The sequence below is a fragment of the Bubalus kerabau genome, chromosome 11 (assembly GCF_029407905.1).
Source record: "Bubalus kerabau isolate K-KA32 ecotype Philippines breed swamp buffalo chromosome 11, PCC_UOA_SB_1v2, whole genome shotgun sequence".
In the NCBI taxonomy this organism is placed as follows: Eukaryota; Metazoa; Chordata; class Mammalia; order Artiodactyla; family Bovidae; genus Bubalus; species Bubalus kerabau.
In genome coordinates, this window is record NC_073634.1 from 68,197,623 (window position 1) to 68,269,711 (window position 72,089).

Here is a 72,089-nt window from a genome sequence, read left to right on the forward strand (position 1 = left end):
GTGGCATGTGGGATCTAGTTCCCCAACCAAGGAAAGAACCTGTGCCACCTGCGATGGAAGCAAGGAGTCTTAGCCATTGGACCATCAGGGAAGTCCCACTTGACAACAGTCTTTTTTTTGTTTGTTTGTTTGTTTTAAATTTTATTTTATTTTTAAACTTTACATAATTGTATTGGTTTTGCCAAATATCAAAATGAATCTGCCACAGGTATACATGTGTTCCCCATCCTGAACCCTCCTCCCTCCTCCCTCCCCATTCCATCCCTCTGGGTCGTCCCAGTGCACCAGCCCCAAGCATCCAGTATCGTGCATCGAACCTGGACTGGCAACTCGTTTCATACATGATATTTTACATGTTTTAATGCCATTCTCCCAAATCTTCCCACCCTCTCCCTCTCCCACAGAGTCCATAAGACTGTTCTATACATCAGTGTCTCTTTTGCTGTCTCATACACAGGGTTATTGTTACCATCTTTCTAAATTCCATATATATGTGTTAGTATACTGTATTGGTGTTTTTCTTTCTGGCTTACTTCACTCTGTATAATAGGCTCCAGTTTCATCCACCCCATTAGAACTGATTCAAATGTGTTCTTTATAATGGCTGAGTAGTACTCCACTGTGTATATGTACCACAGCTTTCTTATCCATTCATCTGCTGATGGACATCTAGGTTGCTTCCATGTCCTGGCTATTATAAACAGTGCTGTGATGGACATTGGGGTACACGTGTCTCTTTCCCTTCTGGTTTCCTCAGTGTGTATGCCCAGCAGTGGGATTGCTGGATCATAAGGCGGTTCTATTTCCAGTTTTTTAAGGAATCTCCACACTGTTCTCCATAGTGGCTGTACTAGTTTGCATTCCCACCAACAGTGCAAGAGGGTTCCCTTTTCTCCACACCCTCTCCAGCATTTATTGCTTGTAGACTTTTGGATCGCAGCCATTCTGACTGGCGTGAAATGGTACCTCATAGTGGTTTTGATTTGCATTTCTCTGATAATGAGTGATGTTGAGCATCTTTTCATGTGTTTGTTAGCCATCTGTATGTCTTCTTTGGAGAAATGTCTATTTAGTTCTTTGGCCCATTTTTTGATTGGGTCATTTATTTTTCTGGAGTTGAGCTGTAGGAGTTGCTTGTATATTCTCGAGATTAGTTGTTTGTCAGTTGCTTCATTTGCTATTATCTTCTCCCATTCTGAAGGCTGTCTTTTCACCTTGCTAATAGTTTCCTTTGATGTGCAGAAGCTTTTAAGGTTAATTAGGTCCCATTTGTTTATTTTTGCTTTTATTTCCAATATTCTGGGAGGTGGGTCATAGAAGATCCTGCTGTGATGTATGTCAGAGAGTGTTTTGCCTATGTTCTCCTCTAGGAGTTTTATAGTTTCTGGTCTTACGTTGAGATCTTTAATCCATTTTGAGTTTATTTTTGTGTATGGTGTTAGAAAGTGTTCTAGTTTCATTCTTTTACAAGTGGTTGACCAGATTTCCCAGCACCACTTGTTAAAGAGATTGTCTTTAATCCATTGTATATTCTTGCCTCCTTTGTCAAAGATAAGGTGTCCATATGTGTGTGGATTTATCTCTGGGCTGTCTATTTTGTTCCAATGATCTATATTTCTGTCTTTGTGCCAGTACCATACTGTCTTGATAACTGTGGCTTTGTAGCAGAGCCTGAAGTCAGGTAGGTTGATTCCTCCAGTTCCATTCTTCTTTCTCAAGATAGCTTTGGCTATTTGAGGTTTTTTGTATTTCCATACAAATTGTGAAATTATTTGTTCTAGCTCTGTGAAGAATACTGTTGGTAGCTTGATAGGGATTGCATTGAATCTATAGATTGCTTTGGGTAGTATACTCATTTTCACTATATTGAGTCTTCCAATCCATGAACATGGTATATTTCTCCATCTATTAGTGTCCTCTTTGATTTCTTTCACCAGTGTTTTATAGTTTTCTATATATAGGTCTTTAGTTTCTTTAGGTAGATATATTCCTAAGTATTTTATTCTTTCCATTGCAATGGTGAATGGAATTGTTTCCTTAATTTCTCTTTCTGTTTTTTCATTATTAGTGTATAGGAATGCAAGGGATTTCTGTGTGTTGATTTTATATCCTGCAACTTTACTATAGTCATTGATTAGTTCTAGTAATTTTCTGGTGGAGTCTTTAGGGTTTTCTATGTAGAGGATCATGTCATCTGCAAACAGTGAGAGCTTTACTTCTTCTTTTCCAATTTGGATTCCTTTTATTTCTTTTTCTGCTCTGATTGCTGTGGCCAAAACTTCCAAAACTATGTTGAATAGTAATGGTGAAAGTGGGCACCCTTGTCTTGTTCCTGACTTTAGAGGAAATGCTTTCAATTTTTCACCATTGAGGATAATGTTTGCTGTGGGTTTGTCATATATAGCTTTGATTATGTTGAGGTATGTTCCTTCTATTCCTGCTTTCTGGAGAGTTTTGATCATAAATGGATGTTGAATTTTGTCAAAGGCTTTCTCTGCATCTATTGAGATAATCATATGGTTTTTATTTTTCAATTTGTTAATGTGGTGTATTACATTGCTTGATTTGTGGATATTAAAGAATCCTTGCATCCCTGGGATAAAGCCCACTTGGTCATGGTGTATGATCTTTTTAATGTGTTGTTGGATTCTGATTGCTAGAATTTTGTTAAGGATTTTTGCATCTATGTTCATCAGTGATATTGGCCTGTAGTTTTCCTTTTTTGTGGGATCTTTGTCAGGTTTTGGTATTAGGGTGATGGTGGCCTCATAGAATGAGTTTGGAAGTTTACCATCCTCTGCAATTTTCTGGAAGAGTTTGAGCAGGATAGGTGTTAGCTCTTCTCTAAATTTTTGGTAGAATTCAGCTGTGAAACCGTCTGGACCTGGGCTTTTGTTTGCTGGAAGATTTTTGATTACAGTTTCAATTTCTGTGCTGTGATGGGTCTGTTAAGATTTTCTATTTCTTCCTGATCGAGTTTTGGAAAGTTGTACTTTTCTAAGAATTTGTCCATTTCTTCCATGTTGTCCATTTTATTGGCATATAATTGTTGATCGTACTCTCTTATGATCCTTTGTATTTCTGTGTTGTCTGTTGTGATCTCTCCATTTTCATTTCTAATTTTATTGATTTGATTTTTCTCCCTTTGTTTCTTGATGAGTCTGGCTAATGGTTTGTCAATTTTATTTATCCTTTCAAAAAACCAGCTTTTGGTTTTGTTGATTTTTGCTATGATCTCTTTTGTTTCTTTTGCATTTATTTCTGCTCTAAGTTTTAAGATTTCTTTCCTTCTACTAACCCTGGGGTTCTTCATTTCTTCCTTTTCTAGTTGCTTTAGGTGTAGAGTTAGGTCATTTATTTGACTTTTTTCTTGTTTCTTGAGGTGTGCCTGTATTGCTATGAACTTTCCCCTTAGGACTGCTTTTACCGTGTCCCACAGGTTTTGGGTTGTTGTGTTTTCATTTTCATTCGTTTCTATACAAATTTTGATTTCTTCTGTGATTTGTTGGTTATTCAGTAGCGTGTTGTTCAGCCTCCATATGTTGGAATTTTTAATAGTTTTTCTCTTGTAATTGAGATCTAATCTTACTGCATTGTGGTCAGAAAAGATTCTTGGAATGATTTCTATTGTTTTGAATGTACCAAGGCTAGATTTATGGCCCAGGATGTGATCTATCCTGGAGAAGGTTCCATGTGCGCTTGAGAAAAAGGTGAAATTCATTGTTTTGGGATGAAATGTCCTATAGATATCAATTAGATCTAACTGGTCTATTGTATCATTTAAAGTTTGTGTTTCCTTGTTAATTTTCTGTTTAGTTGATCTATCCATAGGTGTGAGTGGGGTATTAAAGTCTCCCACTATTATTGTGTTATTGTTAATTTCTCCTTTCATACTTGTTAGCATTTGTCTTACATACTGCGGTGCTCCCGTGTTGGGTGCATATATATTTATAATTGTTATATCTTCTTCTTGGATTGATCCTTTGATCATTATGTAGTGACCATCTTTGTCTCTTTTCACAGTCTTTGTTTTAAAGTCTATTTTATCTGATATGAGTATTGCTACTCCTGCTTTCTTTTGGTCCCTATTTGCATGGAAAATCTTTTTCCAGCCCTTCACTTTCAGTCTGTATGTGTCCCCTGTTTTGAGGTGGGTCTCTTGTAGACAACATATGTAGGGGTCTTGTTTTTGTATCCATTCAGCCAGTCTTTGTCTTTTGGTTGGGGCATTCAACCCATTTACGTTTAAGGTAATTACTGATAAGTATGATCCCGTTGCCATTTACTTTATTGTTTTGGGTTCGAATTTATACACCGTTTTTGTGTTTCCTGTCTAGAGAATATCCTTTAGTATTTGTTGGAGAGCTGGTTTGGTGGTGCAGAATTCTCTCAGCTTTTGCTTGTCTGAAAAGCTTTTGATTTCTCCTTCATACTTGAATGAGATCCTTGCTGGGTACAATAATCTGGGCTGTAGGTTATTTTCTTTCATCATTTTAAGTATGTCTTGCCATTCCCTCCTGGCTTGAAGAGTTTCTATTGAAAGATCAGCTGTTATCCTTATGGGTATTCCCTTGTGTGTTATTTGTTGTTTTTCCCTTGCTGCTTTTAATATTTGTTCTTTGTGTTTGATCTTTGTTAATTTGATTAATATGTGTCTTGGGGTGTTTCGCCTTGGGTTTATCCTGTTTGGGACTCTCTGGGTTTCTTGGACTTGAGTGATTATTTCCTTCCCCATTTTAGGGAAGTTTTCAACTATTATCTCCTTAAGTATTTTCTCATGGTCTTTCTTTTTGTCTTCTTCTTCTGGGACCCCTATGATTCGAATGTTGTAGCGTTTAATATTGTCCTGGAGGTCTCTGAGATTGTCCTCATTTCTTTTAATTCGTTTTTCTTTTATCCTCTCTGATTCATTTATTTCTACCATTCTATCTTCTAATTCACTAATCCTATCTTCTGCCTCTGTTATTCTACTATTTGTTGCCTCCAGAGTGTTTTTAATTTCACTTATTGCATTATTCATTATATATTGACTCTCTTTTATTTCTTCTAAGTCCTTGTTAAACCTTTCTTGCATCTTCTCAATCCTTGCCTCCAGGCTATTTATCTGTGATTCCATTTTAATTTCAAGATTTTGGATCAATTTCACTATCATTATTCGGAATTCTTTATCAGGTAGATTCCCTATCTCTTCCTCTTTTGTTTGGTTTGGTGGGCATTTATCCTGTTCCTTTATCTGCTGGCTATTCCTCTGTCTCTTCATCTTGTTTAAATTGCTGAGTTTGGGGTGTCCTTTCTGTATTCTGGCAGTTTGTGGAGTTCTCTTTATTGTGGCATTTCCTCGCTCTGTGTGGGTTTGTACAGGTGGCTTGTCAAGGTTTCCTGGTTAGGGAAGCTTGTGTCGATGTTCTGGTGGATGGAGCTGTATTTCTTCTCTCTGGAGTGTAATGAAATGTCCAGTAATGAGTTATGAGATGTCTATGGTTTTGGGGTGACTTTGGGCAGCCTGTATCTTGAAGCTCAGGGCTGTGTTCCTTTGTTGCTGCAGAATTTGCTTGGTATGTCTTGCCCTGAAACTTGTTGGCCCTTGTGTGGTGCTTGGTTTCAGTGTCGGTATGGAGGCGTTTGATGAGCTCCTGTCAATTAATGTTCCTTGGAGTCAGGAGTTCCCTGGAGTCAGGGTTTGGACTTAAGCCTCCTACTTCCAGTTATCGGTCTTATTTTTACAGTAGTTTCAAAACTTCTCCTTCTATACAGCACCACTGATAAAACATCTACATTAAAGATGAAAAGTTTCTCTACTGTGAGGGTCACTCGGAGAGGTTCACAGCGTTACATGGAGAAGAGAAGTGGGAGGAGGGAGTTAGAGCTGACCCAAATGAGATGAGGTGGAATCAATAGTGGAGACAGTGGGCTAGCCAGTAGTCACTTCCTTATGTGCACTCCAGAACTGGACCGCTCAGAGATGTTCACGGAGTTATACAGAGAAGAGAAGAAGGAGGCAGGAGACAGAGGTGGCCAGAAGGATAAAAGGGGGAAATGAAAAGGAGGGAGACAGATCCAGCCAGTAATCAGTTCCCTAAGTGTTCTCCACCGTCTGGAACACACAGAAATTCACAGAGTTGGGTAGAGTAGAGAGGGGTTAGGGAGGAGATACAGGCGACCTGGTGGAGAAAACGGAGAGTCCAAAGGGAGAGACAGCAGTCAAGCCAGTAATCTCGTTCCCTAGTGAAAAATGGGTCCTGAAGATTGGGTTCTTAAAGGTACAAAATTGGTAACAAATACATAAAAGCAAAAATTGAAAATCTAGAGTAGAGTTTGGAATTTCAAAAATGCGATGTTAATGAAAAGAAGAAGGAAAAGAAAGAGAGAAAAAACGAACAAAGAAAAACAAACAAGGTTGTGAAAATTATAAAGAAACTACAGGTACAAAATTGATAACTAATACCAAAAAGCAAAAATTAAAAATCTAGAGTAGAGTTTGGAATTTCAAAAACACAATGTTAAAAAAAAAAAAGAAGAAGAAGAAGAAAAATAAAGAGAGAAAACAAACAAACCAACAAAAACAATGTCGCAAAAATTATAAAGAGAATACAGGTACAAAATTGATATCAAATACCAAAAAGCATAAATTAAAAATCTTGAGTAGAGTTTGGAATTGCAGATATATGATGTTATATAAAAGAAGAAGAGAAAGAAACAGAGGGGGAAAAAAAAAGTCACAGAAATTATAAAAAAAAACTGTATGTACAAAATTGATAACATATACCAAAAGGCTAAAATTAAAAATCTAGAGTAGAGTTTGGAATTTCAAAAATACGATGTTAAAGAAAAGAAGAAGGAAAAGAAAGAGAGAAAAAATGAACAAAGAAAAACAAACAGGTCGTGAAAATTATAAAGAAACTACAGGTACAAAATTGATAACTAACACCAAAAAGCAAAAGTTAAAAATCTAGAGTAGAGTTTGGAATTTCAAAAATACAATGTTAAAAAAAAAAGAAGAAAAATAAAGAGAGAAAACAAACAAACCAACAAAAACAATGTCGCAAAAATTATAAAGAAAATACAGGTACAAAATTGATATCAAATACCAAAAAGCATAAATTAAAAATCTTGAGTAGAGTTTGGAATTGCAGATATACGATGTTATACAAAAGAAGAAGAGAAAGAAACAGAGGGGAAAAAAAGTCACAGAAATTATGAAAAAAACTATAGGTACAAAATTGATAACATATACCAAAAGGCTAAAATTAAAAATCTAGAGTAGAGTTTGGAATTTCAAAAATACAATGTTAGAGAAAAGAAGAAAAAGAAAACAAAACAAAACAAAACAAAACACGGTCAAAAAATTCTAAAATATATATATGAAGTTTGCTGAAGAAAAAAAAAATAGGGTCTTTTTTTTTTTTTGCAAAGTAATAGTTATAAAAGTGAAAATTAAAGGACAATAGAGGACTTAAAATTTTTTTAAAAAAAAAGAAAGAAAGATTGATTGTAAAAATAGTAAAAATATATCTAGGTCTTTCTCTGGTTTTGTTGTGAGTATTGTGGGTTCAGTTCATTTTTGGCTAGTTCCTTGGTCTGACTTATATTTCTCAAGATCTATAGGCCCCTTCCTATGTAGTCCGTAGTAACCACAGTGTTTTAATCTATGGCCTGTAGCTTCCAAGGCGTTTCCCTCTGTTATAGCTTCTTCTGTTTGCTTGTCTCTTCAGTGTCTGGTTCCCGCCCTGACACAAAGGGGACGGTGGAGGACACTATTTTTTTTTTTTATTTTATTTAGGCTCACTTGTTCAGCCGCGCTGTGGGGAGGGAGGGAGGGATGCTGCAAACAGATAACACTGGCGTGCGCTCGCAGTGCCTCAGCCACACTGGGTCTGCCCCCGCTCACGGCGCGTGTAGCCTCCCTGCCCACACTGCTCGGGCTCTAGGTTGTTCCGCCGGGAACAATCAGAGGCCGGCCCTTGGCTGAGCTCCCAGGTCCAAGCTGCTCAGGTTCAGGCACTCGGGTAGTCCCCAGAGGCGCAGACTCGGTTGGGCCTGCGTTTTGTGCTCTTCCCAGATCTTAGCAGCTCAGGTGATGTGTTTGGCGGGCGCCAATGCTGCGACTTATCGCCTCCCCGCCACTCGGTTATCTGGGTGTAAAACCGGCGCACCTTCTCAGGCAGATGTTGACCGTCCAGACCCCCAAGAAGTTTTAGTTAGCAAAGAAGCCTGCTTACAGTTTTATAGATAGTGTCTCTCTGGGGCTGCGATTGCCCCCTTCCGGCTCTGGCTGCCTGTCACCGGAGGGGGAAGGTCTGCAGCCGGCTATCTCTGTTCAGTCCTTTGTTCTGTGCGCGGGCCTGGCGGTGTCTTAGGTTAGGGCTGGCTTTTCGCGTGGTAGATATCCCACAGTCTGGTTTGCTAGCCCAAATTATTTCGCTCAGATAGCGCTCAGGACATTTGGCTGATTCTTACTCTAAGGGACACAGCCCGCGCCCTGCTTCCCTGCCCAGCCCCCGCTTGCTAATGCCGTGTGCAGGCGTCTGCGCTGCTTCTCCGCTGGGGGAGTTACCGTAGGGCTCACAATCTACGATTTTTAATTGTTTATTTATTTTTTTTCTCCCTTTTATGTTGCCCTCTGTGCTTCCAAAGCTTGGCACAGATTCGGCAGTGAGAAGGTTTCCTGGTGTTTGGAAACTTCTCTCTTTTTAAGACTCCCTTCCCGGGACAGAACTCCGTCCCTCCCTCTTTTGTCTCTTTTTTTGTCTTTTATATTTTTTCCTACCTCCTTTCGAAGAGTTGGGTTGCTTTTCTGGGTGCCTGATGTCCTCTGCCGGCATTCAGAAGTTGTTCTGTGGAATTTACTCGATGTTTAAATGCTCTTTTGATGAATTTGTGGGGGAGAAAGTGTTCTCCCCGTCCTACTCCTCCGCCATCTTGGCTCCTCCTTGACAACAGTCTTTATCCTAAAAACAGAAAATTTTTTTCATCCAGCTAGAAATCAAATGTCACTCCTTGGGTTGGTTGTAGAAAATACTATCTGACTATCCACAACCCACCAAAATCCAAAATTCTAATTTCTACTCACGGGACAGAAGGAACTACTGTGGGGTTTTTGTTTTTGTTTTTGTTTTCCTGGATTCCTTTAAATGTGCCTGTGTCCAGGGCAGGAAAAGTCTATGACTGAAGAAAGATACGGACTATATCTTGGGGGAGGAGCAGGGAATTCTATTGAGTATTTTCCCCCCCTGTCTGTAGATCCTCTGCTTTTTAAAAAAATTAACATTTGAGCAATCTTGCATATATTTTTTAAGCCCTTGAGAATTTGATCTGAGCATTTCGTAACATGAAATTAGAACTAAAACAGTGACAAAACAGTCTTACGGTTTCCAACATGAGAATAAAAATAATAGAAGGAGGAGAAATGCATTTGGACTTGGTCTACAATTCCATTTCTGATAACTCTGTGACTGTCACTCATAAATCTCTCCCCCTGTCAAATACCAAGAAAGTACCTTTGGATTTGACTTTTAAGCTGAACTTAACGATTCACCACTGGGCCAAAAGATGACCATCAACAATTTTTTTAAAAGAATTGCCTAAAGCAATTATCATCTATAATTTCTTGATGTTTTGTAGCTAAAGGGTTTTACAAAATATTCTACTTTGAAATGAAGAAATGTCTTAAGCTGCAGAGGAATCAATGGAAACAGATCTCTCTTCCTCTCACCATAGAATGCCTCGGTATGGTAAAGGAGCTTGAGTTGACTTATGTATAATACAGGTATCACCCATAACTGTGAGGCAAGAATGTAATGAATTTAATTCTCTAGGGAAATTCAGCTCATTTCATGACCACAGAACTTACTTGGGGAGTTGGGGAAGGGAGAAATGACTATCGAATATATCTATTTCTGGTATCCAGTTGCATAGAAAAGTATGTCAGTTAAAATATGTTAAACCAATTTTTTCAGGTAATGTTTAAAAAAACAGCAACACTGACAAGTGGATAGAAATCACTCATCTTGACAAGTGATTATGCAAATTAGGGACAATGCAGGAAGTGTTCTGTATCACTGAGGAATGGGGACTGGGAATAAATTCACTACTGATTCAAAGAATAACATGAAAGGTGTGTTCTGTTCCAGGTTAACTCTCTCCAAACTAGAGTTTAAGCCATGCCCTGGTCCTATGCAAACACACAGGGGAAAAATCATGAGAAATGCTCAGAGGTCCCAGGTATTTTGATCCTCAGGGAAGTTTCAAAATATGTAAGATTTTAAGGCCTCTTGAAACCAATAGGTTATGCTCTTGCATTATTTCCCTTAGGTTTTCTGTAGCTCAGATCTTAGTAGGACCTTTATAATAATTTAAATTTTGCCCATATTCACTCTTATGTCTACACTGAAGCATACAAAGTACATTTATATTCCTACATTGGGGAATATAAAGTAAGTCTTTGCCACCTTGACTCTGAAGTTGATCAACTATTCCCACCTTCAACATGACTTTTCTCTGCATTCTCTGTTGCACTTACGGTCGTCAGCTTTAATCCTGCTATGTGGTATTTTCCGGGCATCTCATTTTTCCTTTTCAAGGGTGTTGCTTCTGTCTAGCCCTTCCTAGGTCCACCAAAGCTCTGACTCAGGACTGTGTAGACCATGAGCACTCTAGGACACCCATTATTTTGGATAATGTCTTGCCACTAGACCATATTACTGTGTCTGTATTTAGGAGGGTGTGATGAACAATTTTTTAGTAATAGGGTCAAATATCTCCTGTGAACCAGAAACTCCACATCTCACACTTGTCTTTTTAATAGGTCATCTATTTGTGTTTCAGGGAGCTCAGTCTGGCACTCTCTGATGACCTGTAGGGATGGGATGGAGCAGGGGAGGGAGGCTAAGGAGGGACAGAATGTATATATATAACTATGGCTGATTTGCACTGTTGTATGGTGGAAACCAATACAACTTTTCAACAATTAACATTTTTTAATTTAAAAATAGGAAAAAAATGCATGCTGTTTGTTGTCTCCTGACAAAAGAATAGAGTTTGTATAATTTCTCATGCTGAACAATTTAAAAATCAATAAGCAAAATAAACTGTGACTAAAGTCATGATTTAACTCTCCACATACTTTGTCTAAATGGTGGTAAAAGGAAAATCTAGGAAAGCCAACTACAATCAATTTCTTCTGGATTGTGCCTAGCCCCAGATCCTGGTGACTGAGTATGATTCACAAAATGATGCTCTTCCAGAGCTACTGTTCTTACCTTGAGTTTCATGAATGACCTTCAGGGGGTCCTTGAAGTTCCTGGAAACGTTTGCAAAACTTTGTGCAGTTTATTGAGGAAGGGCAATTTTATATCATGTTCTCAAAAAGGTCAGTGACCCTAAAACAGTAAGAGCGTCAGTTTAGAATCTCACCATCTACTTGTGAATAATTTTAGATGCATCTCGTCACTTAATTTTAGATGAATGAAAATAATATTACAAGTTATTTATTTATCCATTTAGTGTATATTCATGGAAAGAAGCAAAAGTGAAAGTCTTTCAATTGTGTCTGACTCTTTATGACTCCATGGATTATAGCCTATGGAATTCTCCAGGCCAGAATACTGAAGTGGGTAGCCTTTCCCTTCTCCAGGGGATCTTCCTAACCCAGGGATCAATTGCAGGTCTCCTGCATTGCAGGTGGATTCTTTACCAGCTAAGCCACAAGAGAAGCCCAAGAATACTGGAGTGGGTAGCCTATCCCTTCTCCAGGGGATCTTCCTGACCCAAGAATCAAACTGGGGTCTCCTTCATTGCAGGCAGATTCCTTACCAACTGAGCTATAGGGAAACCCCTCCATATATTCATGGAGTATTTTCCAGTGCCAAGTACAGTTCAAGGTGTTAGGGAGATAAAGATGGGTAAGCTCATAGGAAGGAAATAGTGGAAGCATTTTCTGAATAAAGAAAACCAAACAGAATTAGGTTGAGGGTGACTCTCCTTTAAGTTTTCTGACACTAATTTGACACTCTGTTCTTTTGAAGGTTGGTTATCACTGCTAGTGTATACTTTTAATTGAGTTACCATAATAACTATAAATCACATCAATTAACATTAACTTCTATTGTGGCAGATATAATTAAGAATACATATGTGACTGTTTCTGCCTTTTATAATGAGCTTTCATTGTAATCACTATTGGAGCTACAGTATTAAGCATAATTACTAAGTATTCTACTAGAACATAGAATTACTTTATAATTATATGATATTTTCCTAAGCATAAAGCATGCAGTTACTTTGGGAATAAAGCACAAGAGTGACATTCAGCAATCCATTACATAATTGATGAAACCTTGCTAATAAATATGACTTCACATCCATAAACCCTGGCCATCTTAAATTCCAAAACAAAGTCAGTCATCAGCCATTTTTTGAAAAGGAAACACCTTATTCCAAGACTCTAATTCCAAGTGGGGGTGGGGGGAACGTCTGAACACATGAATCATTTGGTTTTGGAGTCCCGAATCAAAGCAGATGGCATTAATTGCATCCGTTGAAAAGCAAGTATGTGTTTTTAATACACTAGAATGGGATTTTGAAAATGGTTATATCTTGGTCCACAGCTAACAGTTCGGCAGATAGAAGCTTTCTAATAGGAGCTTGGAATGTGTTTTCCAAAATATATTTTTAACTATAAGAATTTATTTTCTAGCAAATGCAGAACTTACATGAAAGAAAGAAAGAATTCCTGGGGGAAATAAAGTTTCCTCATAGTCTGGGACTTATTAACAAATCATTCCAAAATATTATAGCAATCAATAAGGCAGGACAAAATAAAGCAGCAGATAGCAATGGTCCATGTTGAGTGGCATAGAGAATCAGAAAACTGAAATTATTCAATAAGATGGATTAATTTCCTAGGACTCATAACAAATTCCAAAATTTTGGTAGTTTAAAACATCAGAAATGTATTTTTTATAATTTTGGAGGTCAGCACTCAAAAATGAAGATATTGGCAAGATAGATTACTTTTTGGAGGCTCTGAGAAAGAATCTGTTCCATGCCTCTAGCTTCTGATGGCTATGGGAAATCCTTACAGTTGATTGGCTTAATGAGGCATCCTCTCATCTCTGCTTCTGTCTTCACATGACCTTCTTCCCTGTGTGTCTCTTCTTTTTTTCTTCCTCTTATCCAGACACCATCACTGGATTTTGAATCTGATTTGATTTAGAATGATCACTTACTGAGATGCTTTGTTCCATTATATCTGTAAAGACTCCTATTCCAAATAAGATCACATCTCCCACATATGTTCTGGAGGTACACATTCAACCAGTGACATATTAATGTGATTATAACATTTCAAAGGAGTCAGAGAGGTGAGATGTCAAGATAAGGCTAGAGCTTTAGCAATGAAGATCTTAGACCTGAAAATGATCTCTGGAGGCAAAGCAAGCATCCTCTAGCCACTCGACTTGTAGGAAATTATCAACACCTAACACAAAAAACAACTAATGTCAGGGAAGCAAAATAATTTGACAAGTATGATCACTCAGGAAGTGATAAAAGGATCAGAATGAAAGTGCTTTTTTCACATCACCTCATCCAATGGAGGAAGGGCAACTTAAAGGTGACCTTAGGGGTAGGTCAAAGAAGAAAGAAGGGAAGACACTGAGAATATGCTAGGAGAAGGAAAATGGTCTTCGTTTGGTGGCATTCCTAGCTCTGGCCACTTTAATATCTCCATGAAGCTTTAACCAGGGCTTTATTTTACATCCCTCCAACTATTGCTTTTGTCTGCACTCATGTTATCACTGCCCAGTTAACTCTAAGAATAGTGTTAAATAAATATTTTTGAGTTGTCATGAACTAAATTGATTTAATTATACGTGGGTACCTTGGGACCCTGCCTAGGTTAGATTGATATATGCAAAATTCATGTGTCATGGGATTTGTTTTGAAAGTGTATGTCTCAGTTTCAGAGTTCAACAACATTGATTCATTAATCAAACGTTTAGAAACACAGTTATACACTTTGAAAAACAGTTCAAAGACACATACATGGGATCCAATAGAGTATTTCTAACCATTCTTTTGATTTAACCATGACTTTTGGGCAGGGATGGACTTCCCTGGTGGCTCAGATGGTAAAGTGTCTGCCTATAATGTGGGAAGACCCAGGTTCGATTCCTGGGTCAAGAAGATCCCCCAGAGAAGGAAATGGCAACCCATTCCAGTACTCTTGCCTGGAAAATCCCATGGACAGAGGATCCTGGTAGGTTGCAGTCCATGGGGTCGCAAAGAGTTGGACACGACTGAGCAATTTCACTTTCACTTTTCACTTTGGGGCAGGGATAATAATGGAGAGTTATGACCAACCTATATGACATATTCAAGAGCAGAGACCTCACTTTGCCAACAAAGGTCCGTCTAGTCAAGGCTATGGTTTTTCCTGTGGTCATGTATGGATGTGAGAGTTGGACTGTAAAGAAGGCTGAGCACCAAAGAATTGATGCTTTTGAACTGTGGTGTTAGAGAAGACTCTTGAGAATCCCTTGGACTGCAAGGAGATCCAACCAGTCCATTCTGAAGGAGATCAGCCCTGGGATTTCTTTGGAAGGAATGATGCTAAAGCTGAAACTCCAGTACTTTGGCCACCTCATGCAAAGAGTTGACTCATTGGAAAAGACTCTGATGCTGGGAGGGATTGGGGGTAGGAGGAGAAGGGGACGACAGACGTTGAGATGGCTGGATGGCATCACTGACTCGATGGATGTGAATCTGAGTGAACTCCGGGAGTTGGTGATGGACAGGGAGGCCTGGCATGCTGCGATTCATGGGGTCACAAAGAGTCGGACATGACTGAGCAACTGAACTGAACTGAACTGAATAATGGAGAAGGGCATCATTACATGATCTTATAGAGATCATGAGTTGCTATAGGCAACTACTGAACACTACTATTGTAACTGGAAAGAAGCCACAGACGATTTGTAAACCAATGGATGTGGCTGTTTTCTCACAAAACTTTATTTACAAATGTAAGTGACGGGCCTTATCTGGTCCAAGGATTGTAACTTAATGACTTTCGCATTTGAGCCAACATTTAAAATTATACTGTGCATCCTTAAATGGTATCTTCTGGACAATTAAAATTTTCCACTTAATGGTACCTCCAGTCCTGTAGTCAGCTCAACCAGTGCTTAAACCATTGGCATGGTATTTTCCTCCTTTACCGTCCATGGCCAGACCATTTTTATGTCAAGAGCACTATTTCCATTCCACTCACTTTTTTTCAGGGAAGTCCCTATTAGTATGCTATTTCTCCAGGCTCGTATTTACTGTTTCATTTTTAGTTTTTTCCTTCTTTGTTATCTCTTGCAAACCATGGATGGAGTCATCCTTCTACAACATATCTGAGAAATATTCAAGAAGTGAGGCTTCTATGGAGTAATGTATGTTAAAGCTGTAGAGTACTAGATAAATATGAGTAGCAGGATTAAGAATAGTAGGGAAAAAACAGAGAGAGTAACATTTAGACCATTTAGCCTGTTATTCAAGACTTTCTAAAGTCTGGCCATGGATGAATCCAAGTCAATTCAATGCAGCATTGGGCAGGATAGTAAAGCATTTAAGAGGCTGTGTTTTGAAGCAGACTGTTTGCTTTCTAATCTAGGCTCCATAAATACTAGCTCTGTGACTTGTATGAGTTACTTAACTTCTGACAGTGGGGATAGTAACAGTTCTTACCTCATAGGATTGCTATGAAGATTAAATTAATTTTTTTGGATATGTTTTGGCACATAGTAAATGCCATTATATTTTCTCTATCATTATTATCAGCAGCAGCATCATACACCAGTTACAAGCCAGTCACATTGCTAGTTCTAAATATCTATTGAATTCCTTTTGTAACTAGGTGTTGTTCTAGGTGCTGGGGGTGCAACTGTGAAAAGGGAGATTAAGTGTTTGCCATTATTATGCCTTATTCGTCATTGGTTTATTCAACCAATATTCACCCAGTACCTTTGATGTGCCAGACATTTCTAGGCATTGTGACAGCTGTTTATTAAGACTGACAAATTCTCTGCTCTCATAAACTTATATTTAGTCATTTAGGTGTGGTCTTTTCATCTTAACTATGTGTCCCTTGGGGTCAGTAACTATATTTAATCAGTCCAATATCTTAGAAGCCTACAAAGAGATTATCTCATAGTGATTATTTAATAAATATGAAATTAGTGAATAGATAAATGAATGAGAGAATGAAATACACACCTATATTTACTAGCCACAAATAGGTTAGCAGCAGCTAAACTTGGGTGAATTTGAAATCAACCATCTTTGTTAGAAACACACCACATACCATCCTATGAGATTCTCACTGGGGACCCTAACATACTCCCTTTTTCCTAATCTGGAGGATCAGACTTCATAGGCAGTGTTCATGGCAGAGAGGAGAGGTGGAGCTTCCCAAGAAATCAGATTCCAAAGGGAAATATTAAATACAACATGGAGACTCTGCAGGATTTGCAAAAATAGAGGTTCTGGCTAAATAACTTAAGTCAGTTTTGCTTTCTCTATTGATTAAGAAGGAACCCTAAAAAGGACAAAAGATTTAGAATTCTAAACAACCTATAGACCATATCTAAAAAAATTTTAAAGTCTTGGGTCAATTAATTGTTTCTCATTCTAGAGTAAGAATGACATTGAAAGAAGCATTAAAAAAACCTTGATTAAAAAATATGGTTTGTATTCATACTTTGAGGTGTATAAACAACCAAGGACAAAAAATTATAATAAATCTGTATAGTGTGAAATCTATAAAAAATATGGAATCATTATGTTGTACACCAGAAACTAATGTAATATTGTAAGACAAGTGAAAGTGAAAGTTGCTCAGTCGTGTCCAACTCTTTGCGACCTCATGGACTATACAGTCCATGGAATTCTCCAGACCAAAATACTGGAGTTGGTAGCTGTTCCCTTTTCCAAGGGATCTTTCCAACCCAGGAATGAATTCAGGTTTCTTGCATTGCAGGTGGATTCTTTACCAGATGAGCCACTAGAGAAGCCCGAGAATACCGGACTGGGTAGCCTATCCCTTCTGCAGAGGATCTTCCGGCCCAGGAATCGAATCAGGGTCTCCTGCATTGCAGGTGGATTCTTTACCAACCGAGCTACCAGCGAAGGCATTACTTCAATCAAAAAAAAAAAAAAAAAGAAGGAAAATAAACATCTTTGGGAACGTTACCATTATAGTTACATGCAAGACCACAGAGTATGAACACAGCAAGATGAAGGCCGTGTTCAAATGTTGGGAAGAATAGGAGAAAGGGGAGACATTTGGTGTTTTTCATTTGTGTGGATTAAGTGAAATGAGTACTTTTGATGCTTTTTGAAAGCCTGGAGTGTATTGCTCAATCTGGAAGAGGTTTCCTGAAACAGTTTCAGAAATCCAGTCTGACCCATTTTCTTCAGCCATGCTTCTGGGAAGCCTTATCAGCAAGGAAATGGCTTTAGAGGGAAATGATTCTGAGACCTTTTGGCTGGCCCCATGTGCAAATTATCAGACAGTATGCAAATGGAGAACAGTAATACATGCAGCAACTGCAACATGAAATGTTCCATTCCTCCTCTTGAATAGAAAAGGAAGAGCTATAAGTGTCCCAAATCTTAGAAACCTCACCAGTAAAGGAAGAATTATGTAAAGTCTTTGCTAAGTCTCAGGGAAGCAGTTAACCACATTATCCTCTATTGATAAAGTGCTTGGGGTAAAATTTGCATTCTGCAGTATTGGCCTAAATTTCTAAAGAGGAAAAAAAAAGGTGGTTGTTATTTTTCCTTAGGTAACTGAGTTATGATCATAAAGGTAAGTGAAAATGGGAAGCTTTTTTGATAGCCTAATGATTATATCTTTTGTTTGTTGTTTGAAAGATGCTTTAAGACTCAACTGTACTCAGTGTTTTGTTATAACCTTTAAGAGAAAAGAACCTGAAAATGAATACATATATATATGTATGTATATATGTCTGAATGGCTGAATGAATAAACTAAATGGCTTTGCTGTACATCAGAAGCCAGCACAACATTGTAAATCAAATATACTTCAATAAAATTTAATTCATCAATCAATCAATTAATTTTCTAAAGGGAAAACATACTTGGATTATGTGTGCTCTAGGAAATTCTTTACAAGGAGTCAGGATGGAAAGGTGAGAGACACTACTTTGCTAAGAAAATACAGCTGATATGCCTCCATAAGACAGCTCATAAGGAGCAAAGCTGTGAGTTTACTGGGCTCCAATTTAAACAGGGGACCACATACGTACTGTGCTTGCTAGTTAGTCAGGAAAAAAAAAAGAAAAAGAAATTGCCTAGAATGAAATCTACCTCTTTCAGAGATAAAATTTACATGAAATACGGTTATAACATTATTTACATTCTGTAGTCATTAGGGATAAGGAGAATTCTTGCAGATCTATCTTCCTAAACAACAAATTGAAAATCCTTTGTGATAAAATCTCTCCACACTGTGATTTTCAGTTCAGTCAGATACTATAGAAAAATGGTTCCAAGTTAGCATAGCTCTCCTCCACTCACTGACTCATGCATACTCTTTGAAATTTAGATCCTGATGCTTTCTTTCAACTCCATGTAGCTATTATATTTCCTACTCGTTGTATTATGTGAGCTTGTGTTTTGGAGAGATCAGAATAAAGTTCAGAAAACAAGCTAACTTGATGATATTATTTTAAAAATGATTTCTTTAAAATGGTTATTGCTATCATGAAATGAATTTGGTATTTGATCTTGGTATTTTCACACACAGACACACAGTAGGAAAAAAGATTGGTTGGATGATCACTGTTTACAATAATCCATGGATTTAATTGACTCCCAGTTTCCCAACTGTCTTCTTTTCAAGCCACAGTGCCACTGATGTTCATATATTTTAACTTTTTAAATGTGCACTATGGCTCATATAGAAAGATAAATGGAAAACAGTGGTCTAGGAAGATTAACATAATTAAGCTATGTTGTTGTGTGTGAAAAAAGCATAATGGTCAAAGTTCTTCTGCAGAAAGGGAGAATGGTTCCTTTTCCTTTCTTAGAATAATAGGAAAGAAGACGTGATTATTGGTGGGTGATCATTGCAAACCCCGCTCGTGAGAGAGATTCATGCCATGTGGAAAAGATTCCAGTTAGACCTTGCTCCTACCTTAAAAAAAAAAAACAAAAAAAAACACTTCACAATTGATGTATGAAACTGAAGTGGTTGTGTTATTGAAAAATTATGGACTAGTCAGTCAGCAACTTTGGAAGAAAGCTCAGATTTAGAAAAGGATATGTATTAGCAAAAACTGCATGAACCTTCACAATGCTTAACAGTCAGGGCAGGGCCACTGCTGCTGACAGTGTGGAGGCTTCCCTACAATGGTCTTTGGACAGAGTACAATGGTCAGAAAAAGATAATAAAGAGGCTAGAACATACACCATCTGGTCTAACAGAAGGGAAGAGGGAAAACATCAACGGGGAGTTGGAATTATTGTGGAAAGCCAGACGGTGAAGCATTGATTAAGATTATTTTGTTGATTAGGTGATATCCTATGATTTATGCTATGGACAAGGAAAACCAAATACTTTTTTTGGAGTATGTGAAACCAGAGTATGCTATACAGCTATAATTGTTTCTGACCCTGGATTCTGTCATGCAGAAGAAGAGGCCGGATTAAGAACAAGGGCTTCCTGAGCACAGGAAAACTCTGTGCATTCTGTAGCAGAAGAGGCCTCATGATCTAGTTGGTTCTCAAGTGTTGACAGAGGACCAGGTACTAGTGGGAACAAGATATCACAAATGGGCTTCTTAACAACAACAACAACAAACAAACAAACCCTCAAAGTTGCTGACATACAAAGTTGCTGAAGGACATACAAAGTCAGGTCAATCAGCCTAAGAAGATAGATCTAATGGATCCCACATGACTAGAGGACAGTTGGGGTATTGTTTACTCAAATTAGAAATCAGCTTCTGAGACGATAGATCTGAAATGGCCAAGGTTTCTTAGGACAGGTAGAAGCATATTTTCTAAAATTAGTTTTTCATAGGCAATCTTCTTTCTGTTTTATGTCTTTTTATCTTCTCTCTTTCCCAATATGATTTTCAGTCCTTTCTAACAGAAGTCTTCTCTTCCCAGTGGGTCAGTGTGGTAACGATAACGTCAATACCCAGAATGACACAGTCCATCTCAGCGATTGGCAATTATCACAACCCCCTCCCTGTACGATGTTTCCTTGTTTAATACTTCTCTTGCAACAGAGCTGGCCTTTGTCATATGCTCACCATGTACCAGGAATTGGGCAAAGAATGTTATACATGTTAATCTTTAATTTTAACACGTTAATCTCAAATTCATCTCAAAACAGCTTTATGAAGCAGGAAATACTATTATTTAGGAAACCAAAGATTTCCCTAAAGCCACCAGCTAATCTTTGCTGGAATCCAAATTTAAACTCAAATTCCCAAGTTTCTACTCTTACCCACTGCTTGATGCTATCTCAATTATTTGCCGCATTATCTCAATTTTAAAGATGAGAAAACAAGTTCTGAGAGTCTGGTGCTTTCTATTAAGCGATGGACTTGAACTTAATCTCAGAACTTTGGGCTCTGAATCCAGTTCCTTTTCCCTTATACCATCTCACTGCTCTATATCTCGGAGAAGGCAATGGCACCCCACTCCAGTATTCTTGCCTGGAATATCCCATGGATGGAGGAGCCTGGTAGGCTGCAGTCCATGGGGTTGCTAAGAGTCAGACAGGACTGAGCGACTTCAGTTTCACTTCTCACTTTCATGCATTGGAGAAGGAAATGGCAACCCACTCCAGTGTTCTTGCCTGGAGAATCCCAGGGACGGGGGAGCCTGGTGGGCTGCTGTCTCTGGGATCGCACAGAGTCGGACACGACTGACGTGACTTAGCAGCAGTAGCAGCAGCTCTATATCTGCCTGATAAATAATCATATTCTCTGAGAGAGAATTGGAGAAGGCAATGGCACCTCACTCCAGTACTCTTGCCTGGAAAATCCCATGGATGGAGGGGCCTGGTGGGCTGCAGTCCATGGGGTCGCTAGGAGTCGGACATGACTGAGCGACTTCACTTTCACTTTTCACTTTTCACTTTCATGCATTGGAGAAGGAAATGGCAACCCACTCCAGTGTTCTTGCCTGGAGAATCCCAGGGATGGGGGAGCCTGGCTGCTGTCTATGGGGTCGCACAGAGTCAGACACGACTGAAACGACTTAGCAGCAGCAGCAGCAGCTGAGAGAGAATGCCATGATGCATCTCATCTCTCTCTTCAATATCTCATTTTCATGAGAAGCAAAAATCATGAGCATTCAAACCTGTCACTTTTCTTTTTGTAAAACATTGTCAGATGGAAATGTTTATAAGGTGTTAACTGATAATTAGAAGGTGAACTTCCCCACTGGCTCAGTTGTAAAGAAATCACTGGCCAATGCAGGACACAGACTTGACCCCCAGGTTGAAAAGATCCCCTGGAGAAGGAAGATAAGGAATGCCCTCTCCAATATTCTTGCTGGGAAATTCCACGGAGAGAGGAGCCTGCCGGGCTACAGTCCATGAGGTCACAAAAGAGTTGAACACGACTTAGCGACTAAACAGCAGCAGCAATCAGAAGGTGTTGGAAACATCCATTTTCTTTCTTGATGACAGCAAATGTCAGCTGATTCTTAGACTATGAACTGAATATTGTATTGGTTGGCCAAAAAGTTTGTTCAGGATTTTCTGTATGATGTTAAATTGAGAGCTGGAGTTTGAGTATGGGCTACCCTACCATTGCTTTGACTGGACGTTCAACCTGAGCAAGAATGGTAAAGGATTATTATCACAGGTGAAGCATCTGTTTCACCAATGAAACAGTATATTCAGGTACAGCTATTTGTTTCCCCATTCTACCCCAAACAGTTGCAAGGGAATCACATGGAGTATCAAAAGTGTTACCTCCTGCAATTCATAAAGTTGCATTGAATAGAATTATCACCTTGAAATTACAGGGTAAAACTCCCTATACAAAAACAGATTAAAGACAAATTAGACTGTGGGCCAGGTCACTCTGATTGTTAATTAGTGATAATGGAAATACAATTAGCATAATGAGTTCCAATTACTGTATATGGAGAAATATGAGCATACTGCTTTCATAAATCTTGGTTCCAGGAAAAAATAAAATGCATCTGGTTTAACAAAGCATGCCCTTCTCTTCTGCAGAAAGCTTCCTGGTATATATCTTTTTGTGAAGCTAAATCCTTCCTCTGATGGGTTTTGATTTGGGAAAAAAAAAAAGAGGGGCGACAGAATGGATTTGCCCCATCTGATAGCTGAGCAGTTTTGTATTAGCTCAGCTTCTGTTTTAAGCTTCCTAGAAAATCTAACCATCTGTTTCTCCAATCATGGGTTAAAAAACACTGGGGAGAATCATAGACCATTGCATCAAATGTGCTTATTGTCTTTGAAATGTCGGCGAGACCCCCTTTCTGCCTTTGATAAGCTGTGAAATTGGAAAGCCAATTATAGTCACATATTTACACAAATCTGAACAGCTTTTTGAAAACTCTGTAAGAGTGAGTGGATGAGAAACAACAGCTTTACACAGAGTGAGAGTAGGATGCCTGTGGGTGTGTTAATGAACTCTATTTTTAAGAGTTGCACTAAGAGTCTGGATATTTATTTTCATCTTGGTCTTAGGCTATCTCAACTTTTCATTACAGACACTGATTTCTCAAGTTTCTCAGAAGGTCCATCAGCTGATAGCACAGCATGGCAATTCTGCTGTCTTCTGTCTTAGAATCTTTCTTGCTACTTTCTTGCTATGAATGCTCAACTGTTGACGGATTACATTCTAAGGCTGGTTAAAACCCAGGCCATTTGGCCAATGAATGGTAATGAATGTGGACTGCTCAGCCCGCACAGGTGACATTACACCTTGCATCGGGGGAATGTGCCAACTTCCTTGTTGTACCCTGTAAATCTGAGAGATGCCATTAACCTTTTCAGTGAATCCCCATGGATGGCTGCAATGGTGAATCTCAGTAGTAATTGCAAAGACAAAAATGCCCCAGCATGCCTATATTCCCCGTAAGGATCTGTGAAGCAGGCAAGTGGGCTACTCCAGTGCCTTTTCTCAACCGCTGTCTTAATTTATTTTCCACTGTCAGTCTGCACCCAGGCCACAGTGCTTCAGAAAGTTCCAAACACGCACAAGTAGCAGATCTTGCAAAGCACTCAGAGCAATTCACCCCTCTCCTTTTTGCCTGAATGGGATTTTGCTATAAAAGGGAACAGTGATATATCAAGACCAGAGGATCTACTAAAATAGCTGAGTTCATTGAGAAGAAACCTTCTTGTCCCTACCTTTATCATTTATAGCAGTCTTTCCATCAGGACTTTGATTGTGGTTGTCATATTTTTAACCTAGTCAAGTCCCGTCAGTGTCTGGAAGCATTGGTAAACTGGATTACTCAATAAAAGAAATGCTTGTCAGGCATCATTCTCCTTCAGCAGTGTGAGATGCTTTCTCTAAAAATGGTTTTCACACTATGACTATCTCTCCTTGGCACACACACGCACACACAGAAGCACAGAAGCACGCACAGACACAAGTGGAATCCAAATGATCACTGACTCTTTGTCAGCCTATATTTATGATGGGAGGTATGGTAGTGCTTAAAAAGGCAAGCTTCTCTCCCCAGTATTTTTGTTATTAAGTTATATATTAAGTTATATTAAGACCTACACATCCTTATAGATTTACACAAGGAAAGGTACATCAAGGGGCACGTAAGGGTCCTGGAAAGAAGACTGACTTCCTGGATACTGGAAAGTGTCTCATTGACAAACACAACCACGTGTGCTTGATAAATGCTGATAATAATGGATACTTGGTAAATTACTCCTTGCAGGGTCTTGAGTAAAGCACTGAAGCTCTCTGGACCTTGTCTGACTTATGAGGGATTTTGCCTAGATATCCTCAAAGATTTCTTGATTCTAAAGGGCCAAACTCGTACACCAGGAGTTCTGAAATAAATGTTAAAGACTTGTAAATCTACCTTAATAGATGTCTGTTTTCATCCATCTGTATCACTTAGAATTACATTAAGCTGTACCTAACAGAAAAGCCCTGCACAGAAGAGAGATCTGTACCTGTGTTCAGGACTGGTAATCTGCAGAGCACTTCCAGCCTCAAAGGACATTGTTCCAGGTGGTAGTTGGCCCTCTAGTCATCACATCCATATTCTGCATAGAAAGAAATCGGGATTGGAAACAAAAATATGAACCACCTACAAAGTTAGTGTTTTAAGGAGCTTTCCAAGAATCCCCACATGATGAACTCTGTTTCTATCTCACTGACATCAGCAGTTGTGAGAGAGACTGGGAAATAGAGAATTTTAGCCAAATGCATTGTGGCTGAGAATAAACCCAGGTTCTATTAGGAAGAAAGAGAAGAAGAATGGATTTTGAATAGACAATTGGTAGTTCTGCCATGTTATTTTTTTTTATTTAAAATATTTTTATGCCATGCCTCCTGGTTCTAGGAAAGAGCCCATCCAACATACAGAAATAATTCATTTTCATTTTGTAATCATGACTATGACAGCAGATGGCAGAGTCCTATCCTATTTGATACCTATTTTGATACCAAGGCTATGGTTTTTCCTGTGGTCATGTGTGGATGTGAGAGTTGGACTGTGATGAAGGCTGAGTGCCGAAGAATTGATGCTTTTGAACTGTGGTGTTGGAGAAGACTCTTGAGAGTCGCTTGGACTGCAAGGAGATCCAGCCAGTCCATTCTGAAGAAGATCAGCCCTGGGATTTCTTTGGAAGGAATGGTGCTAAAGCTGAAACTCCAGTACTTTGGCCACCTCATGCGAAGAGTTGACTCATTGGAAAAGACTCTGATGCTGGGAGGGATTGGGGGCAGGAGGAGAAGGGGACAACAGAGGATGAGATGGCTGGATGGCATCACTGACTCGATGGACGTGAGTCTCAGTGAACTCCGGGAGTTGGTGATGGACAGGGAGGCCTGGCGTGCTGTGATTCATGGGGTCGCAAAGAGTCGGACATGACTGAGCGACTGATCTGATCTGATCTGATCTGAATCCATCTCAAAGCAAATTTAAAAGTTTATTTAAATTCTTAAAAATAATTCTCACTTTTAGGTGATAGTAAAAGTGAAAAGGCATTTTTGCTGTTTTTTTTTCAATACAAAGCTAAAGAGACTATATTTAATAAAAAAATCAGTAAGTTAAAAAAACCTAGTCATTCTTTTTAAATTATCTGTATTTTTGTAAAAAAAAATAATTAATTTCATTGAACTAAAATAACAAAGGAATCATTTTAATATCTGCCAATGTCATTTGGATGAAAAAATTTGTTAATGAGCTTTTATTTTTTACATGAAAACATTCCTATTTTCTGAGCACGCAATACAAGATGGAAAGGCATCTGAGGGTTTCTCTCACACAATGATGAGTCTTCTGTTTTGCTTCCCCCAAATTTAGCTAATGTCAAATCATCCTTGGAAGTCTTAGTTTAAAATATGAGCAGCCCACTCAGAAAACAGCATGCCGGTCTATTGATTCCAAATTAATTTTACTTTTTGGCAATTGACTTTTTAAGAGTTCTTACTGATATTCTCTGTTCATCATTTTTGGGTGTAGAGCAAAATGCAGAGAACAGTATATATTAAAGGCCTTACCCAGTGGAATTATTTTATGGAGGGCAGACTTTTAGGAGCTCAGACTACTAAGGGTTATATTAATAAAATGAGATGACATGGGAATGAAATTTCTATGTGATCTTTTGTATCAGACTATGGTGGCCTATAAATCAATTTTCTCCAGGCTTTAGGGAAAAAAAGCACAAAAAGTTGTTTTTTCTTTTCTGTTTTCTTTTTTACCATGCAACGAATACTATATTTAGATTCCTCAAGTATTTTGGATGCTTCAAGACAGAACATCATTTTAGGATTTCACAGTAGAATCCAAACCTGGATAACATAACCAAAAGTGAACTTATTAGAAGAACATCAGATAGCTGATAGAACTCAAAGCAGGACTAGAGAACCAGGCCCCCAAACAGACAAATATGAAGAGATGATGAGGAACCAGGCAACAGTTTCATCGGTCACCCTCATTAAAGGCATGAGCTTCAGTGGTTTTTTGATGTTTGCTTCTGTCCATTCAAGGACAGAGAATCTGATTGGCCTTGCTGAGGAATGTGCCTACTTCTTGGCCTAAGGAGGGCTAGAATGTGCAGTTTGATTAACAGCAACCTCAGGATTACAATGGAAGGGAGGTGATTCTCCCAAAGTGTGCTGAGTTTGCCTTAAATAAGATAATTTGATATATTCTTTAAAAAGCAGATAGACACTGTTATAGTGCTTCTCAGACCTTAATGTGTACATTATTTTCCTGGGTTTCCTACTAACTTGCCCATTCTGGCTCAGTAGATCTGGACTGGGGCCTGACATTCTGCACTCCTGCATCGCCCAGTGATGCTGCAGGCCTGTGGACCAGCCTTTGAGTAGTAAGGCTTTGTAACAGTGACTACCAGGAAGGTAATTAGCCTCAGAGTTCTTAATCCACATATACTTTCTTTTTGTTTTAACTGCAGTATAATTATGCATATTAAAATGAATAGAAATTAGTCTAAATTCTAGTTTGTGTTTACAAACCAGTGTAACTGACAGCCAACAACAAGCATCACTCTCTCCCTAGAGATTTCACCCGTGTCTTTCTTTTGTCCCTTTCCAATATGGAGCCATTATTCTGATTTCTGTTCTCATCGACTAGTCTTGCCTGTTCTTGAATGTCACATAAATGGAATCATGCAATACACATTATTTTGTGTCCAGTTTATTTTCTTCAACATGATGTTTATAAGATTCATCTATGCATTTGTAAAAGCCTATGATTCATTCCATTGTATTGGTGAGTAGTATTCCATTCTATAAATTTGAGATAACATTTATCATTACTTCTTTTGATGGAAATTTGGGTTGTTTCCAAAATCTTGCTGGTATAAATAAAGCTGCCAAGAATATTCCTGTAAAAATCTTTTTATGAGCATATATTTTTAGTTTCTTCAAGGTAAACACCTAGAAATGAAATAGCTGGATCATAAGATATGTTTGTGTTTAACTAAGAAACTGACAAATAGCTCCCCACAGCAGCTGTACCATTTTATACCCCTACTGGCAGAATATAAGAGAATTCCAGCAGACCTACATTTGGTATGACTTTGTGGTCTTTTGCATTTTAGCAATTCTAGTACAAAGATGAATCATTGTGGTTTTAAGTTGCATTTCTTTGATGATAATCCATGTTGAGCATCTCTGCACACAAGTATTTTCTTTTGCCTTTCACCTAATCTCATATTCACCTTTAAAATATTGTCTCCCATTAGATCTAGAAAACATTTTGTTTACAAATTGACTACATGACAGAATTTCAGACTGACTTGTATTTGCTCTTTTAGACTTTGCATACCTTTTCACAGTCATTCCTAACAGAGAATTTTGGTTTTGAGTATCTTAGTATGAGCTGCTGGATATGGTAACAATATTTTATCATTAAAAATAATGCCCAGTTCTTTCTCTGATGGTATTTAAATTTGCCATCCCAGGTTCTTGTAGTCAAATATATTGATAATGTCCCATGTGTGTTCTCTGACACTTGGGTGTAATTGTGGTGAACTTTGAATTCCCATCTTAAGGTCAGTTATTAACTATTGATGGATTCTCCTTTTCTCCACTTAATGCTAAAGTATTCATACTAACCAAGACGAATGGGAGCAGCTAAGGAGTTTTTCAATGCCATTGCTGTGTAAGCTGTCTTTTGCTTCCCTCATGTGAGAAACTCAAAGCACTTTTGTAGAGAAGATCATTTATTCAAGGTAAAGGGAAAAAAAAAAAAAGTGCCTATATCCATTCTCTAATCCCTAGTTTTCTAAGCCCTCTATACTTTTTTCTGGAACAGAGTTTTCTTGTCATTATAGACAAGAATATGGCATCTTTGACAACAACCTTGGCTGACCCACTTTGGAGCAAAATGGGATCTCAATGTAGGAAGGGTGGCCAGGACCTCAATATCCTGGGCAAGTTGCCCTGACAAGCAACGGTACCATGTTTTGGATTTCCCAGGAGGCAGATGAGTGCCCTCTGAGATTTATAAACACATCTATAATAAATGGGAGGCGGAAGTTTAAACTGTTATGGAGCCTCCTCTGCTGTGCCGCCGAGGTCTCGTGTGATTTAGAGAGGTGACATTTACTGTGTGCAGACCTATTATTCAGAGTGACTGTTTGTGTATAGACGATATTTTAAAATGGCTTGCTGTAGATGAAAAATTCTTATTAAGTCAGAAAAACAGTTTAAGTAGGTAACACTCTCTCAGTTTAGTCTGCTATAAGTCTTACTGTCTTGCCACATGGAAAGTGCTTGGGTTGGGAGGTACTGACACATCACAAGAGCTGGCTAAAATACTATCTTCAGAGCAAACAGGACCCTAGGCTTCAGCTGAAACCATAAGACTAACTGTACATCTGAGGTTAAACCAGTAGGAATTTCTACAGGTTTTATCCCTTCAATGAAGAGCTTTCTTTTAGTGCAGATGCAATAGGATGGCCTGATCAATAGAGAATGGTAGGAAATCAGAAGCATGGGAAAGAGTTTCTTCACTAAATAGTCTTGTCATCTCATAATGTCCCTGAATCTCGCTGAGTCTGAGATTCCCTACTCTGCCAAATTTAGGAACTGGATGAGGTGACTTCTAAAACTCTTGTAAGGCATGTCTATTTTGTGTTGCCTACTGTTAGGGAAGAGTTTCTCTTAGCCCCCAGTGGTGTTTAGCATTTTCTGGTCACCAAGGAAATTTTGTATCACCACTTTGTCACCTTTAAATACCATGATAGTCCTTGGTAGCAGGCAGAGCAATGATTGCTGTGCCATTTCTTCAGGTGGCAAAACTGAAGCTCAGAGAGGTTGGGTGCCATGTCCAAGATCCCATGGCCAGAATGAACCTAAGCCCCTCCATTTTGCCCTTAGTATAAGACTCTACTCATCACGTTTCTTATATCTCTGCCTGCTCTAAAAGCTTTGGAAATGCTTACAGGTCATCAGGAAAAGAGAATTGCTGCAATATAGATATGAACAGAGGGCAGTAAGAAGACAGGCATAGTAGTCTCTGTCCTCAGGAGGCCCAGACTCTTCTAGAGGTGATAGAACACCTCTGCCTAACCAAACTTCACCTATTTTTAATGCCTCCTTTTCCTGGAAGCCTGCCTTGCCTACCGTTATTGAACTCCATTTCAAGATGGATACAATAGAAATGCTCTTTCCTCCTCCTTTTACTTTAGCATATGGGTATATTATTTCTTCCAATTTATTAGTAAGCTTGGTGTGAGCAAGACTTGTGAATTTTATTAGTAATTACATATACTAATTCACAGGGAGAAATCAACTAATAACGTGAGTTGTCATTCAACACCTACACCCCTTGGATAAGCATAATACCAAGACAGACATGACACTGCTCTGCTTCTTGTACCTATAAGTTAACTTGGAGCTGTGACATCAAGTCTTTTATATCACTGTCTTTTCACTTCCGTTATTTTTCACCAAAGTAGTACAATAGGAACTTGAATGTACTACTTTACATAAAATAGATGACTAATAATAAACCACTGTATAGCACAGGGAACTCTACTCAATACTCCATAATGACATATATATCTATATCTATATCTATATCTCACCACTCTTTTTTAGATACATCTATCTATATTATATATATAATCAATTCATTTTGCTATACAGCAGAAACTAACACAACACTGTAAATGAACTATGTTGTTGCTGTTTAGTCACAAAATCATGTCCAATTCTTTTGTGACCCCATGGAACTGTAGCCTGCCAGGCGCTTCTGTCCATGAAATTCTCCAGGCAAGAATACTGGAGTGGGTAGTCATTCCCTTCTCCAGGGGATTTTCCAGACCCAGGGATTGAACCCAGGTCTCCTTCACTGCAGTCAGATTCGTTACCATCTGAGCCATATACTCCAATAAAATTAATTTTAAAAAGAACGTGAGTGCTTTCTTGTTTCTACATCTCTCAATTAGAATGTAAACTCCATGAAGATAGAATTTGCCTGACTTGCTTGTTGTTGTGTCTGCATATCAAGAACAATGCACGCTGGAGGTGCTCAGTGACTATCCTTAGAAGAAGGACAAACATGTGCATTGCAGGGACTGTGACCTCCAGTTTGTATCTGTCCTTATTCCCTGTATTTTTCATATCAATCAAGTACTTCATAGTCTGGAAATTTAAGCATCATCAAGTTATGGCACTTGCTTCTTAGAGTTGTTTTTGTGTTAAATGGCAAAAAAGAGAGTAATCCTTGGGGTACTACTATGCATACCCATGATCATTATTTTGGTGAAAAATACAAATGATGTATTTGATTTTAGATAAATCCTTTGTTTCTCTCTTCACAATCCACTAATGAAGTATTTCCTGAAGAGTTATTTCCTTCAAAGGAATAAGATTTTCTCTGCTAGTTACAGAATTGAACTCTGTAACATCAAAATTAATATGTTAGCTGATTAATAATAAAAGCATATCATAGAATGTGGGTGATAAAGACCATGAATCTTTACCAGGCATGAATCTTTGCTTTTGCTGAGTAGTTTTGCAACCTGAGGCAAGAGATTTTCTCTCTCCAAGCCTCAGTTTCTTCATATGCAAAGTATTATACTACAATAACAGTATCTCTATCATAGGGTTATTGTGAAGATTAACTGAGATAATCCTTTTATTTACTAACACAGACAGAACTCGATGTTAGACTTTACTATTACTACACAATGTTAGAAAAGCATAGCACACAATTTAAATGCAAATAGTAATTATACTATAGTGCTCTGCATTTTTATTTTATTCTCTTAGAATGCCTGATTGCTCGTGCTAATTTAGCAGTAACGATGTTCAAAACATATGTTTGTTTTTCTAAGAATTAACAATAGACAGACAAGATTATTTGTTGACTTTGGTCTGTTTGGATCACTGTAATAAGGTGCTCCATATGTAGAAAGTACTATGAATTTCTACAGCAGATTAAAAATATAATTTTCGGAAGAGTCATGGTAAATCTCTTTTCCACAGACACCTTTTAATAAAAAACATAAATTATAAACCTACTGTTATGCAAACAATATTGGCACAACAAGAAAATGATTAAGATGCAGACAGGGTAGGTCAAAAAGACTATAAAAGAAAGAAGGCACATTGTTTGATGTATATTAAAACAATTGGTCAAAGTTTAGGTAGCATTTTAATTTGTGGTGTCCACATACTTATGACCCATTCAAGCAGTACCAAAAGCAAACAGAATTTTGCTTTTCTGAAAGTGAGAGTTCAATAGTAACCATCAGAGCATGTTAAATCACTCTACTGTTACTATTTTATAAGAAGTGGTTCAAAATAAAGAGAAGAGCAGCTCTGGTTTGAATTTATGGAATAAAGTGACAGCATTTTCCTCCATTTTTAGCTTGATGCTTCTCAGATGTGGAACACCTTTTGTTATTCTTTGATTTCTCTCTCTGGCTACCCTATGCTACTTTTCATTTTTTGAGTCACTATGATCCTGTGAACAGCAATTTTCATTGCAAAGTTGAAAAATTATTAAAAGAGAATTCCATTGGCTCAAACTTCCCAAATGCCTGTTTGGGTGTTTGGAACTGGTTATAAACTCAAGTGAAACATCCCATTTGGCAGCAACATGATGAGGTCTTGTTTCCACTTGGTGTGAAACAGCACCCATGTAACTTGTGCTTCCTGATGCCTCACTCATCCCTGAGAACAAATGGAGTTATCTTGAATACAGTCATGTAAAACAATGGTGAACTGCATTTCATCTTGGGTCTTGCCACCATTTGAATAAAGGTGCATCTTCTGCAATGTTCTCTGTCTCATAATTTGGGGAAAACTTAGAGGGTGTCTCATAACTTCTCCAACACAAATACGGTAGATTATTACTGGTCACTACTTGTCACCAGGCACAGCTTTCATCTTCTTCTTTCTCAGTGACCCAAACTTGAGTCTGTAGGATTGAATGATGAGCAAGTTTAAACATCATACTATTTAGAACTGATCCTTACCTCTGGGTGTCCCTGGTGGCTCAGATGGTAAAGAATCTGCCTGCAGTGCTGGAGACCCGGGTTCAATCCCTGGGTCAGGAAGATCCCCTGGAGACAGGAATGGCAATCCACTCTAGTATTCTTGGCTGGAGAATCCCATGGACAGAGGAGCCTGGTGGGCTACAGTCCATAAGGTCACAAAGAGTAGGACATGACTGAAGTGACTTAGCATGCACACACTCTGTCATATTAATATAGAAAACTTTATTTTACTAATCTACTGATAAACAGCTAACTTTCACATTTTTGTTATTATAAACAAAGGTTTGTTTTGTATAGGTTATACATCTCTGAACACTGGAGAGTCATTTCCTTTGAATAATACTAGAATTGAAATCACTTGGGCAGAGGGCCTATGTGGTTGTCAGGTTTAATGCACGTTGTCCACATGGAAGTTTGTGCAATACATATATACTTCCACTGCATACAGGACAGGACTGCATACATCTGTCTATTATCTTCCCCTTCATTCACCTGGGAACGTCTTTATTTCTTAAAAATAGATAAACAAAATCTTTAACTAAGGGCTGGGTTAACTTGAGGGAATTTCCTGGATACCAAAAAGTAGAAATAAAGGGAAAAAAAAAAAAAAAAAGACTACCAGTAGTGTTCTTTAAAGGCAAGCGTTGGTATTTCAAGACTGTAAAGCAAAAATTCAAGGGCTATAGTTAGGCTCCAAAGTAGGAGAAATCATCCAAAAGGAGCAGAGATCAACTTATGTGCCAAACAAGGGAAATAAAGGGACTTTCCAATTAAATATCCAAGACAAATCTTGAGAGGAGAGGAGAACGATGACATCCCAAATTCCAAACATGACAAAAAAATACATGAGCCAGGGAAAAAGATTCTCTATGATTGGTTAAGATATGTGAGGTGGGAAAGCCTAGAAGGCCAACTGCACCAGATAAGAATGGGCACAAAGCAACATGAATGTGCACCCAATCCTGCCTTTTGACAGCTTTAACCAGAAGGCCAACTTCAGATGTGGAAAGACATTTAACCATGAATTATGCAAAGGAAAGTGGGTTCACAAGTAAAAGGCAATTGGCAAGGCTTGTAGGGCAAGTCTACAGATATGTCACTGAGGCAATCAATTGATTTAATTAATAAGAAAACAAAGCCAAATTGGGTTATATCTACATTCTATAGCCTCGAAACTAGTCCAAGTTTATAATCAGTTCCCAGTTCATCTGCATCAGCCTGACTTTCTAAGATGATGAAAGGATTAAGTCTGTTTCATATCACAGTTTTAAGAGTCATGAGAGTGTGACTATTTGTTACGCTGGGCTACCATGGGCTGGATAAGGATGGGAGAATATTCTAAAGCAAAAAATAAGTGGAATCTTCACTTCCAGAAAATCCTCTGTCAAGAAGAACACTTTGATTTAAATGCTAGAACAACAGCTTTAACATCTCAGGGAAGTGCCCCCAGTTTAAGGCCTTCTTCTAAACTAAGAATGTGCTAATGTGTATAGGATCAAAGATCAAGAAGCTCTTCCTTTTAATTTGACTTTAACAGCCCAGAACTTAAATTTGCAGTACTCCTGACTATCAAAAGATGCTAGTTTAGTTAATTCATTTTGTAGAGTGTTTGTGTTGATTTCTATACCCAGTGAGATTGAGAAAGCAGGTGGTAAACCATTCATTATGGTGGATCAGGCAATTGATCATAGATAGTATGTGTTCAGAGCTTCCCAGGTGGTGCTAGTGGTAAAGAGCCTGCCTACCAGTGGAGCAGATTTAAGAGAGGCGGGTTCAATCCCTGGGTCGGGAAGATCCCCTGGAGGCGGGCATGGCAACCCACTCCAGTGTTCTTGCCTGGAGAGTCCCTTGGACTGATGAGCCTGGCAGGGGACAATCCATAGGGTCACAAAGAGTCAGACACAACTGAAACAACTTAGCATGCACACAGGCAGGATGTAGTCAAGGTCACTTAGTATACACAGGTTGCGACAAGCTAGAGTTGCCCTGTCCTGATTGTTAGTGCAGGGCCTGTTTTCTCTATCCATAGATAAGCAAACCTCAAATGTCCTGTTCAGAGAATATGACATTCTGGAAAATTCAAATTTTCACTTAAACCTCCAAGTCATATGCTTTTGATCCTTATTGTTGAGAATCTTTTCTAAAGTGTAGTTCCTAATGGGTTGATCAAAGTCTTTCTTCAGAAAGTCAAACTTTAGGTAAAATAAAGGAAAACAAGAAAGAAAGGAAGGAAAGAAAAGGGAAGGAGGAAGGAAGGAAAGAAATTAAAAAGAAATTCTTGGGTTTCCAAGTGTCACTTTGAGTTTAAAAAAGCTCTAATTTATTTAATCAATATTTGTATACACTGAGACATATAAAATTCTATTAATCATCTTTCTTGTCCTTGTTTCTATCTCCATCTCCTTCTCCAAAAACATTATGAGAGTTTCCCATTTTATGGCTCCTGAGGCAGACACTCAGGCCTAGGTGGTACACAAGTCATGTGTCCCCCGAAGCCGCTGGAATCTTCTGGAAGGAGACTCACCAATCTCCCTGTAGGCTCCTTGGGAACTGATGGCTGTGGACAGGACTCCAGGATGAGTTCTTTTTTTGTGCTTTCTTTCCTGCCCATCTAAGTGGTTTCTGACTACTTTGGCATGTTGCTAGTTAAAATTCATTCTTTTAAAGCTGAGTATCCACTTAGCTCCTCTCCTCTGAACTTTCGTCATTCATTATTAACAATGAAAGCCAAAGTGCATGAAACAAGTTCAGCCCTATCTGTTTCTGGCATGAAAGTAATGTCTTGGCATATTAGTGGGACACGGCTCTATCTTACATTAAATGATGCCTGCGCCCACAACAAAGGCACCGTCTCTCAGCGCCTAATAGGATCACCTACTTCAAATGTGAAACTTCCTTCTTTGAAATATTTGTTGAGATTTCATAAACCTGTGAAGATTCTCAAACTCAAACAAAACCTTCTAGGCTTCAGTGCAAGCCCCGACTCTAAAGAGCTTTCTGTTCTATAAACCGGTTATTGGATCTGGGTCTTGAGCCTGGGCAGATGGGGGAAAAGTGGGGGCTTCAGAGGATGAAGAGCTGGCTTTCCACTTTCTCTTTTTGATACAAAAATAAAAGTCATCTGGATTTGACTGCAGAAAATGAATCATATTAAGCATTTTAAAAGCACTATTCTTTTTGCGAGACCTAATTTCAGACCGATTAACACTTTAATATGAAACAGAAGCACATCATTTCATTAGGAGACAAAATAAGGCCTCTTAACTACCATATGTTGTCTCTTCTTTTGAAAAAAAAAAAAAAAACAAAAAACCAAAAACCATCTTTTGAAACCTTTGATTGTAGATTGAGCTATAAGAGGGAAGGTAAATTTGGCACCAGGACCCGCCCCAAGTGAGCAGATTCTACACTGAAGAGCCTCACAGTCAAATTTCTTTTGGGGTGATGCTCATTATTCATTCTATTCAGTGGTAGAGGACCTAACCATTGCCCTAGAAAGCTGGCGGGGAAATATTCTTTTATGAATATAGAAATCAAAAGGATCTTTCTGTATGTTCTTCTTAAGAATGTCTGTGCTGACACAAAGAGCAAAGAGACACTTTGTACCACTGATTTCACAGATTACTTATTTATTAAATAGATGAAACAAAATTATAGCTGTCCCTTTTCAATATTTAAATTTTTTTAATGATAATGCCTTTAAAATGCACAGAACATGAATGCAGGAGCTGGTGTGATAGGAGAGAGCCTTATTGCACATAATTAACAGACACATAATGTCTGGTAACTAGTAATTTCCTTCTAGCTGAGTAAGGAAATAATTTAATCATGTTGATCAAATGAATCCCAGGAGCCCAGTGTAACATTATGCCTTAAAAAAAAAAAAAATCTGCATTAACTGATAAAAGACTACTTGGTTAAAAAAAAATAACATCGTTTCCAACCTTGTTTAGGTATCCTTAATAGTATTTAAAATGCAAGCCTGATTTTAGTAATTGGCTTAATCTGACATCTTAGGAACAGTATTTTCCAACCCTGGCAAAGGCTATAAGTACTAGTACGGTACACTTTTTTAGAACTGACTAAAATCTAAGTGTGGCAATATTGTAGATTTCCTTCACCAATGCAAAGGGCTCCCCCATCTTTATTGAGAGAAGTGTGTAGGAGCTATAGGAATGGGTGCTTTGCAGCGAAGTGGTTAGACCACACATCCATTTTCTATCTTTTTTTAAAGAACCTCTTTCCTAGAATGCCATTCTATATTCAACAACTAAATATAAACACTCATTGCTCATGCGTAAATTTCATGCAATGTTGAAAACAGTCCAAGAAGAGGTTTTTACTTCAAATTATTCTCCCAAGCATATTTCTCTTTAGTAGGGCATATCCTACTCTTCATAGACTAGTGTTGCCTTTTGAAATCTTTTGTGGTCTTCCCCATTGTCCTTCTGAACTACTTAGCAAAGGCAGCGAGCCACTTTCCTGCTATCTGAAGTCAGCTCTTGGTAATGAGGTGATAGAATTTAACACTTATCGTAATACATTTTATCCATCTATTGTTTGCTAAATAATTCCTGCAATAACACTTTTATTCTTTCCATAATTCTTCAGGGCAATGCTGGAAGAATAATATTTTTACTGCAGTGATTGATGACAGGTCCTAGTGCTATACAGCCCCCATGAACGGAGGTTATTGATAAGCATCAGGAAGATTGAAGGGAGTAGAGGGGGCAGGGAAGCATCCAGAGGTCTGTGCTGCGTGGAAAGAACGTCAGGGATCAGAGGGTTAATACCATTTTATGAGGTTGTAAAAATCTACCCCAAGATTCTTGTGTTAGCAATATTCTTTGTGTAAGATGTATGTTATTAAAACAAGTAGCAGCATCTGAATTAAAGTGACAGTATGATGGATGACGACTGAAGGGGAATCAGAGCTGTTTGCAGCATTTGGGGCTAGATGTGGGAATTCTGCCTCAGAGGCAAGGAGCTTGGCAGACACATTGATTCCGGGCTGACGCATGTTCATAAATATGCCCCCAGAGAGGTGTGGCCTAGCAGAATTTACAAAATTATGTTCATGAATTATTTAACATTTATTTATGGATGCTATATTTAAACAGTATTTGCCAAGGCGAATGGACCATAGCTTACAGAGTGATCTTTAGATAATGCAAATTCTGCACAAGGCTGAGATGGTGGGTGGCTTGCCCAGTGATGCTCAGCCTATCAAAACTATATTAGGGGAGATGAGTCCACCAGCAATGGAGCTGCCCTCTTGAGACTCGAGGGGTTTCCTTGATGTAGCTGAGGTCCAGAAAGATCTTGAACAAGGGGAGGTCGAGGAGGATTTTTCCTCTTCAGGAATGCAGTTACGTCAAAGTACGTGATTGTGTTAGTGCTGATTCAAATTTTAACACAATAATGAGTTTTTCTATTTATAGTAATGCTATTAAGAATCGAGAATGCCACACTAGTTTTAGACTGAAAAGAATGGAAGGAATTAGAAATTACTGTAACCTACACACCTCTCTCGGAGAAGGCAATAGCACCCCACTCCAGTACTCTTGCCTGGCAAATCCCATGGATGGAGGAGCCTGGTGGGCTGCAGTCCATGGGGTCGCCGAGGGTTGGACATGACTGAACAACTTCACTTTCACTTTCCACTTTCATGCATTGGAGAAGGAAATGGCAACCCACTCAAGTGTTCTTGCCTGGAGAATCCCAGGGATGGGGGAGCCTGGTGGGCTGCTGTCTATGGGGTCGAATAGAGTCGGATACGACTGAAGTGACTTAGTAGTAGTAGTACACACCTCTCTAATCCTACTTAGGGCCATGTTCAAACGTATGAAGAGGTGAAAGGTGTCACTGGTGACCTGATAATTTTAGCATCATATAATTTGGGATGGAGGACATGGCAGAGATTCTATTGCTCACCAAAAATTCTGTTTTTCCCCACCATTCCATTTCCATCCTCTTTGCTCTCATGTAGGACTTTATAGTTAGTTCTTGGCCAAGAAATGGAAGTGGCCTGTGTAACTTCTGTAGTCAAGACAGTACAGGTTTTCTGTCGTCTGTCCTGTCATGGTAAATGAAGAGACCACATATTTCAGAAAGTTTAGATACAATATAGCAGAGTCTCCAATAGCCCAGTCCCTACTTTTATGCTTGGGGCTAAACCCATCAACCTGTTTGAGATGGTAGCATGGTTGAGAAATTATGGTTGGGTTAGGTTAAGCCATTGAGATACAGAAATCGTTTGTTACTGCAGTGTAACAAAGGCAGTCTTGACTAATGTGCTAAGCTGATGCTACTTGGTAAGCCACCTTAACCATTGAAAGAAGATGCTTGTGTCAGAATGTAACTCAGAATACTATTCACTTTCAAATAGTCTTACCATGAGAAAAGGTCAACAAATCCAAACAGCATGCTTGCTGATGAAGTTGATTTGCTTTCTGACCTAGGTTCCTTAATTAACCACACCTGATAAGGAATAGTTCACAAGATGCTCTGAGCAGCACTGTGTGGACAATGGTACATACCTTCAAACAGTATTTTATTGTTTTCAGTGGATGAGTGACATGCCTTAATGCTACTCTTGCCTCTTATCATGCCTAAACTTTTCCATGAAGGCTAAGGGATACTCACAGAGAGAAAAAAAAGTGCAATCTGAAATGGACAAGGTAATTGTTTCAGGAGACTGCCTTTATGGTTTTGCCTCCCTGCTGATTTGAAACCCGTATCTTATCCAAAAAGAAACAGACCTCCTCTTTTTCATTTTCATTCCTCCTCTAGGATCAACAGTATTTTCCTCCTCTAGCAAAATCACTGTAAATATAATAATAACCTGATCAGTGGCAATATCAGGGTATCCTAGGCTACAGAAATCCAGGAAGCTAGGAATATGAACAAAAGATAAAGCAAAGATCTGATTTTATTAGTTCCAGAAAACACTCAGTAACAATCAAGAGAGGCAAGGCAGGAGGATTGAGTTCTACTTTCCAAAGAGGGGTAGAGAAAAATACTACACACACACATACACTCTCTCTCTCTCATATACAAAAGACTCTGATCAAGTTCAAGCTCATCGACCAATATAAAGGCTAGAAAATAAACACATATTTCTGTAAAAGTAGAACTACACCTGCAGTATCACTGGTGTCTTCTTTGTTACTTTTAAGCAAATATAAAAGCTAAGGTTGTAAACAAATTGATTTTACACGGTCTATATGTAGATTTTGAATTTGATATCTTATTATAATTTGCCTTTGTCTGATTTAAATTGCCTAGGGTAGGTGGCGCTATTGGTAAAGAACCCACCTACCAATGCAGGAGAAGTACAAGATGTAGGCTCAATGAACCCTAAGTTGGGAAGGTCCCTTGGAGTAGGAAATGGCCATCTGCTCAATAGACCAGATTTAAGCTAGCTCTGCAGTCAAGTAGACAAAACTAGAATTAATTATTATCTGAGTTTGCACAAAGTTTGCACAAAACAGGAGAAAAATATTAACATTGGTTTGACACTATTTTTATTACTGCACCATGCTGTTGTTCACATTCATATATGGCAGAATATAAAGATTTTTGTTTACATATTCTTTGGATGTTTCACAAATCCTACCAGAGTTGGATATGTGTGTGTACACACATGGGGAGGTGGAGATAAAATTAAATTTTCTAGTCCATTAAAAAAATAGCCATGAGAATAATAAAAATAAGAGGGCATTTTCACAATTAACTGTAAAGCTAGTCTTCCAAATGAATTTAGATTGGGACCAGTCTTAAGTCACTGTGATTTCATAAAATACCAAAGAATGGTCATGGCAAATAGATGGGGAAACAATGGAAACAGTGACAGAATTTATCTTTTTGGGCTCCAAAATCACTGCAGATGGTGACTGCAGCCATGAAATTAAAAGATGCTTGCTCCTTGGAAGAAAAGCTATGATCAACCTAGACAGCATATTAAAAAGCTGAGATATTACTTTGCCAACAAATGTCCATCTAGTCAAAGCTATGGTTTTTCCAGTAACCTTGTATGGATATAAGAGTTGGACTATAAAGAAAACTGAGAGCTGAAGAATTGATGCTTTTGAACTGTGGTGTTGGAGAAGACTCTTGAGAGTCCCTTGGACTGCAAGGAGATCCAACCAGTCAATTCTAAAGGCAATCAGTCCTGAATATCCATTGGAAGGACTGATGCTGATGCTGAAGCTGAAACTCCAATACTTTGGCCATGTGATGTGAAGAACCAATTTATTGGAAAAGACCCTGATACTGGGAAAGATTGAAGGCGGGAGGAGAAGGGGATGACAGAGGATGATATGGTTGGATGGCAACACCAACACGACGGACGTGAGTTTGAGTAGGCTCTGGAAGTTGGTGATGGACAGGGAAGCCTTTTATGTTGCAGTCCATAAGGTCACAAAGAGTCTAACACGACTGAGCAATTGAAGTGAACTGAATTGTTCATCCAGAGTTGAGCACACTCCAATATCCAGAGGACAAAAGTAAGTACATATTAAAAATCTAAAGAATTGAATTTTTAGTTAAGGCCTCTGGAATCAGATAAATTTCCCATATCATCTGCCTCTTTTCTTTCTTCTCCTCAGGCAGGAGTGTGAGACCCTAACATAAACCTAAATTTTTCATCATCTTAAAGGATACGCTGTTCTTCCTCTTAGACCATATTTTATACACTTTTTTAGCTGTGAGCAAAGATGGTTCACATTCCAGAAAAATGTCATTTTGGCATTATCAGTGTCTATCACAGAACTTGTTTAACTAGGTAAGATCAGGAGAATTAGGAGAGCCCTTTCTTAACACTATTCCTTTTGGGTTAAGGCAGATATTAATCATGTCTGACTTCTTCCAAATGAAAAGTAAATAATCCCCTATGACATGTTATGCATTTTTTTTCTACCCTAAGGTGTTTCCCCTTAATTTTGGAGTTTATGTATTTGAAAGAGATGCTAGCACAGTTGATAGTAGTTTGAAGAGGTCACATTTCTTCCCTAAACCAAATTCTAGTGAAGAAAACACAGCTGTCTGATAAGGATCCTGCCTTTCATCCCCCCTTACCGAAGTCTAATTATCCTTCAATGACAAGCTTCAGGTACATGCCCATGTAATGAACTCATTCTTTTTCATTTTTTTTTTTCCCACTGTGGGTTCCAATCATTTTCCCCTGGTAAGTTGTGCCTTTGGCAAAACCGTGAGGCAGATAGGAAACACAGAGTCAGATCCAACTTTCTCAGGTTTTGCCTTCAGAAAGTAAACAAAAAACTCATTCTGCAATTGAACTGCTTCTGGTCAGCTCTTGAACTTCACTGCTTTCCAGCCATCACTCACCTGAGACTTCTCTTCCCATCATTGTGCTTATAAAAATCTCATTACCTTCCTGAGACTAACACAGACTGACCTCTTGTGTACACATCCCTTCCAATGGTTTGTCCTCTGAGTCATTCCACTGAAACAAGTTCAATTCTTTCCTTCTATTGGACTCAATATTAACCCATCTTGCAGATTACGCCAATCCACAGTCAAAATCTAGCAATGCAATGATCTATTGGCATTGTTAAAACCACTCCAAAACTTAAAATAGCAATGTATTCCTTTCTTTTGTGGTTCTGGGGGTTGATGAGGCCCATGAGCAATTCCAGCTTGATGTCTTTCATGTGGTTGCCCCCAAATGATGACAAAGCTGTTATCACAGAGGGCTCAGCTGGGTTGAGCTATTTGTCCAAGATGATTCACCCCTACAGCTGGCAATTGATACTGGCTGTCAGCTGGGAGTTCAGCTGGGGCTTGCAACCAGACCGCCAACATGTGGCTTCTCCATGTGGTTTGGGCTCCTCATAGCATGGGGGCTTTGTTCTAAGACAGTATTCCAAGAGGCAGGAGACCAGCTAGTGAAACAGCTGCAGGCTAGTTAAGGTCTCTTGTGTGGAAACAGTATGGTGTTACTTCCATCAGATTCAGTAGTTAAAGCAATCACATTGCAGAAGAGCATGAGTGACGTGACCAAGTTTGGAAAATACTTTTTCCAAATGATATTAAACCTTAAAAACAATAAATAGCCTGTTAACTTTCCCTTGGGACAAAATCCTAGATAATCAGATTCAAATTCCCATTTAACTTGTTTGGGAAGCTAGGGGGAAAAGAGCTTAACTCCTTCCACAAGAAATCTATAGTCTAGAAAAGGAGTTTCAGCTATTTTCTCAAAGGACTTAATCTGCCTGATGTTAGTACTGTGCCATGCCCACACATTGCAGTGGTTAATATGGTAATCTAAGGAGCTGGAATTCGAAATAATCGGGCCCAGCATATGCAACATTGGTGGATTAATAGTTCAGTTGGTTGTGTGCAATGCAGAGTGGCAGCGGAAAGGAAGAAGGCTGGATGCGGGCTTCAACTGTGAAGAAACTAGCAAGAGGTCCACATTTAAAATCTACAGGGCCTGATGAAAAAAGATTTATTTCTTTTAAACTTCTCCAACCTTGACTATGTTCATTCATAACATAAAATAGAAAAATGTAAAGTTAAAGTTTTTATATCATTGAAAGTTGTCAAATATGAAAGACAATTATATTCACTTATTATATCATGTCTGGCTCTTTTACTGATGTGACAGTGATGTTGGAAGAGTAATGATGCTAAGACACAAATAATTCATTGACTATTATATATCTTTCATTAAATAAATTTCTTACCTTCATCTCAGTGAAATCACCAATTATGTTACTATACTCAAGAATTTTACATAATTTATGAACTGATGCTAAATTTAGCAACCTTTTGTGACTTGTAGCTTTGTTTCAGTCTATTAATTTCAGTGTTGTATTCATTTCAGTTTTAGAAATGTTGCTCTGCTGTGGCAATAGCATCTTAAATTGCCAACAAAATTCTTACATTAACACTTAGATTTATAAATAAGGTCAGAATTTTGTATATCATGCTTGAATATTTAGCTGGATTTCTTATCATAAATTATTATTATCAAAAGTTATTATAAATTATTTTAGCTTCTTCACACAGATTATTAATACATATCATAATTTTCCTCACATTTTAAAAAAGTACCTAGATTTACACATTAATAGAAGGAATTGGCATTATATTTTATGCATGGCACATGGAACATACACATGCATGCACATATTTAAGAAAATTGTGACTTATTTAATGCTGAAAAATATGCCTTCAACCATTATGTGCAAAGTTTCCAAATGCTGTTCTCTTTTTCCCAAACCATTAAGTTGAAGGAATTGGAAATTGGAAAATGAGGAAAAGTAAGAAAATGGACACTTGGAAATGATATACTGTTATGCAAGAATCTATGGCATTCATCCTGACTTAGAGGAAGGATTTGATATGTTAATTTGCTTCTCTTCACTAAATGCTTTAGGTGCTCAAATACTTCTGTACCTGATGCAGTGTCTCCTCTGAGGTCAGCATCAGTATTATTCACAAACCTTCCTGGCTTTTCAGTGCAAACTGCTTTTTGTTTTAAAGCCCTAAGGAACAGACATGGAGAAGTACTTTCCCTTTTGGGGCTTCAGTGGTGTTTGCAACAGTGGATTTGTAGGGTCAGCCTGGGCCAGTACTGGACATCAGATCCTGAGCAAAAGAATGCCCGTGAGTCCCTCACCATATTTGATACAGTGTGTATTCGTAATATGCTAGTCCTTCTAAGTGTGGAGCTCAGGGTAGGTGATCTTTCCAGGGTCCAAGCATATTAGCTAGGAAGGTTTTGCTGTCCTTACATCTTATTACTCAGCTGCCTCATTGTTCATTCTCCAGATATTTCTCATGTCCTCCTCTCTACAGTACACTGATTCCTTCTTCCCATCCATTTCTTTTAAAAACTCCTTTTCTTCCTTATTTCTCCCACTCCCTTCCCTTTTCTTTCACTGCAACTTCTCTTTTTAAAATAAAGTTTTCTCAAGAAGTATGTAGCACACTGTTTCTTAAAATGCTTGTGTGTTGAGGGGTGGGAGTGGGAAATGTATAAAAATCCAAAATGGAATATAGAAAAGTGAAATGATTCCATCTTTACCCTCCTCCAGTACGCATCCTTCTCAGAGAAAACCACTGCTAAGACCTCAGTTTTTGTATTTCTGGGCCATTTTCTGCACATTTAAAAAGTATTTTTTTAAACAAATGTAAATAATCAGGAGCATATAGTTTTATAATTTATTCCTTTTCCATTCAGCAATAAATAATGAATCTCCTTCCAGGTCAGAACTTTTAATTTGTATGTAGTATTTCATATTAAGAATGCAACATTTATTTATTTAACCCTTTCTGATAGTTGCAAATGTAGGTTTTCTCCAATTTGGGGTATTATTAAATATGCTGCAATAAATAAACTTGCAGTCATCTTTATGTACTTGCATATTACAGATGTATGCCTAGACTTGGACCATGTGATTAAAATAATATTTTTAAATTTGATAGGCTTGCAAACTATCTTTTCAGAATTCTTTTATACCCCTACACCAATGTATGAAAAATGTTTTTCTCTTCAATTTTCCTAACACAAATTGTAATCAAATCTCTTTTGAATTTTATTTTCGTTATTTTTACAGACTAAAAAAATAAAAGAGAGATTCTTTTGTCCCACTGTATATTTTCCTGATTCTCTAATGAGATTTAGAATCTATTCTTGTTTACTGTTGTTGTTAAGTGGCTAAGTCATGTCTGACTCTTTGAGAACCCATGGACTGTAGCCTGCCAAGCTCCTCTGTCCATGGGATTTCCCAGGCAAGAATATTGAAGTGGGATGTCATTTCCTTTTCTAGGGGTCTTCCAGATCCAGGAATCAAACCCATGTCTTCTGTACTGGAAGGCAGATTCTTTACCTCTTTAGCCAGCAGGGAAGATAGAGATAAAACTTGTCTACATATGCAATTTATTGTTGCTTTTCAGTTTCTAAGTTCTGTCCAACTCTTTGTGATCCCATGGACTGCAGCATACCAGGCTTCCCTGACCTTCACTATCTTCTGGAGTTTGCTCAGATTTGTGTCCATTGAGTCAGTGATGCTATCTAACCATCTCATCCTCTGCCACCCCTTTCTCCTTTTGCCTTCAATCTTTCCCAATATCAGGGTCTTTTCCAGTGAGAAGGCTCTTCAACATCATGTGGCCGAAGTATTGGAGCTTCAGCTTCAACATCTGTCTTTCCAATGAGTATTCAGGGTTGATTTCCTTTAGGATTGACTGGTTTGATTTTCTTGCAGAACCAAGGGACTCTTAAGTCTTCTCCAACACCACAATTTGAAAGCATCGATTCTTAGGTGCTAAGCCTTCTTTATGGGCCAGCTCACATCAATACATATACAATAAATAGCTCTATTCCTATGATTCATTTATTTATACTCTAACAGGTCAGACAGTAAATAATCTGCCTGCAGTGCAAGAGACCAGGCTTGATCCCTAGGTTGAGAAGAGCCCTTGGAGAAGGAAATGTCTAACCCACTCCAGTATTCTCGCCTGGAGAATTCCATGGACAGAGCAGCCTGGCAGGCTACAGTCTATGGGGTTGCAAAGAGTCAGACATGACTGCAGTAACTAACACTTTCACTTTCTTTCATTTTATCTTACTATCTGTGCACAGATACTTTTCTCTATGTGCTCTTTTTTTCTTTATTTATAATGTCTATTTTTTATAGAAATTTTTACTTTGTACACAAACTTGTCAACTTTATTTTTTATGGCTTATAATCATTATTTTTCCTTAAAAAAGATATAATCTACCACAGTAATAGAAAAAATTCTCCTTTGTTCCTAGCAATTTTATTATTTTCTATCATGTTTACTAGAAATTTAATCCATCCAGAGTGTATTTTATATAATTATTAAACATTATAGTATTTCATATATTACAATTTAATAGTGTCAACACTTTTCATTAAATCCTATGTCTCTTGATTTACAATGGCATTTTTAGAACATTAAATTGCCATATTTATAAGAGTCTGAGATGCCTATTTAGTCCCACTGGTCTATTTGATTGATAAATATTGTTTTAATTAGTGCAATGTTATAATTTATGTTAACATCCAAAAGCATTTTAATTTTTATTCCAAATTTTGATTATTCCTACCCATTTGCTTTTCCAAATATATTTTGGAATTGAACTTTCACATTAATAAGTGCTTCCACTGGATTTTTTCACTGAAATTTCATTGAATTTATAGTAGTCTGGGTAACATTCTATGTTTATGATATCACTCATTTTACAATGAAATGTGAGATATCAGGTCGGCTTTTGTGAGTTTAGTGAGGTATAGTTTTCTTTGTATTGTTATCAGACATTGTCAAATGTATTCTTATGTATATTACAGCTTTTGTTACTATTTTGAATTGAGTCTTAATTTTCCATGACATATTCTATTTAGTTTTTATAAAAGAAAGTTTTGTTTGCTTTAATTTTCCATGACATATTCTATTTAGTTTTTATAAAAGAAAGTTTAGTTTGCTTATTTATATTTTATCCAGCCACATTTTGAACTATCTTATCAGATCCATTTTTAGTTGATTATCTTTAAATTTTTTCAAAAAATAATTTTCTAATTTTTAATATAACATTTTCAAGCACATTGCAGAGGTGAATTTTAGTCAACATCTACATACTCACCACATAGATTCTACCATTAACACTGTACTATATTTCCTTTATCACGTGTTTTTAATCTATACATTTTTCCCACTTATGAATATAACTTGAATTTTGAAATATTTCTAAGTTCAGACATCAGTACATTTTTCCTATAGGCTTCATCATTCATGGTTTTAACTAGAGTTCTATATTTATTGATGTTTGTTGAAATTAAATTTGTATGCAATGAAATATGCAAATCTTCAGTGATTTGTATATTTTGAGTTTGACAAATTCGCAAACACGTTGACAGAAGCTTGTTACCTCCAAAGTTCTCTCATTCACCTTTCTAGGCACTCTCTGTTCTTATCTTTCCAGAGGTTACCAGTATTTTGATGGTGACAGGGAAAGTGGAATGAGGTTGATTACTTTAGAAAGTAATGTTCATTATGAGATTTAAAGGAACAAGACATAGCCATTCAGAAGATGCTAAGGAAAGGTGTAAGTGCAGAGGTCCTGAGACGAGACAGAAATAAGTTTGCTGTGCTGAAGGAAATGCTCAGCATAGTGGAATTGGTGCTATAGGACATAGCGGGAGTTAAGGAGAAGAGTTAGACACCAGCTAGATCATGCAAAGCTTTATAGACCACAATGAACTTTGGATTTTACTCTAAGTGTGATAAAAGGAATAGTAGGATTTTAAACAGAATGGTGAAATTGAGTTATATTAAAATAGATGATTTGGGATGCTATGTGCAGAGTAAGATTAACAGCAAGGAGACTGTTGAATAAGCCATTACAGGATTAGAAAAGGCATGATAGTAGTTTGCATTAGGGTTATGGTGGGAGAAGTCTTTGAGGACAATTATAAGGCTCAAACATGACTCCTAAGACTTTTGCTTGAACAATTGAATGGATGCTACACTTGTGACTGAGATAGAGAAAGACTGCAGACAGAAGCACATTTGAAGAAGTAGGATGTGAGTGTGTATGTTAAAAGATGAGCAGGAGGGAAAGAATAGACATATGTTTGAAAAGAGTTAAAGATGAGATCTCTACTAACATACAGCTGGAGGTGTCAAGGAGGCAGTTGGAAATATGAACCTGGAACTCAAGGAAGTGATCAGGGCTAAAGTTGAATGAATAGCTTAAAGATTAAGTCATGTAGTATAGATAAAGAGTTGGGGCCAAGACTGGGGCAATGAACATACAGAAGAGGGCAGAGGAGAAGGAGCTTGAATTGGAAAGACCTGATAAAGGGAAATCAGGAGAAAGTCAGGTAAGACAAAAGGACACATGTTTCCAGAAGAAAGAAATGATCATATGTACTGACTACCTCTGAGATGTAGACTAGGTCGAGAATTGGAAAGCTACCGCTGTCTTTGGCCAATGGATGGAGCTGATAATCTTGACAGGGAGAAATTTAAATCAGTGTTGGTGATTGAAAATAAACTCAAAGGATTTGTCCAGTGAATGGAAAATGAAGAAGCAAAAATAACAAGTGGTTTTAGTTTATTTCAATGAAATACTTAGGAAAAAACCCATTAAGTTAGAAAATTTTTCATGATTCATACTTAAGTAACAAAGATTGAGGTAACACAATCCATTATGTTTAATTAAGTGCTCAGACTCTGCACACTTTCCTTCCTTGGATATTTCCAGCTTGATGGAGTAGATTAAGGATTTAAAGCAAACAAACAAATACAAACTTTGATCACTTTGAGTTGGTGTGAAGGATATTCCCATGTCTCTCTGGGTCTACCAAAAGTACTTTGTTTCTATTGCGAAATATTGCACTGCTCATTAATTATCATATTTGGGAAGTCATTCATCACTGTTGAAACTTTCCCACCAGAAATCTTGGACATGATACAGGTCTTCACTTTGGTTCCATTAAGATTTTATTTTAATACATCTAACCTTCTGTCTGACAAAGGTGATCCCCCTGCCCTTGTTCTACTTTCATCTTTAGTGTAGTGCCAAAAATGAGGTTTTTCATGCACAGTCAGTCTTATTACTGGTAGCAATTGTGTCCTATTAAGGGACTTTTCTGGCAGTCAGCAGCAAGATTTAAAAAATAAAGAAATAAAAAATTTTATTTCCACTTAAAACACCCTGAGAGGCTTGACCTAATGTTTTCTGTATTTTTTTTTTAACCAAAGATTTCAGGAAAATGGAATAAAAATACATGATCACTTTACAGCACTCTCCTTTCTTTACAAAATAAAGACATGCTAAAAATAGTGTCTCCTACTTACTATCTCAATGATCTTAGTGTGTGACTGATACTCATGGGGTGAATCTTGCACTAATCTTCTTAGATATATTAATTCATGTTTCCATCCAAACTCTTGATTCTGTTGAATAGAACTAAAATGGTAGGGGGAGAAGAGCATTCATGTTTTCAAAGGCTAGAGGATCTTTGAAAGTCTTCTTTAGGAAAAAGACCCATTGCAAACTCTGAAAAATGAACAAAACCACACTTTTAAAGGAAGTTTTTTATAAACTTTGTGAAAAAATGACACAAAATAGACAGTTCACAACCTTATAATTTTGTGAAGAGCAATTACCACTGAGACCTTTCCTGGAATATCTGTAAAATTGTGTTTGCCCAAGAGAAACATGGAGACATGGCTTTTCAGAGAGGTCTTTAAAGGCATTTAATTGTACAGAACAGCAGTTATAGTAAGAAATTATTCTTAGAAGATAGATGGAAAATGCTATTTGTCAAAAACTACCAATGTTATAGCATTGTTATACCATGAATTTAAAAAAGCATGAATCTCTCTCAGATTTCAGTAGCTGTTACATCTACAAAAGAATTTATGCTTTGAAGAGTAACTGGCATTTTTGGTCATTGGGCGAATTTTCAAGAATTTTAAGTCTAAAACTGACTTGAACCCTGGAATTCTTATAAAAACCAGAATTCTGCCAGTACCACATTGAGAAAAAACTTGCCAGACTGAACATCAGTATAAATAAATCAAGATTTGTATGTCAACAAGTTTAGTTGTGTGTAACTGAGTTAGCAGTCACCTCAAATGCATCAAAAGAACACATTCCAAAAAAGTAATTCTGGGGAACTTGACAAATCACTGTGCCATGTTCCAGTCGTGTCTGTTAGATGCATGGTAAAGTGAACCAGAAGGAAGCATGTCAGAACTCTTCCTGACATGAATATAGTGGTAAGAAATGTAACTCTGTGAAAACATTTCCTTCTAATTCTGGGTCAACCTTAATATGTTACAAGGGTTGATGTCACCCTTTATCTAGGAAATAATAAAGAAGCGTTGTATCCACATCCCAGAGGAAGTCCAAAGGGAACTTTGAATTGCTTATAATGATTGCTTTCCATTGGCCTGAATGAATTAACAGCCTCCTCGGGGAATGGTGTTCAGTCTGGGCCAAAAAGATAGAGAATTTTAAGCTTGTAGATGGAGAATGCGACATGAATTAAAGAAAGGATGTCAGCAGATACCAAGATCTGTGGGAGGAGAAAGTCTTAGTCTAAGATATTTAGGGGCTGATTATCCAAGCTCTTTATCTTCTAGTTATTTTTTTACTTTCATGTCATAGGATATTTTATTAAGTTTCTACTCTATGCCAGACTCTGTTGATGCTAAATATGGATTTAACTCACTGGAATAGGTACAATAGATATTCTATGTTACAAATTAAAAAATTGAGACTAACAGATAATAAGAATCCTATCCAGATAGCAAGTTGCAGAGCCTGGGATTTAGAACATAGGCATTGTAACTCTAACTCATGGATTAAAAAAACAACCAAAAAGCAAAAACGTTTTTCCTGTTTATTTGCATTTATTGACTTACTTTTATTGCAATATAGTGGGTGTACAATATTATGTAGATTACAGGTGTACAATATAGGGATTCACAATTCTTAAGGTTATATTCCATTTTTATTTTCATAAAATATTGGCTATATTTCTGTGTTGTATAATATATCCTTGTAGCTTATTTATTTTATACACAACTGTTTGTACCTCTTAATCTTCTACTCCTATTTTGCCCCTCTCCCTTCCTTCTCCTCACTCATAGCCACTATTTTGTTCTCTGTACCTATAGTCTGGTTCTTTTTTTGTTTGCTATATTCACTCTTAACCATTAAGCTATGCCATCCCCTCTAACCTTAGGATTGGCCTGTGACTCAAAAAAAAAAAAAAAAAAGGAGACAAAGCTTAAATCAATGAAGAGAATGAAGAAATTGTCTCCATTGAACACTGGCTTTGCATTTCCAATGACATTTTTTTTTCCTGCCTTCCATTATCAAAATGAATGAATTAGATATGCTCAGATTTTTTTTTAATTTGGAAAGCACCTGATTATTAGGGCAGTCTAGTGCAAACTATGTTATGATTGCTTTAGAAATTTCCATAGCATTTATGAAAACCTGGATCAATAGATACTCACTAGCTATTATCTTTTTTACTGTAAATTTGACAATTAGAAAAAAGTGTTAGAGAAGAAGTCTTCTCACATAATCTTTATGCATGAGTAATTCCTGGAATAGACTCCAAGAAAGATAAAGGAGGATAATAGGATACAATGGTATGAGAAATTTGAAAACTGTAGTATGTAAAATTGATGAGAGAGTGAAATGCCAGAATGTTCTATTCATACTTTAAGCTTCTGGGGAAAAATAATCAGTGGGGATCAACTTGTCCAAGGTTATCCAATTGTTGTTCCTGACTGAGCAATCTGGTATTTGAGATTTTATTGTGTTTATCAAAACTCTAACACTGTACTTAGAATATTCTCAATCAGCTTTACTTCATTCTTTGGAATTGGGAGCAATTTTACATTGTAGGATAAGTTACTCACAGACAATTCTTTCCTTTTATCAAACAGTCATTTATGAGGAATTTAGTTTTGATTAAGTCAAGGGTATTAAACATTTTTCCACTAAGAACTGTTATGGCTGACACTAAAACTTTGCTGAATGACACACAAATCCTCTCCCCATTTACTTTTTCACTCTAGTGTTTGAAAAGCTGATAATACGCTGCTCGGTCTTTGGTTTGCTGTCAAAAATATTCTTCTTCTGGCCAAAGATAGTAATAACTGTCATTTTACCAAAAGGCCATGATGCATTCGCATTCCGTTTTTTGCTATGGGAATAAAAACTTAGGCATTAAGGTAGAGCCACTTACCTGACAGAGTAAGGATCAGAGAAAGCATAATAATATAAAAAGAATTTTGCAAGCAGTTATGCTTACCACTATGCCACCAACACTGTACAAGAAGAGTTTTGTATTATCTCCAAAATCTATAAAGAGTGATCACCATCACTTAGAAACTTTATTGTTGTTATCCAGTTGCTAAGTCATGTCTGACTCTTTGTGACCCCATGGATTACATCCCACCAGGCTCCTCTGTCAATAGAATCTCCCAGGCAAGAATACTGGAGTGGGTTGCTGTTTCCTTCTCCAGGGATCAGAGCCAACAGGATTGAGCCAACGACTCCTGCGTTGGCAAGAAGATTCTTTACCACTGAGCCACCAGGAAAGCCCACGTATAAACTTACATGTGACTTAATGTCTCAAATTCCAAGTCACCTAGAAACTTTTTAAAGTTGTCCTATCTTGTTTCTTGATGTTTGAAATAATAATAGACATGATTACCTTTATCATACTTGCCCTAGGAGTATGAAGATTTTTAATTTATCATCCAAACTGGGACAGTAGTTTGAGTAAAATGAGCACTATGAATAATTACACAGGTTCAGATAAATGCTGTCAACTAATATTGGAGCATTTGCCCTCACCAGGCTGAGGTCCTAACTGTGGTTTTGTGAAGAAGGGGAAGTGACATAGAGGAAGATGCTCTACAGGAGATATGGATAAGAGGATAAACCCTGTATGTGGCAGTTTTGCTGGGTTTTGCCCTATGTGTCAACCCAGGAAATTTGCTTCATTTGCACGTGAAGCAATTAATGAAGATAGGAACTGAGAAGTTTTAAATATCAAAATGTGTTGAAAAGCAATATTTCTTCCTTTTCTGGAGAAGTTTAGGAGTATATTAAATAGCCATGGTATTTTATTTCAAGTGTCTTCCTCGAGATGTCCAGATTTCAAATTCTAAGCTTTAGTTCAGTTTATCCAAACATGTTGGTTCTAAAAGTCCCACTGTTTCTTTATTTCATGTACTCCCCGTTCTCAGTTGAGGACTCTCTTACTTCTTTTCTACTCTGTTCCTATAGAGAGCATTATTGCCTCTCTGTAGAGGATTATTGCCTCTCTATAGGAATGGAGAAGTCTACAATACAACAATTATCCATAAGCAAGATTACTAGTTGGCATATTCCCAAGCCATACTCTCCCTCTTCTGTAGAATAAATGCTCTCTGCCCACAACAATGGGGACTTGGGTCCCACTCATAGGTGACACAACTTAGATTTGCTCAAGGATGATTTTCATCAAGAGGAATACTGACCCAAGCTGAACCAATCAGATACTACTTTTTTGGAGTAGGGAGCCAGGGAGGATGATTGGTCCTTGTCGATTGCTTGTACTGAATCAGTGTGAAAAGAGATAAAGTCTTTTTTGGTTTTGTTTTTGTCATATGGATAGGGAAATCAATATGGTGTGAGAACAAGAAGAATAAAACAGATCTTTCAAGAAAAACAGAAGTAAGGGGCCTCATGGAGAAAGATGCAGAAAATAACTGAAACTACTCCTCTTCTGGCTGAAGTGTCTTCCCAATGACTCTCTTCCATGTGCCCCAATTTTATCATCTCCATAGTACTTAGCAGCATTTGAAATGATCTTTTTAACTTATTTGGTGATGTGTGTGTGTTTTATCTTCCCCTTCTAGAAGGCAAGGACTTTAGTGTGCTCTTTGCTATCTCTCAAGCACCTGGAATAATGTGTGTACTGTAGCTGAAGCCACACTTAATATTTGTTGACCGAATGAATCCATTAATAAATATTTAAACTGATTTCTGTTTCTTGACAGTTCAAGAAGTGAGGCCCATAGAATGTGTGATATGGTCAGAAGGGAAATCAGAACATGGGGCATGATTGAAACAGCAGAGACATTGTGAGGAGGTCTTCACCAGGCTGAGGTCCTACTGTGGTTTCCTAAAGAAGGGGAAGTGACAGAGAGGAAGATGCTCCACTTCTTCTAAATGGATAGTTCGGAGATAAATGAAGGGTTCGGAGGATAAGCCCTGCATGCGGCAGTTTTGCTGGATGTTGCCCTGTGTGTCAGCCCAGCCAGCTGCCACCGGAGCCTGAGAAAACAGAAGCTGGAGATAACAGAAGACTCAGTGCCTTTTCGAGCAAGTGCAAACTTTCACACCTGTCAGCAATCGATCAAGAGGTTTATGGGCCTGCACTATTTACACTCTAATTAAAAAATCATAAAGCAAGCACCCTTTCAGGTTGCAGAAAACCAAACTCCAGAACTTCGACAGCCACAGCTGTTAATCAGTTACTTCTACTGATCCACCAGCCAACACTGAGATGGGGCACTTCCTGAGCCCCAAACAGCCAACAAAGCAGTGGGAGAAAAGTGGGACTGGCACCAGAGAACTGCCTCCGCAGGTGGCCAGAAGCTTTCCAGCTAGGGCAGAGTCTCCATCTGGCGCTTGGGAAAATATTTTTGACACACCTAGTTGGCAGCTTGTGTTTTTCCCCTGTTCTCATGTGGAACTGAAGGCCACTTACCATTGTTAAGGCAAAATTGTGTGCCCGACGCACAGCGAGGCCAAACAAACTGAAATATTAGTTTGGAGCAGAGAAAGGTTTATTGCAGGGTCATGCAAGGAGACTGGTGACTCCTGCTCTGAAAAGCCCAGAGCTCCCCATAGGGTTTCAGCAAAGCACTTTTCAAAGTCAGGTGAAGGAAGGGGGCTCATGGGATCTGCAATCAGCTTGTGCACAATTCTCTGATTGGCTAATGGTGAGGTAGCAGAGTGGTGTCACAGGGGTTAACATGATCAGTTTCTTAGGCTCCAGGAGACCTGGAGCTATGCGCTGAAGGTCAAGTAGTTAACATTTTCCATTTGTCAGAGAGGGGGAGTTTTTTACATCTGCAAAACAAAAACTCAGGAAATGTTCATCAAGTACTATTATAATGTAGATATGGAGGTGGGATTAGGCACCTTGAGCAGTTCAGTCGCTCAATCCTGTCCGACTCCTGCGACCTAATGAACTACATCACACCAGGCTTCCCTGTCCATCACCAACTCCCGGAGCCTACTCAAACCCACGTCCATTTAGTCAGTGATGCCATCCAACCATCTCATCCTGTGTCATCCCTTTCTCCTCCTGCCTTCAATCTTTCCCAGCATCAGGGTTTTTTCCAATGAGTCAGTTCTTCGCATCAGGTGGCCAAAGGATTGGAGTTTCAGCTTCAGCAGGATTAGTGATAGAGTATTCAAAGTTGGGGGAATAAATTACCAATGGAGGTGTCAGGTCCATCGTGAGCACCCGACAACTGAGCAAAATTTACCTCCATCCTGCCCTTCTGGTGTTTCCCTTCTCCACTGTTGGCCACAAGTAGCCCAGGCTGGTTCTCGGTGCTCCTCCTCCTCTACAGCCCCACCATCCTCTCTCTCACTGTCCCCTCACTTCTTTCTAACTCCAGGGGTCTTGGTCTGGCTGCTTGAAAGGACAGGCCTCTCTCCCCTCCAGGCACCACTCAAGCTTTTTCTTCTCACTCTTCACATAGAAGGGGCCTTTCTCATTCATCAGGTCACCTACCACCTTAGGGAGGCTTGATAAAACTATGCTAGCCACCTCTGTATTTTGTTTGTGAAACACCCTCGCAGCACTTTTGTCCCTTTATCCCTTGCAGCACTTTTCACAGTGACTAATTAGATGCTTAGACCTTTGTTTCTTTCTTTACTGTCTGTTCTTTTTGTCATGTTCTTAGCCCCACAAGGGCAAGTACCATCTCTCTTTTATTCACCACTGAACACACAGTATCTAGAAACAGTTCGGGCCTACAGAAAATTAATTAATTTATTGTTTAATGAATGAGCATATAAGCAAATGAATGAATGCCAATATTCACATTTTCCATGATGGAATTGTGGCCTTCCAAGATGACATCAAGGATGAAAGATCCAGAAAGAACTGGTCCCTATTTTCTTTCCCTGGCACTACCTAACCCAGGTTATACTATATAGAGTATGTTTCCTCTCTATTCAAGGGGACTCTAATAGTGGGAATTTCAACAACTGTAGATAAGAGGACGAAGGTCATGTTTTGGCAGGTATTAATTTACACCACTTGGAAAATACTGGGGAGTCCTGGTCCTGTGTTCAGTAGCCCTGATTTTGAATACTGCCTCTCATATGCATTAGAGGAAGCTATTTTATCCTTTATGACCTTTGGTTTTCTCACCAATCCAGTAAGGATGAACTGAGCTACTGTATGCAAAAGTCCTTTGTGAATGACCAGGAAGGAATGGTTATTTCATGATTTTCATGACAGTCACTGTAAGGCTGCCTGCGTTGGAAGGTGACGTGGGATGCCCTGTCTCCAAGCTGGGTCATTAGGTTCAAACAGTCTCCCATCTGCTTTCACCACCTGGCCAGAGTCCTCTCTACCTGTGCCCTCTTTGGGGGTCTCCCCCGTTTTTGTACTCCGATTCCATGCTTGCTTTGGATTATGGCCATTTTGATCACTTGCAGGAGGGTGCTTCTGAGAGTATCACTTAAAGGACTAACCCTGCCACCCTCCACTATTCTTATTTCTTAGGCTGTATTGGTTTTATTAGCAAATTAACAAAGACCCAGTGAAATGTAATGGACTTCTACCTCCAAAGATATAGAGAGTCCTATTCATTGCTGATTCAATACAAATTCGACCACAGAAAGAAAACAGCTTTTATGGGCACACAGTCCCAGCCTGGATCCTGCTGGAGTTGGCACTTGTGAAAAAATAAATTTTGGGGAGTCACTGGGTTGCAATAGGCTTCCCGTTAAACACAGCAAAGAAACAGCTGATGTCTGAATTTACTAATTTCCTCTGAGGCAGCGAGAGGGTGATGTGTGCAGTTAACGAGGGAAACACTCAGGTGTGTGAATTAAGGCTTGGAAGCAAAGTATGGGTTGCAATCAGTGCATCCTATATTAGGTTGGAATCATTATTTAACCAGAGCTTCCCAAAGATACTAGAAAGAAATCCCAAGCTTACCCGGGGCTTTCTGATTCTTCCTTCTCATTGACATAATGTAACAAAAATACCAGTACTTTGCCTCTTTTTCAATTCTGGAATTTGTAAGTAATGCTCAAGTGACCTTGTTCTCCTGTGTGGAAATAAAACCAATACTGTTATCTCATCTACATTAATGTGAAACCCTGTATAACAGAGCGATTGTACGATTTATCAAAGATCACACAGTGAGCCACAGCTGTGATTACAGTGCAAATGTTCACATTCTCGTCCCCCTAGCAGCACACGTTTTGTTCTCTATGCTGGACTATCTCTTCAAATTCTCATCATATGCCTTCGTTTGCTGGTTTCATTCGGAGGAAAACACAGATTCACACAACACTCACATCCACTCTCCCGTAAGCACAGAGGCACACACCCCTTGACCACTGAAAATTATATCAAAGGTTCTATCTCTATAACCTATCCCATCTCATCCACTCATCTGTCCAGCTATCCCCCAGCCACAGTCCATCCATCTAGGATTGCCAGATTTAACAAATAAAACTATAGGACGTCCAGGGAAATTCGAGTTTCAGATAAACAACAATTTTTTAGTATGAGGAAGTCCCAGGCAACATTTAGGACACACTTTTACTGAAATTCAAATTTCACTAGGGGTCCCATATCTAATGTTTGGTATCATTGTATAAATAAGAATACAAGGCCCAGAGAGTTGAAGTAAATTGTTGGTATTTACTCAGTGACTATACTGCAAAGTTTTAAAGAGAGAGTTTCCTTCAAGTTTGAATCACCCGTCTCAAGAATTTCAGTCTCTTTGATGGATACACTAAAACTGCCATCTTCTATGGCATTCTCTTTGGTCACTTTATTAAATGATTCTGGACTTTATGAGTATTGGGCAGTTTTTACTGATGATCTTCTCTTTGGAATGAGAAACCTTAGAAATGGATCTTTGCCAGGCAGAAATGGTAAGTTCTGTGTTTGGAAGCAAGATGCTCTTGGGATGCTCTTTTAATGAGATCTTTCGAGTCTTGGTGGCTTAGATGGTAAAGAATCTGCCTGCAATGCAGGACATGCAGGTTTGATCTCTGGGTTGGGAAGATCCCCTGGATAAGGGAATGGCTACCCACTCCAGTATTTTTGTCTAGAGAATTCCATGGACAGAGGGGCCTGGCAAGCTAGGCTCATGCTGCAATCCATGGGGTTGCAAAAAGTCAGACACTACTGAGTGACTAACACTTTCACTCAGAGTCTTAGCCTTGGCTGTGTTTCTTGGCTTTGTCAAGAGAATCTGGGTCTCTTGATAGGGACCAGCTGCCAGGGTTGCTTTCAAACATGCTTCTCTCAGCAATACCACTCATGGAGCTAGGGAGATCTGTTGTTGACCTTGAGGTTTCTAGAAGCCTGGAGAGGGTCTTTGGGTGGCAGCTGTTCTTCAGAAGTCTTGTACTCTTCAGGAGAGATCTCCGACCTTGAAATGCCTTAATGGTATTCAGGCTTCCTCAAGGCCTGGGAAAGATGTCTGAGAGGCAGCTACGCCTTGGAATGGATTCCTTCCTCAGACAGCACTTCCAAAAGTGCTCTCTGAATCTGAGGAACCTTCTTGCTTGTCTTTAGGACCTCCAAGGACTGGAAGGACACCTTTTAGGCAAGAAGTTTCTGAGTAAAGTCCTCTTTAATACTGGAATTCTCTGAGCCTGAGAAGATCTGGCGCTTGACTTTAGGATCTGACAAAATTCGGAAGAGTGATTTGAAGGCAGAATCCACATAAGTGTAGCCCTCAAGGTCAGAGCTTTCTGAACTTGAGGCTTGCTGTACTATAAACCTCACGATAGACTAGAGGGATCCATGGAAGGCAATGTCTCCATAGAAACGCACCCATGACAGCAATGCTGTCTGGACCTGAGAAGGTGACTGGATTTTATTTCTCACTAAGGATGAAGCAGGACATCTAGTAGGTAGTGACCCCACAGAAACACACTCCCCATGACAACAAGTTTCTTCAGATACCTTTGGTCTTTAGACCTTTAGTCATCAGAGATATTTCAGCCTCACACGTGGCTGGGAAGAGTGTCTGGGAGGTGACAGACAAGTGCCTTCCTGACTGGTTGTTGTTCTTTCCCCAAGTCATGTTTGACTCTTTGCGATTCCATGGACTATAGCATGCCAGACTCCCCTGTCCTACGCTATCTCCCAGAATTTGCTCAAATTCATGCCCATTGAGTCAGTGATGCCATCCAACCATCTCATCCTCTGCGACCCCCTTCTCCTTTTGCCTTCAATCTTTCCCAGTAACAGGGTCTTTTCCAATGAGTCAGCTCTTCTCATCAGGTGGCCAAAGTATTGGAGTTTTCAGCTTCAGCGTCACTCCTTCCAGTGAATATTCAGGATTGATTTCCTTTAGGATTGTCTGGCTTGATCTTGTTGAAGTCCACGGGACTCTCAGGAGTCTTCTCTAGCACTCTCTGAACCTGAGGAGATTTGTAGGACTTTAGGATTTGGAAAGGATATTAGAAGAACATCAGCACCCCAGAAAGGCTTCTCTCAATAGCAATGCCCACTGTTGACACTAGACCCCCAAAGGGGCTGGAATGAAGTCTGAGAGGCAACAGATCCACAGAAATGCCCACCAACTTCAGCACCCCCTGGGCCTCAGGAAACCTGCTGCTCCACCATCGGCCTTATCAGGGAACTCGGCCCGGCCTGGCCCTGCTGTCTGGGAGGCCTTCCTCTTTTTACACACTGCCCTTGAAGCATAACATTCCAGCTTTGCTTTATGTCACACCGTTGGACACTTACAGCTCAGTCAAGGATATAAAAGTAGCTGAGGAGCCTATGTTTGTCGAGCCATGAAATAGGCCAGTTAAGCTGAGGCCCAGAGAGAGAGGCACTCTCTCTTCCCCATCAAGTACCCAGAGGACAGAATGGATGGGTTATAGCCCTGCTATTGCAGCTGCTGCTTCCTTCAGCACTGACTTCTCGAATCAGTTCTAGTCTGGATGGAGCCTTAACATTTTGCTCGGGGTTCCCAGCTCTACCCACATCAGGCCTATCACAGATGGAGCAGCCTTGTTCTCCTAGAGCAGAGCCCTGACATTAGTGTGTGCATGACAAGTAATGCCTGTAGGGTGCAAGTTATTTATGTTTGTTAACAAATTGCATATGTATCTATTACAGTTAATTGACTCACCTAAAAGTAGACAGTGTAATGTCTTATGAAAGGAAACCTACAATGATAACAGAAGACTTAACTTTGGTACTATGATATCAGTCCTCTTTTAAAAGCTTCTACATGGAGTATGATTTTTTTTAATTTGTTTTATTCAAGTATAGTCAATTTATAATGTATTAATTACTGCTATACAACAAAGTGATTCAGTTACACACACACACACACTGCTGCTGCTGCTGCTAAGTCACTTCAGTCGTGTCCAACTCTGTGCGACCTCATAGATGGCAGCCCACCAGGCTTCCCCGTCCCTGGGATTCTCCAGGCAAGAACACTGGAGTAGGTTGCCATTTCCTTCTCCAATGCATGAAAGTGAAAGGTGAAAGTGAAGTTGCTCAGTCGTGTCTGACTCTTCGTGACCCCATGGACTGCAGCCTACCAGGCTCCTCCACCCATACGATTTTCCAGGTGAGAGTACTGGAGTGGGGTGCCATTGCCTTCTCTGACACACACACACACACATACATTCTTTTTCATATTCTTTCCCAGTATAGTTTATCACTGGATATTGAATACAGTTCTCCTGTTCACAGTTCAGTTGCTAAGTCGTGTCTGATTCTTCGCCACCTCATGAACTGCAGCACATTTGGCTTCTCTATCCTCCACTATCTTCACTGTCCCCCACTAAGTTCATTTGTGTCATATTTTAGAGTCCACATGTAAGTGATATAATACGGTATTTCTAGTTCTCTTTCTGACTTACTTCACTTAGTCTGATGATCTCTAGGTCCATCCATGTGCTGTGTAAATGGCAATATTTCATTCTTGTTTATGACTAACACTCCACTGTATATATGAACTGCATCTTCTATATCCATTCACCAGTCAGTGGACATTTAGGTTGTTTCCATGACTTGGCTATTGTGAATAATGCTGCTATGAACATAGGGCTACATGTGTTTTTGAGTTTTGTCTGGATATATGCCCAGGAGTGGGATTACTGGATCCCACTCCCGGGCATATATCCACTCCTGTCCAGTAGATTTCTGGACAATTCTACTTTTAGTTTTTACTGTTTTCTGTAGTGGCTGCATCAATTTACATTTCCACATCAGTGTAGATGATTTCCCTTTTCTCCACACCCTCTACACGGAGCATTGAACTGAATTCTCAAAATAACCCAAGGGCAGGTGTTTTCCGCCTTAGCATTGTTGACTGTTTTGGTGCTAATAGTCTTTTGTTGTGAGGAGTTTTATGCACTGCAGGATGTTTAGCAGCATCGCTAGTCTCTACCTCCAAGATTCCAATAACATCTCCCAGCCCCTACCCCGACTTTGACAACCGAAACTGTCTCCAGACATTGCCAAATGTCCCTTCAAAGACAAATGGCCTCAGCTAAGAATCAGTGTTCTAGGAGGAAGGCACGCTTGCTAGTCTCTTTTTATAAACAAGGAAACTTAGGCTTAAAGGATAAAGTATTTGCCCAGATTCAGGCAGATTTCAAGGACAAAATGAGGCATTTATAAAGTCTGAGCTCTCAACTACCACTCTATATGTTGAAGAGTGATCATCTCTTTTAACATCTGTAGTCCTGCCAAGTTGCCCAAGACACTTCTGGCAGTTTCACAGTCTTTGGCTACTCACGGATGAATACACGATTTTGTGTTTCTGAAGCCAAGATCACTGGGAGACATTGTCAGTTCACACACCATCTATGTCTCCTTCAGAGAGGCTGGGGACTGTGAAAACATCCTTACTGTTGTTTCTACCTGGGATCTGGGGGAAGCCTAACTTCCTCACATCCAGAGAACATTTTGTACAACCTGTTGGTAGGCCTGTTTAATGCTCCGTGACTCACTTCCTAAGGCCTCGAGTACTTTTCATGCTATAACTGCTGTGGGGGTCAAGGAGCCGGCATTTGCCAAGTGCCTGGAGGTACTGAACACTCAATTCTTCCACAGGACTTATCTTTCATTTGCCGCACAGAAAAAAAACCCATAAAACTAGTAGTTGGAACTTATTAATCATAGCCAGTAAAAAAGCAAGGAGTTCTGGCTTTAGAACATGGATAAAGTCCCACCCTGATCTCCCAACTGTGCGGTGCTCTAGGTAAAGGGGAAAAGTCCCACTGAGGTTCTGAGTCCATAATGACGGCAGTCACCTACCTGTTCTTTGCTCAGGACTTGGTGAATCTGATTGGATGGATTTCTGATTCTTCAGTATTTTGTGCCTCTCAAGACAAACTTTTGTTTAGCTTCGTTTTTCTGGGTAATCGCAGCAGTGGTATTGCATTTATGCTCTAAAAACAAACTCTATCTGTTTCTCATAATCCCAGCTCAGGGAGTGGTTTGTACTTGTTATTTGAAACTCATTTTCCTGCCAGCCTAATGCTGCCAATGTTTTTTTCATTATAGGTTCATTCATTAAATGTGTGTATTAACTCATGAAGTTTGTCTATATCATAAACTGGTGAGATATGTCATTATCATTGATAATCTGGCAAGTGGAGGCTTACTGAAACCTTCCAGATCCCATATCCATGCCTGACATTTGTTTTAGAAATTCTTATCCTAGGTATAAAGAGATAACCTCAATAGAAAGGATAAACAGTTTTGTTAAAATCCCCCCTGACCAGTGACTTTTGTTTGAAACATATTTATGCTTATTTAATACATGTGAATCAAAGGCCAAAGCCTTTTACTGTGTGGATCACAATAAACTGCGGAAAATTCTGAAAGAGATGGGAATACCAGACCACCTGATCTGCCTTTTGAGAAGCCTGTATACAGGTCAGGAAGCAACAGTTAGAACTGACATGGAACAACAGACTGGTTCCACATAGGAAAAGGAGTACATCAAGGCTATATATTGTCACCCTGCTTATTTAACTTATATGCAGAGTACATCATGAGAAACGCTGGGCTGGAGGAAGCACAAGCTGGAATCAAGATTGCCAGGATAAATATCAATAACCTCAAATATGCAGATGATACCACCCTTATGGCAGAAAGTGAAGAGGAACTAAAGAGCCTCTTGATGAAAGTGAGAGAAGAGAGTGAAAAAGTTGGCTTAAAGCTCAACATTAAGAAAACTAAGATCATGGCATCTGGTCCCATCACTTCATGGCAAATAGATGGGGAAACAGTGGCTGACTTTATTTTTTTGGACCCCAAAGTCACTGTGGATGGTGACTGCAGCCATGAAATTAAAAGACGCTTACTCCTTGAAAGGAAAGTTATGACCAATCTAGACAGCATATTAAAAAGCAGAGACATTACTTTGCCAACAAAGGTCCATCTAGTCAAGGCTATGGTTTTTCCAGTGGTCATGTATGGATGTGAGAGTTGGACTATAAAGAAAGCTGAGCACAGAAGAATTGATGCTTTTGAACTGTGGTGTTGGAGAAGACTCTTGAGAGTCCCTTGGACTGCAAGGAGATTCAACCAGTCCATCCTAAAGGAGATCAGTCCTGGGTGTTCATTGGAGGAACTGATGTTGAAGCTGAAACTCCAGTACTTTGGCCACCTGATGTAGAGAGCTGACTTGTTTTGAAAGACCCTGATGCTGGGAAAGATTGAGGGCAGGAGGAGAAGAGGGTGACAGAGGATGAGATGGTTGGATGGCATCACCAACACAATGGACATGGGTTTGGGTGGTCTCTGGGAGTTGGTAATGCACAGGGAGGCCTGGCGTGCTGCTGTTCATGGGGTTGCAAAGAGTTGGACACGACTGAGCAACTGAACTGAACTGAACTGAATAAATGTTATGTTAACTCTTTAGGGTTAAAAGTTTAGTTTAAATTTTCTGGAGGTATTTTAAACCATTTTGATGAATGTCTGATTATTAGTGGAGAAGGGATATTGGGAAAGAAAAAGGAAAACAGAGACCATGATTGTTTTGGACTTGACAATCTTATTCCTCAACTATCCAGACATTCATCTCTGGACTCCAGGATGGTATCTGGGGCCTCCTGCAATCTACCCTGGGTCCTCATGTGTCTATATTTCACAAGAACCACCAAACAGCATGTGGTAGGCTCAGGAGATGCAGAACTGTACTCTGATGACCAGTGTCTTGGTGACACATGGCAGAGTCCACCCTCCCACTGTTGGAGCTAGATCTCCACTCTCATCTGGCCTAGCCAGGGCTGTTCCTTCTATTAGAGTGATGTACCAATCATGGGAAAACTCCCGTGCTGTCACTTCTACGGATTGCTTCAAGGAGACATCTCTGACTGAGGAGAAATCTATATTGCCTTTTATGAATAAATAAATATAAGGGACCAGTCTCAGGTCCTACAAGATGTCAGCAAGGCCCTTGGTGAGAAAGATTTATAATAACCTGGCAGTAAAATGTATGGGGCTATTTGTTGAAGTCCTGGCTGGATAGTCTTCTCAACTCCTATGCCAAGCAGGTGGCCAGAGCCTCTGCTCCACTTATGGGGTAGGGAGTAGGGTAGGGTGGGATTTGTTTTGGTGGCAGAGAGCAGAAGTTGCTTTAAAAAAACTCCCCTTCCATCTTTGTTTTTCTACTGAACGTGAACTGCTTGTAGCTATAATGCAGGAGAAGGGGAAGCCAAGGATCAAGAGCATAATAAGATGGAGGAGATCCTGTCCCCTTCTTGGCGTAGGTTGAGAAGCAGATGCTATCTGTGTTCACCTTATCCTCCAGTAGTGCTGCCCTCAGGCAGGGTTGGCATCTGTTTTTTTTTTATTAATTTATTTTTTTAATTACTTATTTTATTTTGGAATATAGTTGATTAATAATGTTGTGATATTTCCAGGTGTACAGCAGAGTGATTCACTTGTACATACACATGTATCTATTCTTTTTCAAATTCTTTTCCCATTTAGGTTGTCACACAATATCGAGCAGAGTTCCCTGTACTATACTGTAGGATCTTGTTGATTATTCATTTAAAATGTAGCAGTGTGTACATGTCAATCCTACACTCCTAAACTATCCTTCTCCCTACCCTTCCCCCCTGTAACCTGTTTGTGCTCAAAGCCAGTATATCTGTTTCTCTTTTTTAAATAAATTCATCTGTATAATTTCTTTTTAGGTTCTCAATATAAGTGATATCATACAATATTTCTTTCTCTGATTTACTTCACCCAGTATGACAATCTCTAGATCCATCTATGTTGCTGCAAATGCCATTATTTCATTTATTTAATGACTGAGTACTATTCCATTGTGTATATGTACCATTTTATATCCATTTGTTGCTGCAAATGCCGTTATTTCATTTATTTAATGACTGAGTACTATTCCATTGTGTATATGTACCATTTTATATCCATATGTACCATTTTTATCCATTCCTCTATCCATGGACATTTAGGTTGCTTCCATGTCTTGACTATTGCAAGCAGTACTGCAATGAACATTGGGGTACATGCATCCTTTTGAACCATGTTTTTTTTTTTTTTCTGGATATATTTCCAGGAGTAGGATTGCAGAATCACATGGTAACTCTATTTTTAAGCAGCCTCCATAGTGTTCTCCATAGTAGCTATACCAATTTACATTCGCACCAACAGTGTAGGAGAGTTTCTTTCTCTTCACATCCTCTCCAGCATTTGCTGTTTGTGGTTTTTCTTGATGATGGCCATTTTGACTGGTATAAAGTGATATCTCATTATAGTTTTGATTGCATTTCTCTAATAATTAGTAATATTGAACATCTTCTTAGCCATCTGTATGTCTTCTTTGGAGAAATGTCTATTTAGGTCTTTGGCCCATTTTATTATTATTATTATTATTTTGATGATATTAAGCCACATGAACTGTTTGTCAGTTTTGGAGACTAATCCCTTGTCAGTCACATAGTTTGCAAACATTTTCTCCCATTCTGAGGGCTGTGTTTTTTGCTGTGTTTATGGTTTCCTTTGCTGTGCAAAAGCTTTTGAGTTTAATTTGGTCCCATTTTAAAATTTTCAGTTTAATTTCCATTACTCTGAGAGACAGGTCAAAAAGATATTGTTACTATTTATGCTATAGAGTGTTTCTGCCTATATTCTCTTCTAAGAGTTGTAGTGTTCAATCTCATATTTAATCTCTTTAATCCATTTTGAGATTATTTTTGTGTATGGTGCTAGAGAATATTCTAATTCCATTGTTTTTGCATGCAGCTGTTCAGTTTTTCTAGTGCCATTTATTGAAGAGACTGTTTTTCCTCCATTGTGTAGTCTTGCTTCCTTTGGCATAGATTAATTCACCATAGGTGTGTAGGTTTACTTCTGGGCTTTCTATCCTGTTCTATTGATTGATATTTCTATTTCTGGGCCAGAATCATACTGTTTTGATGACAATATCTTGTTAGTTTGGTCTGAAGTCAGGGAGCCTGTTTCCTCCTACTCTGTTTTTCTTTCTCAAGATTGCTTTGGCTATTCAGGATCTTTTGTATCTGCACACAAATTTTAGAATTTGGTAAAAATCTTTAAAATGCCATTGGTAGTTTGATAGGAATTGCATTGAATCTGTAGACTGCATTGGGTAATATAGTCATTTTGACAATATTTTTCCAATCCAAGAATACGGTATATCTCTATTTGTGTCATCTTTGATTTCTTTCATCAGCATCTTACAGTTTTCAGAATACAAGACTTTTATCTCCTTAGGTAGGTTTTCTCCTAGGTAATTTATTCTTCTTAATGCAATGATAAATGGGATTGCTTCTTAAATTACTCTTTCTGTTCTTACATTGTTTCATATAGAAATGCAATAGATTTCTGCATATTAATTTTGTAACCTGCAACTTTACTAAATTCATTGATAAGTGCTAGTAATTTTCTGGGTGTAGAGTATCATGTCATCTGCAAACAGTAACAGTTTAACTTCATTTCCATTTGGATTTTTTAAAATTTCTTTTTCTCTGATTGTTGAATAAATCATGTTGAATAAAAATGGTGAGAGTGGACATTCTTGTTTTGTTCCTGAAGTTAGAGGAAATGCTTTTAGCTTTTCAATATTGAGTATGATATAAGCTGTAGGTTTGTCATGTATGTCCTTATTATGTTGAGGTATGTTCCCTCTATGCCTACTTTCTGGAGAGTTTTTATCATAAATGGATGCTGAATTTTGTCAAAAGATTTTTCAGCATCTGTTGAGATGATCATATGGTTTTATTCTTTAATTTGTTGATGTGGTGTAACACACTAATTGATCTGTGGATAATGAAAAACGCTTGCATCCCTGGGATAAATCCCACTTGACCATGGTGTTTGATTCTTTTAATGTATTACTGGATTCTGCTTGCTAGCATTTTATTGAGAATTTTTGTGTCTACGTTCAGCAGTGATACTGTCCTATAACTTTCTTTTTTGTGATATATTTGTCTGGTTTTGGTATTAGGGTAATGGTGGCCTCGTAGTGTTCCTTCTTCTACAACTTTTTGGAACAGTTTCAGAAGGATTAGGTGTTAACTCTTCTCTAAATATTTGATACAGTGCGGCTATGAAGCCAGCAGGCCCTGGACTTTAGTTTGTTGGGAGTTTTTCAATCACAGTTTCAATTTCAATGCTTATGACTGATCTGCTCAAATTTTCTATTTCTTCCTGGTTCTGTCTTGGGAGATTGTACATTTTTAAGAACTTATCTATTTCTTCCAGGTTGTCCATTTTCTTGGCATACAATTGCTTGTAGTTGTCTCTTATGACCCTTTATATTTCTGTGGTAACTTCTCCCTTTTCATATCTAATTTTATTGACTTGAGTCTGCTTCCTCTTTTTCTTGACGAAAGTATCAATTTTGTTTAGTTTTTCAAAGAATCAGCTTTTAGTTTCATTGATCTTTGCTATTGCTTTGTCTCAATTTCGTTTATTTCTGCTGTTGTCTTTATGATTTCTTTCCTCTACAAATTTTAAGTTTTGCTTATTCTTCTGTATCTAGTTGCTTTAGGTATAAAGTTAGATTGTTTATTTGAGATTTTTTTATTTCCTGAGAGAAGATTGTATTGCTATAATCTTTCCTCTTAGAACTGCTTTTGCTGAATTCAATAGATTTTGAGTCATTGTGCTTTCATTTTCATTAGTCTCTAGGCATTTTTTTTATTTCCCCTTTAATTTCTTCAGTGATCCATTGGTTATTTAGTAGCATATTATTTAGCCTCCATGTACCTGTGTTTCTTTACTGTGTTTTTTCTTATACTTTATTTCTAATCTCATAGCATTGTGATTAGAAAAAATGCCTGATATGATTTCAATTTTATTAAATTTACTGAGGCCTGCTTGGGGTCCCATCATACGGTTAGTCCTGGAGAATGTTCCCTGTATACTTGAGAAGAATGTGGTTTGCAGATCTTTCTGTAAGAAAATGAAGTGTTGTAAAGAAGGAAGGGAAGTATTGGGATGAACTGCCCAGACTCTGAAGCCAGTTATGTCTTGGTTAAAATCATAGCTTCTCATTGTGGAGGCACTGGGCCTTGTTCTACCCAGTTTTCTGTGCCTCAGTTTACTGATCTATATAAAGTAGCAATAATAATGAAATAATCTCCCAAAGTGAATGTGAGGATTAAATAATTAAATGCATTTATGTAAGATACTTAGATACACTTGGACATCACCAGATGGTCAACATTGAAATCACGTTGATTATATTCTTTGCAGCCAAAAATGGAGAACCTCTATACAGTCAGCAAAAACAAGACTGAGGGCTGACTTTGGCTCAGATCATGAACTCCTTCTTGCCAAATTTGGACTTAAATTGGAGAAAGTAGGGAAAACCACTAGACCATTCAGGTGTGACTTAAATCAAATCCCTTACGATTATACAGTAGAAGTGAGAAATAGATTTAAGGGATTAGATCTGATAGACAGAGTGCCTGACGAACTATCGACGAAGGTTCATGACATTGTACAGGAGACAGGCATCAAGACCATCCCCAAGAAAAAGAAATGCGAAAAAGCAAAATGGCTGTCTGGGGAGGCCTTACAAATAGCTGTAAATAGAAGAGAAGTGAAAAGCAAAGGAGAAAAGGAAAGATATAAGCATCTGAATGCAGAGTCCCAAACAATAGCAAGGAGAGATAAGAAAGCCTTCTTCAGTGATCAGTGCAAAGAAATAGAAGAAAACAATACAATGTGAAAGACTAGATTCTCTTCAAGAAAATTAGTGATACAAAGGTAACATTTCAGGCTAGGCTTCAACAGTACATGAACCATGAAATTGCAGTACATGAACCATGAAATTCTAGATGTTTAAGCTGGTTTTAGAAAAGGCAGAGGAACCAGAGATCAAATTGCCAACATCCATTGAATCATCGAAAAAGCAAGAGAGTTCCAGAAAAACATCTATTTCTGCTTTATTGACTATGCTAAAGCCTTTGACTGTGTGGATCACAATAAACTGTGGAAAATTCTGAAAGAGATGGGAAAACCGGACCACCTGATCTGCCTCTTGAGAAATCAGTATGCTGGTCAGGAAGCAACAGTTAGAACTGGACATGGAACAATAGACTGGTTCCAAATAGGAAAAGAAGTACATCAAGGTTGTATATTGTCACCCTGCTCATTTAACATATGCAGAGTACATCATGAGAAATGCTGAGCAGATGAAGCACAAGCTGAAATCAAGATTGCCAGGAGAAATATCAATAACCTCATATATGCAGATGACACCACCCTTATGGCAGAAAATGAAGAAGAACTAAAGAGCCTCTTGATGAAAGTGAAAGAAGAGAGTGAAAATGTTGGCTTAAAGCTCAACATTCAGAAAACGAAGATCATGGCATCCGGTCCCATCACATCATGCAAATAGATGGGGAAACAGTGAAAACAGTGGCAGACTTTATTTTGGGGGGCCCCAAAATCACTGCAGCCATGAAATTAAAAGACTCTTGCTCCTTGCAAGAAAAGCTATGACTAGCCTAGATAGCATATTAAAAAGCAGAGACATTACTTTGCCAACAAATATCCATCTAGTCAAGGCTATGGTTTTTCTAGTAGTCGTGTATGGATGTGAGAGTTGGACTATAAAGAAAGCTGAATGCTGAAAAATTGATGCTTTTGAACTGTGGTGTTGGAGAAGACTCTTGAGAGTCCCTTGAACTGCAAGGAGATCCAGCCACTCTATCTTAAAGGAGATCAGTCCTGGGTATTCATTGGAAGGACTGATGTTGAAGCTGAATCTCCAGTGCTTTGGCCACCTGATGCAAAGAGCTGACTCATTTGAAAAGACCCTGATGCTGCGAAAGATTGAAGGTAGGAGGAGAAGGGGATGACAGAGGATGATATGGTTGGATGACATCACAGACTCGATGGGGATGAATTTGGGTAGACTCCAGGAGTTGGTGATGGACAGGGAGGCCTGGTGTGCTGCAGTTCATGGGATCACAAAGAATCAGACATGACTGAGTGACTGAACTGAACTGAAGATACTTAGAACAATTCCTGGCGCATAGTGAGTCTTCCATAAATATCAGTTTCTATATATTATTTATGTTGAACATCAATCAATAGTCCATGGACAATTTAGCATAAGATTAGCTCAACATTCAGAAAACTAAGATCATGGCATCTGGTCCCATCACTTCATGGGAAATAGATGGGGAAAGAGTGGAAACAGTGTCAGACTTTATTTTTGGGGGCTCCAAAATCACTGCAGATGGTGACTGCAGCCATGAAATTAAAAGACGCTTACTCCTTGAAAGGAAAGTTATGACCAACCTAGATAGCATATTCAAAAGCAGAGACATTACTTTGACAACAAAGGTCCGTCTAGTCAAGGCTATGGTTTTTCCTGTGGTCATGTATGGATGTGAGAGTTGGACTGTGAAGAAAGCTGAGTGCCAAAGAATTGATGCTTTTGAACTGTGGTGTTGGAGAAGACTCTTGAGAGTCCCTTGGACTGCAAGGAGATACAACCAGTCCATTCTAAAGATCAGCCCTGGGTGTTCTTTGGAAGGAATGATGCTAAAGCTGAAACTCCAGTACTTTGGCCACCTCATATGAAGAGTTGACTCATTGGAAGACTCTGATGCTGGGAGGGATTGAGGGCAGGAGGAAAAGGGGAAGAATGAGGATGAGATAGCTGGATGGCATCACCGACTAGATAGACATAAGTTTGAGTGAACTCTGGGAGTTGGTGATGGACAGGGAAGCCTGGCATGCTGTGATTCATGGGGTCTCAGAGTCAGACACAACTGAGCGACTGAACTGAACTGAACTGAAGTGAGCAGAAGCTTTTGCCTTCAAGGCCCTTAGGTCTTTGGACAGAAAGGATACTCTGGCTGAAAAAAAAGCAGTCCTTCACCAATTTTCTGGGCTCTATATGAGCTTCCAGAATTCTAGAGAAGCAGTCTGCCCACTCTACATAATTCTGAGTTAGAGTTTTCCAACATTCTTGGAATACAGAACAGTAATTTAAATCTTCAGTAGTTTAAAAGACTTCCCTGGTGGCTCAGACAGTAAAGTGTCTGCTAACAATGTGAGAGACCTGGGTTCAATCCCTTGGTCGGGAGGATCCCCTGGAGAAGGAAATGACAATCCACTCCAGTACTCTTGCCTGGAAAATCCCATGGATGGAGGATCCTAGTAGGCAACAGTCCATGGGGTCACAAAGAGTCAGGCACGACTGAGTGACTTCACTTTCACTTTTAAAGGAAAGAAAAAGAAATGTGACATGTCTTGTTTATTTCAGTTTTATTGCAGATTTCTCATCAATCCATTAACAATGGGTCACCTGCCTATTCTCTTTTCATATAAAGCAAATTCAAGGTATCACCGAAGGAATTTACTTAATTACAGAGGAACCTTATAATCCAAACAAATGCAGTGTAGGAGACAGTCTACAGTGGAAGAGAGAAAAAAATTTTTTTTCCAAGGAGGCGAGGAATGAGTAATATGAGGTAAGGAATAAGGGTAATTCACAGTCATGGTTATGGGAAAAAAACAATCTCTTCAACAAATGGTGTTAGGAAAATTAGATATTCACA

General features: G+C 38.6%; 1 long non-coding RNA gene across 1 annotated transcript; it reads right to left on the minus strand.

The window, feature by feature from the left end:
• Nucleotides 1-11,298: 11,298 nt before the first annotated feature.
• Nucleotides 11,299-54,627, minus strand: LOC129622478 (uncharacterized). Its single transcript, XR_008700008.1, has 3 exons — nt 54,526-54,627; nt 32,216-32,374; nt 11,299-11,378 (listed from the first exon to the last, which is right to left on the minus strand). It is a non-coding gene; the product is annotated as an uncharacterized LOC129622478 (long non-coding RNA).
• Nucleotides 54,628-72,089: the final 17,462 nt, after the last annotated feature.